A 72,089-nucleotide genomic window follows, 5' to 3' on the forward strand; every position below is an offset into this window, starting at 1 on the left:
TCTAATGCAGCAACAGGCAAGAACAAGCCAGGGCTGGACATGAGCAGGAGGAGGTGCAGGAAGGGGTTTGTTAGCAGAAGTGGGTGCCTGCACCTCCTTCCTGCCTCTCCAAACCCATCCCAGAGCCCATGGGCTGTGCTCACACTGCTGCAGGTGAGGTCCCAGCAGGGTCCCTAGGCTGGGAATTGGCATCTGGCTGCACTGGAAACACAAGGAGATAACCAAGGGCCTCCTTGTGTGCTACTTCCACAGCTGCCACCCATGAAAGCTTTGTTGAGGGTCCAGTACTGTTGACCAAGTCTAATTCTCCTTTTCTATAGTAGAGAATACTCAGATTTGCTTCCAAACCTGTGCTGCGTTTTTAAGCAATGTGCAAGGACACATTTTCTGACAAATTCTATGTCACTTCTGTTCCTCAGAAGTCCTATTTTATCATTGCTCAGGAATGCGGGTCTAGAAGACCTGGAGTAGACACACAGATGGAGTTTATTCAGCTAAATTGATGCCTGTTTAGGTTTTTAGCTTTTTCTGTGCTTCCGAGACAACAGTTTCCAAGGGATAACTGTGCTCTTGAGAAAAGCAGACTCCAAATTTCACTTTGGGTAGAGCCCCAAGGTGGATTAGCCTGTCTTTCTGCCCACCCTCACTGCATGCTGTAAGCAGATTACTTGCAATATGACAGATTTAGCAAAAGTGACAGTTGCTTGCTGTCCAATATCATTAGCCTGCCTGCCACAAGAGCTCAGACATGGTGCTCCATTCTCTAACAAAATCAGCTTATTAATAACCATACAGCCTGGCACAGAATTTTCCATACAGCTGAAGCAGGGCTTTGAGCAGGGGAGTTCCCAATTGACAAAGATTCAAAATTGAATTCTAACTAAGATGAGGTTCAAACAGCAAACAGGTTCAATGGACTGGCATGTCAGAGGGACTAGGATAGATAAGCATCTGTGCTTGCTTTTATTACTCATCCTTCATTACCTTTATTACTCTGGTCCCTGAGTCTGTGAAGGGAATGGTAATCTAATAAAAAGGTTACCTGAGTCAATGAAAACAATGCAATTCATTGGTGTGCCTTGGGCTCAGCTCCCCAAGGAGTCAGGATCTCCTTTTCCCTGACAGGGCTCAGCACCTGCCCCAGGGTGCTCTGTGGCAGCAGGTAAGGACCACACTGCTCTTCCAGGTACACAAAAAAGGATGCAAAGGAAGAGGAAGACTTCTACTTCCTATGTACAGGAGTTTGTGTTACAATGTTAAAACAAGTTTGGAAGTAATTCTCTGTTGATTCCTTAAACAAAATACTTCAGAAAAAAAACTGGCATAGTCCATGAGGTTGTTGCAAACCACACTGTTTGTAGTAAGGCCTCCCTTTTTATGCCAAAAAGTTAAAGAACAGAACCAATTTCAGTGCTGAAAAAGAACCCCTACAATTTCCCATTTAAAGCCAGGCAGGCAGGATCATGTTCTGAACCTCTGCCTCCCCTCTACACAAACCATGGACCTGCACAGCAGCAGCGCCTCTCTCATAACACAGCCCAGGTGAATGATTTCCCAAAGCTCCTCACAGGAATCCCAAGACCAGGTAATTCTGTAATAATTCCAAGTGAAATGTTTTTGTTTTAACATACACCTGTGGGAAAAGAACACCCCACTATTTTACAATGAGCTCTTTAAAGACATCCTGGGAAATTTTCCAAGAGCTGCACTGAAATGGAAGGGGCTTATTAGAATGTTTGAAATAATTCTTGTCCTCTCCTCCCCACAGAATAAAAGCCTTTATTTTCCTTGTCAGTTTGAGAAATGTGGCTCTGGTCCTGCTGCTGAGGTTTGCATGTGGCCACTGTCACTGGCTGCAGCTTGGAGCTGAACTCTCAGGGCTCAGCCTGCACCAAGGGCAGCAGGGGGACAGGACTGGGACAGGGCAGGGATCCATCCCCCCATCCCAAGGAACTTAACTGCAAGCAGTGACTGAGCTGCCAGTCAAACCCAGCTCTGGGCCAGCTCAAAGCTAAAGCAAGAAACACAACAGGGTTTAAGGTCTATTGTGGTTTATAAGCACCAGGGAGTCATTTTACTGCAAAGTGCATTGAAAGGCTTTACATTGGTAAGGTGGGATCAGTGCCCATTCTCAGAACAGGTAGCAGCATCAGGGAGTCAGGGCAGTCCTAATGATCCTTGTCTACATCAAAATAACTCTCCTTCAAGAAGGAAGCTGTTCCTTGGGCAAAGCATGCCTTGCACTGCTCTTGCTGAGCCATCTGGCTGGTAGGAGCTTTAACCAGGCAGAATTTCCACCATAGGAAGGGCTCAGGAGAGGTGCTGACACCAACATATCTTGGCAAGTCAGTGACAAACACAACAAGCCGCATCAGAGAGAGCTGAGAGAGCAGCTCACAGAGGGAAACAACTGTCCAGTGTTCAGACAAACTTGGAGCAGTTTTGCCAGCAGGAGGCTTGCAGTTAGATTGCAAATCCCAGCCCCATTCCACATTTTAATGACATTTTAGATTTCTTTATTACCATTTCATGATGGCAATTAAACACAGGTGTGTGCGCAGAGAAGTCTGCTTGATATCTAGGGCAAGGCTTGCCATCTGTGGGCAGCAACCCTGCAGGCTCAGCTATGGGGCTGCAAAGGTTACAAAGCCACCAGCACCTCAGTGATCATGTCAGAAAAACTGTGAAAGACTAAGAAAAGAAAAACTAAAATTATGCAACAATGATATTTCTCTACCAGTGATAACTTCTGGCAATCTGCCTGTCTTCACTGATGCACACAATGCTTGGGAGCTCACAGCACTGGACAGCCCAACCCCATTGCTGTCTTTGCCATGCTGGGATCTTCTCCTGATCCTCCCCAGCTCACAGAGTGTTTCTGCAGCACAGAGAAGCCACCTCCCCTGGTGCAAAGATGGTTATATGCCACACCTGCCACCAAGATGAGATTTCATTAGCTCACTCCCCTCCTGGGGTCTGAGGCCAACAGCCCTGGCTGTACCCACCACAGCCCTCCCAGGTGCCTGAGTGGGGGTACAAAATATCAGGGAGCTGCTCCCTGCAAAGCTTTAGCAGCACACCAGAAGCCCTAGAAGTGGGGAGATGCAAAAGAAGTGGCCACCACACATCTGATTACCCATGACCCCAGAAGTCCAGCATGGCAACCAGTCCTTGTGCAGCTCCCCTGAGTCTGGAGGAGAGACTGCCCTCAAGTTAAGCCCCTGTTTTTACACTCATCTCCTCACAAAAAGGCCACACAACCAGTCAGGGGCCAGCCCAGATCTATGGAACCACTGGACTCCAGCACAGCAAGAGAAAGAGAACAAAGATGCAATGGGATACAGGCTGTGGGCCCCGGCAGGCTGCTATTCCAGCTGAATATTGCAAGGAACAAATGCAAAAGCCAAAGTGACAGGAATTGTGACATCAAGTGCCTTTTAGACAGTAACAAAAAGAATCTAAAAATTGAATACAAGAGATTCTCAGTCCCAGGGGAATACGAGCCTGTATCTCATACCAAATGCTTTTTCTGTTGCACAGTTCATTTTAGGACAACGCTCACCCTCACAATGCTAGTCCCATGGCCTCAGGCTGCTCTGGATTCAGACACCTGACTGCTCAGGAACAAGCATTTCTGTTTGTGAATAATTCAGATCCCTTGCTTATTTAGGCTCATTTGGGCTCTGTTTCTTTCTGTTGGAACCTTTTGAGTTCACAGCAGCCTGTGCTGTGTGTGCACAGCCCCTCCTCACAGCCCTTCTGTGTCTGTAAGGGAACCAGCTCCCCTAGTAGCTCCCAGGTACTTGAAGCACATACAGTACTTACAGTGCAAGCACAGCTTCCACAATATCACCTGAAAAGCTCAGGCATTCCTTTTGTTCATCTTGCTGCAAACCAAGATTACTTTCTGCTCTGAGACACACATTTGACAGTAGCTCCATGAGAGTGCTCTGCCTAAGAGTAACTCTTCCATGACAGTGGCAAGCACATCCAGACCTACAGCCCCAGTCTCAAAACAGACACAGACATTATCCAGCACTCATGGACACAATTATCCAGCATGCACTCATCAGTCAACGTGAACATTTGCACTTGGACAAGCAAACACAGCAACTGTGCTGCAAACAGGTACAAGTCTGCAAGTGCAAGAAACAATAGCAAATGCAAAGAGCAACAGCAAAGCCCCAGCAAATCACATTCTGAATAGTAACAGCAGCCTGGATCATTTGATATAAAGCATTTCACTGCCTGAGCACAGACTTCTCTCACAAAATATTATTACCACAATAAAGGAAAGCCATTGTGGCTTTAGCACAGCTTACATTTAATTGTGTTTGAGACATGTTAGACAAAAACAGACAAACAGCACAGACAAATTACAGAGCTGTTTCACAAAGTGCCAATACCCTAAAATGATCTATTTCAGATGAGGTGCTGAGTGCTGTGTTTGCTCGAGGTACCATTGCCTACATCTCAGTCACTGATTGCTTACATCTCAGTCACTAACGCTGCAGCCCTGCACACACCACACCTGCGTGTGCACCCCGACACACAGCCCCCCCTGAGGAGCACATCCCTGACTTACCCTTCAGCCAGCAGCAGCCCCAAACCCTCTGAAAGCTCCTGCAGAAGAGTTGACAGAGTTTCACCTCGTTAGGCAGCGAGGCTGTTACATAACCAGCACGGTTTCTGCCGGCAGCGGGGATGCGCCCCGCGCACATCCCTCTCCTCCCCATCCCACACGGACACAGCTCCCAAACACAGCCGGGCCACAGCCACAGCGGGGCAAGGTGGGCCACGGGCACTTGGGGGAAGCAAAACCAGCGGTTTCAAACAAAGTTCAGAAGGTGCCCGATGTTTATGAAGAGGCATTGCTACTATGAAAGGAAGTGGTGCAATGGTATAATGTTCCTTAGCCCACTGAAAGCAGCTTGGCCTAGATTTTCCTGTACTGTTTGATGTGACCATTCATGCAAACAGGAGTAAAACTTTCTCTTTGCTTTTAATTAAGCAACAGCATCACAACAACAAAAAAGAATGAAAAAGTGACATATACGAAACACCTTTTTTTGCTGTCATCTGGGTCTTCTGGGCTACTGTCAGACAGAGAATATGCAGGAATCAGCCCCATTGATTAAACTATTATTAGCAGCAAACAAACAGATGTGTTCAGCCAAAGACAGGACAAACCCCATGCCCTGTACTTCAGGACTACAAACAGAAAAATCCCCACTATATAAAAGGCTTACTTCTGTTTTTTTAGCAGAGGATTCTCCAGCACAATGTGCAGAAGCAAAGCATACAGCATTTCGACATGCAGGAATTAATATAAAGAAATAGAACATTATTGCCTCTGCTCTCTTCCCACAGACTAAACCTAATCAGCTTTCATAAGATGGGGAGCAGGTCCTGCATCTGTAATAATTGTAAACAAAATGTAGCTCGGAGTCATTCAGGACATTCTGGTGTCCATGAATCACTGGCAGACACCCTGTGCAGTGGACAAATGCATAGGGGCTGTAGCTTTAGGACAGACATAAAACTCTTATGTAAGCCATAATCCTCTCACAGACTCCTTATTCAGTGATTTTAAGAACGGCGCCGTAGAAGCCTGCTGGCATTCCAGGGGCTTTTAAGCAATTTGAAAATGGGGAGACTCCTGTCCCACCCCCTCCCTGACCCCAGTGCTGCTGCTGGTACCCAGACCTACCTTGCAGGGTGTGGGGGCACAGAGCATTGCTGTTCACCAATGTTTGGGTCCTGCGCAGAGCTGCTGCTGTGCTCTCTGTGCTGAGTGAATCACTGGGATTAATCTCCTGCAGAGTTCACTGAGGCTAATGATAATCAAGTTAAATTTACACTATATGATCAGAGTTTAATTAGGTACTGTTATACAAGTCCTATTAATTACAGTGGTAATACCCTTACGAAATGCAGATGAGAGGGTGGGGCTGTGGTCAGAGGGGGCTTGGCTTCAGATGAATTCAGGGAAAAGCCCCATTAAAATGCTCTGTGTGTCCCCTCAGTTACCTGCTTGCCTCTGTCAGTGCTCAAGATGAAACAAAAGGCTTTAAAAAAATTATAATCCTACAAAATGTAATAAATCTAGAAGATTAAAGACCTCCTACATGCTACACTATCACTTTCTATTTACAACAAGAAGCAAGAATTCCATTTTAAACCCCAATAAGACTCAGTCATTATTAGCTTGCTCTGCTCAAAATCCTACACAGAGAAGTCCCAGGTGATAGAAGTCATCTATTTTACATGGATATAAATATAGGCAGGTCTTCCTAATGTTAAAAAAGTAAGTTTCTCTTTTCCTTCCCTAGTCTCCTCCTCTGGATGACCTGTTGGGTCAGAGCAGATGCCAGGTCGTGCTTGGCATGTGGTGTGTACAGTCACAGCCTCCCCTGGGACACAGACCCACATGCCCAGGTGCCTCCTGTCCGTGCCCCTGCAGGGCATCAGAAGGGTGTGGGGAGAGGCAGCTGATCTGAACCTCTCTGTGAGCTACATCACCTGGAAACTGGGATATCTGTGCCAAGGTGCAGCCAGGGAAACTCTGGATCTCAAGTGCAGGAGCAGACTCCAGGTTTCAGCAGGCAGTAGTAGCTCCATTAGGAGACATTGCACAGCATGACATTCCAACCCCAGGACAGGTCTTCACTTCTGCTAAATCTTCTCTGAGGTATTTCATAGAAAGAGCAAAGCTTGTGCCACGTGGCTTCCATTGGCATTTGCTACAAATTCTGTTGGATGGCTTTAGTGAAACCTGCCAGAGACCCTGTGCTGGTATTGCTACTCACTGGAAACACCAAATCCCTGCACCCACGTGGGCACAGACACAGGTGAAGGTCTTTTCTTCATTGAGTAAATCAGCAACACAGAGGCTTGTTAGCCAGAACAGATGCTGTTCTTGAGCACAGACACCTGTGTGAGCCTCCTGTGCCCAGGTTCCCTCTCTGCAAAGTGCTTGCTCAGTCACAGGAGAAGCCCTGGCACCTTGCCATTTCTGCCACTGCAGTTAATTTAATTAAAACCCCAAAAGCTGGGAGGCACATTTCCTTCTTCCTGTAGGATTTGTCACCCTCTCCCTGTCAGACAGCAGCAAACGAGCACACCTCAGCACTCCCACTTTGCCCAAAATACGTGTAAAGCAGCAGCATGTTACAGTAGGCTGTACTAGACATTAATTACCAAGCCCTCCAGCTATAATTATCTCAATGAGTTTTGGCTATAGACACTATATTGGCCCTTTACAAAGAAGCCTGGAGGATACAGCCACACAGGATCCAAAAGGAGAGTCCTTTTCTGGAGTGTACTCTGGGTCCCACCCCACCACTGCAGACAGCCAAACTGTACATGGAGTTATTCTGATTAAATGGCAATTTCAAAGCAGACTGCATGGTCCTGGAGTTAGTTTGATGAAATGAAAACTTCAAAGCAGCCTCTATGGTCCTGTATATGTATCCAAATCCCCCTCTGTGTCCCTTAAGTGTCCCTTAATGGACAGCTCTTCTGGGGACGCACAGGAGCTGAGGCAGGAGAGGGAGATGATGGTTCCTGGACAGCTCCTTGCTCTGCAGGCAGATTGAGGTCCATACATTTCCCTCACAGTCCAGATGTCTGGACTCACAGACCAGTCTCCTCTGGAAGAGCCTTAGTCTCTTCCACACCTGGCAGTTTGGCCAAGACTATGAAAGGGCCTCTGGAAGGACAGGGCTGGCAGAACACCTTGGATCCCTTGCTGGGATTTTTGCTTGATTTAAGCACCAAGGACTCGCTACTCCCTCCCTGTGCATTCCTGGCTACAAGTGTAGCTGGGGCCAGGACATCCCCCAAAAGCCACACCTTGAGGACCTCCACATCCTCATTTCAGCACAGCAGCGCTCTGAGGAGATGGGCACCAGGCTTTGGCCAAAGCCTTCAGCCTTTTTTCTGTAGTTGTGACACTTTTTGGTCCCTCACTGCTGAGAACGGCGTTTGTGACACACTAATGGGAGCACAGCAGTGCTCCTGCAGCAAGGCTTTGATTTAGGAAGCAGAGCTGCTCAGCCCACTCTGCTCTTGCTGATGTAGTGACCTGGTTTTGTCAAGACTGTTTTTCTCCTTTTGTCTTTGATGTCATTTTGGAAGGCAAGTCATGAGAATTTCATGGAAGCATTGACTCAAAAGTTGGGCTAAAACAAAGCCAATCACAATACCATTATAAATGAATGAGGTGCAATTTCCCCTTAGAGGATTATTACACTATTTAGGGTTCTAACACATTTATTTCCATAGTTTAGTAATCACTTTCATGCTTCTCATCGAAATATAATCCATTTATATTTTAATGTAACAAGTTACAAGGATTATCAGCTCATAATAAATATCCTCATCCCCTAAAGCATTTAAACAGCCCCTACACTTTCTGAAGAAGATCTTACTTAATGAGCAGACACCTACAAATGAACAAGGAAACTAATACTGTGTTGTATGGAAACCATCAAACTGCAAAATACATGCTGCTTAAATTACTTTTCTGTGAAATTAAATATTTTTCAGCACACAGATTTTTACTTTGAAATTACTTTCATCATGAGAAGACTTTGGAAGTCTTTGAGACTGCCTTTTGCATTGGGAATTTGTTTACCTTGCAGTCAAATTTGGAATATTACATTCAGCTCATGCATAGGACTATGTCAAATCAACACATCACTCATGAAAATCAAGTTAAGGAAAGCTGTCAATAACAGCCAAGAGAAATCCACCCAAAAGAAAACCCTGCCTGACTTGAACTTATGTCAGTTCTAGTGTTGAAGTGCCCATGAAATCACATCCATCAAAGCCAACAGAAATCCACTCTGTCAGAGAAATGTAAAAATCTCTCTTGGCCTACTGGTCTGCAGTGAGTCACAGTAGGTTTCTCTTGCAGTTGGTCTGGAGATGGGATGGGAGAAAGTAAATATTACCTATCAAACTAAAGACATTCCTTGCCCATTCACAGAGCTGCCCAACATATTTCTGGCAGAATTCTTATGTAAGCTTCTGGTTCTCACTGCACTTGCAGCCATAATTCTGACTGAGCAGGAAGGCAGGAGTATGAATTACCCTCTGGAGCCTTCAATCTCTGAGCTTCAATACATAGTTCAACTTCCCACTTCTGCCAGTGGTGGTGTTTTGCTTCTTCCTTCCACATGCTGTCTCTGCTCAAAGCGTTTTTCTCCGTAAGAAAATTAATTTCTCCGTAAGTGAAATTAATGGTCTAGGTTGTTTTTATCTTTCAGTTTTGCAGATGCATGTTTTCTTAACCCTTTGCTGTACAGGTCTGGGTCACTTGCAGTTCTGCAGGTTCACCTATCAAGAACTCCATTCACAGAAGCACACCTGCTTTGGAGAGTTCCAGGAAAACAGAAGTGCTTCAAAATCTCAAAAACCCTCTTACCAGGAATCCATAGATAGCCTGGCCTTAGGGTTATACAGAAAGAGGCTTTTAGCTCTGGCTAGCAAAGAGAATAGACATGTTTACTGTGCAGGCTCTGCAAATACAGGCCATCCCTAGGGAAAGGTGAAGGGAGGAGATAATTATGTGTGAAGTTTTTATTGTTCCTAGAAAATCAATCTCATGAGTCTTTTCTTACTTAAGTACCAGTTATCCCAATATCTGCAAGGCAGTGTTTTGTGAGCTGTGTCCAAACAGGAACAAGTTGATGAACAGGATATAAATTTATTTTTTGAAAGCTTCTTTTGCAATCCTCTCCAGATTTCACCAAAATGAAGTACTTGGATGTTCGGAAGACTTTGCTCAGTTAAAAAGCCCAATGCAAAATCCACAGCTTTGTAGAGAAATTAGCTATTTTTCATGCAGTGAACTGTACAGATCAGGGTCTATTTCCTCCTGGCTAAACCCCCATGGTCCATCCACACAGTGGAGTTGCAAGCCCAAAGCCCATATGTCATTTTAGCTTTAAAAATCTTCTCTGCATTAATGTGCAGCCAGCTCCAGGCCAGGGTCTCCTCACCACATGGGGCTCCAGCAGGCACACTGACTGCAAGTGCCTGCCATCATTCACACTCCCTTCTTGTTAGATCAGCACAACCATTGCAGGGCTGTGTCAGAATGAAAACAGAGGGTGTTTTTATCCTAGATCAGTGTAGAATCTGACATCCTGATGCTCTCCATCTGCAGGACTAACAGGCCCAAAGACAAAGCATTACAGGTCTCTGCCTTCTGTAGTCTCACGTATCAGCACCACAAACCTTCTGGCATCCTGGTGAAGTGCACACCAGACCAGGACCACTGTAAGTGTGAGCAATGAATTAAATCTGATGCTGTTTCTTCACTTCAGGAGCAGCTTTGCAAAGCTCCTTAATGCCCAATGAAGCAGTTTTACTGTGGCAAGGAATTTTCCTCTTGTGAACTCCATGTTCAAACAAGCTCCCTGGTGAGGTATGCACAGGCTGGCTTTTAATTCAAACACAAAACTTACATTTAACTTATTAGTTGGGGGAGGAATACAGATGAGGGTTGGATGAATCTCATGAGTCATTGTTTCTGTAGGATAAAAGCAAGCTTGTCTCAAACAAAATAAATTTGTTTCTATTGTGTATTGCAGATAGAAGTACTTAAATAATAGAAAGATTAATAGAAACACTTCAACCAATTGTTCTAGAAAAATGAAAAATAGCTTTTGCATTATGAAAGAATATTCTTTAAATACGGAGAAATAAAACATTTCAAATGAAACAATGTTTTGGGAGAGGGAGACAAACGCAGATTAGTCATGCTTGGATGTACTTTCCCAAACAATGCACTGCTTAGAGCTAACACTAAGACATGCACATACCCCAAGGCACGCATGATAAAATAGGGAATGTATATTAGTTCAATTCCTTTATCATTTGCTCACTGCTGCATTTTCCTGTCTCATGCTAAGCCTTGCCCTGGATAGCACCATATGCATATTCTGCATTCTGACCACTGAACTCATTCCCAGCTGAACCTTGTGTCAAAATGAAGGGACATGCTCTTGAAGTGTGGAGCAGGGCAAAAGTCCAGCACTAACACCATGAAAAAGATAATGGAATGGCATTGTTCAAGTGCAGCACCATCCTCCAGCGGTGTGCAAATTTCAATGAGCCTTTTTTATTACTTTAATTTTTTGTGGAAGGAAATGATGAGACAGGGAAAAGGTGTACCTGAAAGAAACCCAGAAAAGTCTAAAGCCAGCTGAACAAAGGCAAAACAATACTGAAACAGGGATTTAATGGAATATTCAGAAGAACTGACAAGAAAGGAAAGCATGGGCTACAATGCCTGCAGAACTTGATGACGGCATCAGGCTATGCAAAATTAGGTAAAAGTCCAGGTATCCACTGATTGAAGTTCTCACTAGAAAAAATCCCTGTGGATGGGTGGTAGTAAATAGCAGATATCGCTGGCAGTGGGTAAAAAATTCAAGTTCCAGTCTCTTCCCCCAGCTGCCCTCCAGTTCTGACCCTGTGATCTGCCATAGCCAGCAAAGTGAATCTCTTTACCTCTCCAAGGGTACCTGTGCCATAGCTCCAAGGCCAGGTCCAACAACTCCAGGAGCTATCCTGTGCTAACTGCACTGACACTTCCACCTGCACACATTTGCTGTGTGTGTTGGCAATCCCTTTAGCCTGACTGATCTTGCTGTGTGGTGACTTCTTTGGGACAGCGCTCTCCTGTGTGCTCATACAGAGGAGTGCAGCTGGATCCTGCCTTGTTCTTTGGAAATAGCTGCAAGAAGAGGAGGCAGGACCTGCAAGGTAAGTGGTACCTGGATACTGTACAACGTGCCATATACAGTATTCTATAATATTCACCTTCGTTTTTAGCACAAAAGAAATATGCAGTGTATTCTGGAGAGGAAAATCCATCAACAACAGCAGTTTTATCAAAAAGCTCCTTTTTTGGCTAAAGCAGCTTAAATTTGTACCAAGTATCAAAAGCCTAGTTTAAAGCACATTTTTTTTTCCTGAGGAAATGTTACAGACAGATTGTGTTTTTCAAAGACTGTTAAGAGCAAATGATGGCTTTATACTGATTTCCCAGTGCTAGGAATGCAAATGAGAAAAAGAAGAGTCAGTTGACATTCTGTTACTGATGGATAAGTCTTACCCACCCAAACCACAGCAGTCATGGCACAGTTACCTCTAGTACCTCATTTTCTGCATTTCTATTATCATCTGATTCAGGACCAGTCCTTGTCAATCTCCAAAAGCCAGGATTGCAGGCAAGGGGACTTCCCTTACAGTGCACAGAGCACACTGGCTTCTACAAGCACAGCAATTCCTTCTACTGGTCAATCAGCCTGTACATGAATCTCTGAGATGAGCAAACTGCAGAGTTTGAACTGAAGGAAAACTTGTCACAAATCAAGGAGACAACACAAAATAAATTACTCTGGTCTGCTTTACTGGTCAACGAGTTCATGAATTATATCCACACACAGATATGATCAACTGAGCTCATGCTTATGTAATCAGCCACATTACTCCATTGCTTCATCTGTAACTGAATAGAACTGCAGCAAATTAGTTCTGGTGCTCTGCAGAATTACCTGCTGAGATTAATTACTTGTTCACTTTTTGAACAAAGTCCATAAAGCACACAAAAATCATTTATCCCATCAAATAGCAATCTGGACCATGCAGTTAGAGCACAGCTGAGCTGAGGTAGAAAGTTCACAAGTCACTCAGCTCTTCTTCCAAATGAATCCCTTGCATAAGCTTGATGTAAAGCAAACACAGCATTTTGGCATGGGTAGGTATCCTGAAGAGCTGGATCCATCACATATTCCTGAGGGGTTCTCTAAGATTTCCTGACCTAAAGGCTCAATGTATTTTTCTTTTAGGGCTGGAGAAATGAAAGCAGCCTGGATCCCACTGCCAGTGCTACTCAGTGTACTTAAATATTCTTGAGTCCTGTAATATTCTAAAATAAAACTACATTTGACCACAGAGTTTGAACCACTGTTTGACCACTGTTCTGAACCTAGTAAGTATCTGACAACACAGAAAAATGCTGCTATTTTGGTGTTGTTAATAAGTCTTCCCAAAGGGCCATGACAAATAGATAACTGATACAGGAATTGTCTATAAAATTGGAAATTTTTTCCTCTGCAATCACTGTTTTCATGCCTTAAGTATCAGAGGTGATAGAAAAAACAATTCTAAAAATACATGGGTAGGAAAGCAAAATACCTACCAAGTGTTATAAAAGCCTCATCTTGCCCTACAAAGCTCAACCTTATCTTAACTGGGGATCACAAGAGATATCTCACTACAGACAATATTTGCTTCCATGGAAAGCACTTAGTAAGGAAAGGTGAAGAGAGAGAAGTACTAAAAGGAGTGAGTGACTTGTCGCTGTTTGCAGAACTGTAACAGGTTAAAAATAAATGATAGGAATAAAGGAATTGGCTTAATAATGAGTCAGTCATTACCATATAGAAAGAGGCCATCACAATTCAAATATAAAACCCAAGGCCCAGTTTAAATAAGCAAAACTGAGAGCTGGGTTGAAGCCCCTAAGCATTAAGGCCAGCAGAGGAATCTCTATTAAACACAGGATTTGGTGCCTACCCAAGTCTCAGGGATACTGGGCAAAACCTGCAGATGATGAGCTACAGCCACTCCACATTTGAACAGGCAGCTGCACCTAACACAAACAGCCATCAAAATAGTTCCAAAACCCAGAGCATCAAAATCACCTCTGGTTTGAATTTTTTGGTGAGGGCATACTTGACTCTGGAGAAAAAAGCATTGCATTGTCAACATAACACAAGTTTGTAAAGGAAACTCTATGCTCTATCATAATGCTTCACATTAAGAATGACCCAACACTTGCTAATTCTGTAGGAATTATTCTAGGAATGGGCTCAAAGTGTGACATGGTTTGAGAGCAAAGTGGGTTCTTCTGTGTTCTCAGTCAGACACAAAACCAGCTACACATCAAAGACTCATTCCCTGAAACGAGCAGCATTCCAGTTGATCTCTAACATTAGCAGAGCCACACTAATGACTTAAGCATGGTAAGAAAAACTGCATCTTGAGGATGAAGAATGCAAAGGTATTAAACATCTCCTCCATGGTGCCTGCAGCATGGGCCTACACCCACAGAAGTGTTTGCTCTTAATCTCCGACTGCTATTACTCTCACTCATAAATCCTTCTTCAATTACAAACAGTTTTAATTAATAACATACCCCCTGTGCCTATGCCCTGAGCTATTTCCACTTAAACTATTAAACCAGTGTCTCATGTGGCAACTAAAAGCAGCAACAGCTTTTTTGCAGGCCTGTGAGCAGTCTGTACTGTGTTCAGAGCACAGCTGCAGGTAAGCAGCTGATCACCCCTCCAAACAGTGGGAATCATCTCAGCAAGAACCATCCAAAGCTGGTAGGACAAAAGGGTTGTGAAGCATGACAGCAAACCTGCACTAAAAAAATCTCCATCCCAGGCATTCAGCCAGCCAGTCCCCAAATTAACTACTCAACTTTCCTAGCTTTTCACCCTGTGCATCCTTCCCCATAAAACTTCCCAGTCTGTATCCCTGCCTTTTGAAACAGGACCTCAATTGGCTCTGTCTCATGGTTTCAGAACTGGGACACCAGCACCTAAAAAAGCTGCTTTCTACAGGAATCCACATGCATCTTCTCCATCCTTTTTCTTACTGCCTTAGGTTCAAACAGAGCTCAAGTCCCAAGAGCTTACCTCCATTTCCTCTTTTACAACTACAGCTCAGCATTGTAACACAACACTGCTTCTCCTAACAAAGAGAATCAAGCTGTATGCCAACAGCTCAGAAATTCAGACACTGGTGTACCTTCAGATAAGAGAATGACTCTGGGGGCCCTGAATCACACAGCAATTTCTTCTTCCAAGACCCATTCAAGCACCTGAAGGCCTCCTCTTACAGGGACACAAGAAGCTCTGCTTTCTGTCACCTTCAAACAAGCAGCTTCTGTATTACTCTTAAACTGACAGTTGATTGTAGCTAATGGAACATTAGAGTGGCAGTTGCTCTTTGGTATTTTTAAAGAAATATTTACACTCCAAGGGTTTGACCATGCCCTATGAGATGACTCAGAACCAGTAACAATGCAGGTTTGTACAAGACAAAGTAAATAAATGTGTCCCAGATCTCACATAGCAAAGCTGTCAACCTATGAAAAACTTTAGTTGGAAGCATAAAATGGAATTAGCTTACTATTTCGTATTATTTACATTCAATATTACAGACCAATGGTTATGCACAATCCCTTGAAAAACAGTGGAATAAACATTTCAAAACAAAACATTTGGTGCCTCTGCCATCATATATCAAGCCATGCTAGCACATTCCAGCCCTCACCCCACCTCCCCAAATCACTCCTTTGGGCTGCACCCTCCCTACACGTGCCATACCCAAAATCTGGTATTTTGTAATACCACAAAGTATGGCTCAGTTGGTTATTTAAGGGCCCTTTGCTGTCTCATCTCTTACTCACCTTGACTAGTACAACCACAGCCCTGCCTGATGCTCTCAGTGCACCCTGTCCAGCTGCCAGGGCTGTCAGAAGCCTGAGCACATTTTGTTGAACTAGAGCAGTCACAGCAGGCTAAACCCCACCAAACTTGCAGTAACACCAAACATTTTATTGTTCACCAATGCACGAGGTGAGAAGAGAATTTCTCAGTGAGAACCACACCCTCCCCTGGCCCATCAGTGATCAGGCAGCACAGCCTGCCCTCTGCCTGAGGGTGAAAATAGCACAGGAGCTTGGGCCTTTGGAGGGCAGGGCTGGTTTTGTGTTTGGCTGTTTCTTGGGGTTTTGTTTTTTTTTAATGATGAGTGTTATTACTAGGACCTTTCTTACAATGCAAGAAACAGGTAGGCAGTGTTTTGTTTCAAATATACTATAAACACTGTTTCAAGTTCATATACCTTAATCAGTGATAATTCCTGTTAGCAGCATGATCACCAGCACCACCATTTGCTCTGGACACTTCTTATTCAGTGCTGGCAGTTAATAAGGAGTTTAGTCGGGCATCCCTAAGCACAAACCAAAGCTGCTCACTCACCTGCACAGTCACAGCCTGGGTACCTACCACCACAGTGTCCTGCAGGCATTTGAAAAAACGAGATATTAAGTACAGAAGACAAAAACTAATGAAAAGTCACTCATTTCCCACTTCCCAATATACTGTCTATTCACTCTTGGAAAATGTTCTGGAAAATTTCTGTTAAAATCTGTCTTGAGGTATTTGCTCACAGTGAAACACAACTGCTTGCTTTAGCTAAATTAATTGTCAACCTATACAAACACAGGATAGACCATTGAGTGAGAGAGAACTGTGAAGTACTGAGGGACTTATGTAGACAGTTTTCCCAGTTGTCTTTTTAAGAGCTGTCTCAAATCCATTCCTAGTAGTAAAATTAACAAGCTTATAGCACCACTTTAGAATACCACACTGTTAAAAAGTTTACATCACCAGTCTATAGAAAATAAAAAAATCGAACCAAGAAGAATGCTGATCTCTCCACAACTTTTATCAGTTTAAATGTGGTGGGCTGACCTTGGCTGGGCACCAAATGCCCATCAAAATCCTGGTAACACTCCCCTTTCTAGCTGGATGGGGACAGAAAATGTAACAAAAGGCTCCCGTGTTGAGAAAAGCACAGGGAAGTAATTTACTAATTACAATCATGGGAAAAACAGACCCAGTTTGAGGAAATTAATTTATTACCCATCAAATCAGAACAGGGTGATGTTAAATAAAACCCCCTTCCCCCCAGCACTTCCTTCTTCCCAGAACTTTATTCCCAAGTTCTCTACCTCTCCCCACAGTGGCAGAGGGGGACAGGGAATGGGTGTTGTGGTCAGCTCTTCACACAGTTCCTGCCCTCCTTGCTCCCCAGGACAGTCCCTCACAAACTGCTGAGTGTGGGTTCCTCCCACAGGGTGCATCTTCAGGAGCAGAGTGCTCCAGAGTGGCTCTCCACTGCTGGCAGGGAGGAGGGGACACAATGCTCCCCATGGAGCTCCCTGGGCTCCACGGGGACAACCCTTCACGGGCTGTTTTCATTGCAGCCCTTCCCTGAGGGATTGTTCCCACTCAGAAGCACAGGCAGCATCAAACCAGCACCTGGCTCTGGCTGGGCAGACTCAGGCAGTGCCTCTTTTCTCACCAGGAATGTTGTGGTGGATCAAAGCATTACCTTCAGAGATCTCCCAATGGATGGATTAATGCTCAGCTCGTACCCCCAACTGCTGAGACATTACAGTGCCTGCATGTACAGCAGAGTCCAAACTTGTCAGATTTTCTAAACTCAACAGTTATAATAAAGAATTATTTTCCTGTTATCTCTAGGAAATTAACTTTGTGTCTAGGGATTCTACTACATGAAACAAAATAGACACAGCACAGGACCCAGCTAATAGAGCATAACAGGTGTGTTCCCCTTGAAGTCAACATCTTAGGCTTCTGTAACATTCATTTTTTCTGCAATTCTCTTCTAGCACCAAATAAACATCTTTATTTCATAAGTGTAACTCTTAATTTATTCTCCACTGTGAATAAGTTAAAAAAAAAAAAAAGCTAAGCTATTGAGCAGGGCTATATATTTGTTTTAAGCTGTACTCTACACGTGGAATATTAAAGACATTCAAAAAGTGTTCAGCACATGTTGTTCACTGGATCTCATATTGCAGGGTAGGTCTTTATTAAAAGGCAATATTTGTTCCACAAGGTACACATCAGACACTGGAGAACAGGAAGCCAATTGCCCATGTACAAACTAACTTTGCACTTCAAGTACTCTGAGAAGATTCTCCAGTTTGCCAGCAGCAACCTGACAAGGGGGCTCTGGATGAGGAAAGGTAACACGGCAGAAACAAAGAGTAAAAACTGATTTGCATTAGTGTGTCATGGTGCATATGCTTGTGCACACCTGGGACTGGGGTGGACAGGACAGGAATGAGGCTTGGGGACATAATTCTCAAGCCACTGGGCACAGATAACCAATTTTTGCCTCATTTATACCTAAGTTTTACACAGACACATGCAGCACCAAAACCACGCCAAGCCCTGTATTAAGCAAAAAACTTCCAAGAAAGGCTAAACTAATACAATAAACTGGAGAATTCAAATTAACAGAATGGCCTCAGGCACAGCAGCTTAACAGCCATCATTAGGGTTAAGAAAATTTGCTTTGCTGGAATTTTAGGAAAAATGTTTTAGCCAGAGATTAAATAGCTTGCTAACAACAGCACAACAGTGAAATGAAATTCATGTTATCTTACAGCACAAAAATCTCACTAAGGTTTGACTACAGAAGTTCTACACAAAACCAAGGAAAAAAGAAAACAATCAACATATTGTACCATTTCACAGTGTACAAGTAAGTAGTTATGAAGAGAAGTCAATTTTCCATGTGGTCATTTTTGTGTCCTCTGTTTCAAAAAGAACACCATTTGCAGACAACTACAGCTTGTTTTCTCTTGCTCCTTCCCCTACCAGCCATTACAGCAGCTTATAACTGCTACTGACATTGCTTTACCACAAGAAATCCAAGTGCACACTTCAGCAAATATCAAGGAGATACATACCTGTCCAAAGACATACAAAAAAATATGCTATGCCCTTTCCTTTGCATTACCAGGATAAACTGTAGAAAAGGAGAAAGATGAGCAATGTGTAATACCAGTCCTCCCAAAAGGAAATTAAAGATTGAATTTTACACTGCAATAAAAATATATTTGAAAAAAAAATTGTACTTCACATTAGAAAGACATCACCTGAGTTTCTAAACAATTCTGGTTTTGAAATTACTTCTAAATACAGAAATACATTAATTATGCCTATCCCACTGTGTTGGTTTGTGCTGGGATAGAGGTAGTTTTCTTCATAATAGCTACTATGGGGCTATGGTTTGAATTTGTACTGAAAACCAGCACACTTACATGTGCAGCTTTTGTTTTACTTATTAAACTATCTTTATCTTGACCCATGAGTTTTCTCACTTTGGTTTCCTGATTCCCCCACTCATCCCACTGAGGGGTCACAGTGAGTGAGCAGCATGCTGGCTGGAGTTAAATCACAACACATATAAATCAGGAAACTATTCACAGCAAAGTGAAATTCCATCTTTTACACTGTAGCTGCATAGTAAGTAGTGTAGCTTTTTTAAACAGCAGTTTAATTCCTTGAAAATGTAATGCTTGCTTCATGCCAATATTATTTTCAGAGCAAGCCAGAAAAATACTAGGCATGGCAAAAGGAGCTACAGGAGTTTTCAAAAGAATATAATTATTCCACTTTAATTGCAAGGTAAGGCCTCCTCTGCTCAACACAGTAGAAGCTGGCTAAAGAACAACTTCCATCACCATTACAGAAAACACCAGTACACAGTCAAGATGGGCACAAATCTTATTTTAACCACAACCGAGGCACCAGCCTCCTCTTAGTGCATGTGTATTACACATTTGGAAGAATGCTTTTCCTTCAGCTCACAAAAAATCTGCTTTTACAGTCTGTGGACACCAGACACGGAGGATCTTCACTTCAGTCCTGTTTGCCCTCGCGCCACTGCCGCGAGCCCTCGTTCCAGGCCACGTAAACAAAGAGAGCAAGCACCACATGGACAGTGACCACAGCTACTATGGCAGCATAGAAATAGCTGTCCCTGTCAGACATCCCCAAGGAACCTGAGAAAACAAAGAAAGAATATTAGTTATGAGCTAGGAACTCTGACATGGCAAGTCACAATTCTCCCTAAAGACCAAAGTTTCATTTGCTCCTGTATCAAAAGTCTGAGCTCAAAACGATTCACAGGAAACAATTCATTGGGACAGTTAAAGGCCTTGAAACCATTTCTGGAGGGAGCAAAGCATCACTGCAGTATTCAATATTTAAGATAAAATAACCTAGATTTGACATCACCAGCTTAGAGGTCTATAACATTCACTTTTTCTGATAGTACCTTCCAGCACCAAACAAACCTCAACATCCTTTTTTCCTAAATGTAACTCTCTTTGTGGGGCAATAACATGGGGGAGGGAGGTGGGAGGAAGAAGGGGGAGAATTCTGTAATAATTTGCCACTAAAACAGGAGAAAACAGTAGAAGAACAATTAAATTTAGAAGACTATTACCTTCTGTATTTAGACTGTAAAACAATAATGCCCACCAGCTAAGATTCATGAACGCCTCTCATATAAAATAAGCTTTCAAATATCGAAAGACCAAACACTGAAATATTGTTTCCCTTAATTAATTTAAAAAACCCAACAAAGTCTCCCCAAAAGCAAACAAAACCTACACATAACAGCACTCCAAAACCATCACCCTGCAAAGGCAATTCTTTCAGTGCCAACAGATCTTGCCATTAACTGACACAGCAAAGTTAAAGCTCAGCTTGCTGCCCCTCGAATTAAGAAAAAAAAGCTAAAAAGGATCTTGAAAGTTACTTAACTACCTTTGAGCCTTTGTGTACTACATACAGCAGTACAGCAGTACACACCAAAGGAGAATCATCTCAGAACAACTTGGTTACACACTCATAAACTGCTCATAAAGCAGCTGCTTTCTCCCTTCCTCCTCCCCACCTCTGAAGGAGAGCTTTCTAGAACTGCAGGAGGTGAGTATTAAAGCCTTGCAGAATCAGGACTACAACATGGCTGCTTGTTCAAACAAACAGCCATAATCTCTCTTCCTTTTTTTTTAATTGAAAGAAAGCTCCAGAAGCAACCACATTCAATATTTGAAATTGCATATAACTTGTTTAAATGCACACATTTCAAAAACAAAATATAAACCTCAGAAACAACATTATTCTGTCTCAAACACATGCTTAGTTTGCAATACCTACAGGAAACATAACTCTGATGATTCTGACAAAAGTCTTCTGCACAGTAATGTTAAACACCCTTTAGGTAAGGGGAATAATGCACTTCTATGCAATATAAATCACTGTATAACAAACAGCAAATTTTGGATTGCAGACCACAATGCAGGGAAAGATACATTGACCATTTATATAATTTTCTGTTCTAATTAAGACATTACAGGATCTTTTGTATATATATGGAAACAAATATTCAAAACAGGAAGAACAAAGATGCTATTAGAGGACTGTGCTTCTCCTGTTTTTTTGTAATAATAATGTTAATTGGCAGAAACAAAATTACCTTCAAATACATAAGCCTTTGATGAAAAATATAGCCCAACAGGTAATGTAATCATTAGAGCTGTGAAGAATAGAAGTGTTCTTAAAGTTGATGTTAATGAACCCTCATTTCTGAAATAAATAAGAGAAGTTATAGACAAAAGAAAATCACAATATATATGCCTGAAACAGGACAAGAACTTATTCCAAACAGAAGCTGATTACTTTTCAAGAACTGAGCAAGTGTATTGTTTGGAAGCAATAAAGACTGAAGTATGTATTTGTTGGCTGCAATAAAAATGAGAGTATTCAAAACAATGTAATGATTCTGCCAGTCTAAGCTCACAAAAAAAATAACAACTAAAATTAAAAATTAAATCTTTAGACTTTTCCCTGGTACTGTTTTGCAAGCATTATAACATATAGAGGTTATGTTAATATGTTTATCAGTGCATTACTGCATATTTATTAAATATCTAATATTAGTTACACATGCACATGTCATATGACAGTATCCTGCATTAAAACTTGCCAAGTTCCTTTTTTTTGGTAAAGTAACTACAAGTCCAGGAAAATGACAAATCCTACAGGCCAGGATAGAAAGGGAAGTACACTGAATGAATTTAACAGCTTACTACTCCAAGTTCCTTTTTATTAGGTCTTCTTCCTCTATTTAAAAATAATTTCTCAGCTTTTAACTAAGAAACTGGAATAAGTGTAGTTACAGTCACAACACAGACCCACTACACCAAAACTTTGCCTTCACAGACCTAAACCTGGAAGACCTTTGACAAGAGAGGGCTTATAAAATTTTATGTACTTGGTAGGGTCTCCTTGAACTTGACCTGCTAGAACAGGCGTTGTGTTTACAAAACACCACACACAGCCTGGTTCTGTGTGTTTCCACCAGTTCTCACTCACTCTGCCTGGCTGACTGCATTATTTTATGACTAAGTAAACATGTAAGACAAGCAATACCCTTCTGACTTTCAAAGATATGAGTCCTTAGGGACGTTGAAACACAAATATATATGGGTTTTTTTGGAGAAAAGGGGAAAAAATGGTTTTATCCTCTAACAGTTATGTGCAGCCATGCACAGCTTCTACACTGCAGCCAACAGCCCTGCTGGCTGCTCATGTGCTGCCATACATTTAGGCAGCTTTAAAAAAGAAAAACATCCGAATTCTTTTCCTTTATCAGCGTTTGCCTGAAGGACTGTCGGGGTGGAGGACAAAACCTCATTCAAAACTTCCCTGGGGAAATTAGAAACCATTCTATCAACACTTACCCACAGAAGAGTAAGATGACCTCCAGCTTATTAGCAAAGTTAAAAACTCCACTGCTGACAAATACTTTCCTTACACTGACATAATCTCATCGCTTCCCTACGCGGCAAAAACAAACATTCGCGTATAAGCTCAGCCGAGCTCGGCACGTGTCCCCACGGCCGGCGGCCGCCACGCTCGGCAGTGGGGGTGGCCCGGGGTTACACAGCGTGACCCAGGCCAACCGGGGCCCTCCTCATCCTCATCTTCCTCCTCCCGCTCCGGCTGCTCCGGGCCCGAGCCCCGCTCCCTCCCGCTCCTCCCCGGGGCTGCAGCCCCAGCGCGGGCTGATGGAGCCGGGCGCTCGGCCTTCTCCGCGCCCACCGCCCCCGGGCCCTTGTCCCGCCCTCCCCGAGACTCACGGCCTGAACTCGGCCACGGGCACGGCGCTGACGGGGCCCGGCCCGTACCGCTCCATCGCCGCCCGCCGCCGCCGCCTCGGCCCGCCGGAAACACCGGCTATGGGCGCGCATGCGCGCGGAGCACCGCCGCCGTCGCCATAGCAACCGTGGGGCTGGCGCGGCCTAGCGGTGGGAGGTGAGTACTGCAGCGGGACCGAGGGATAGAGAGTGAGGGATGGAGGGACGGAGAGACTGAGGGATGGAGGGACAGAGGGATGGAGGGACAGAGAGTGAGGGATGGAGGGACAGAGAAAGGGAGAGTGAGGGATGGAGGGACAGAGAATGAGGGATGGAGGAACAGAGAAAGGGAGAGTGAGGGATGGAGGGACAGAGAAAGGGAGAGTGAGGGGTGGAGGGACAGAGAGTGAGGGATGGAGGGACAGAGGGACAGAGAGAGTGAGGGGTGGAGGGACGGAGAGACAGAGGGATGGAGGGACAGAGGGATGGAGGGACAAAGAGAGTGAGAGATGGAGAGACAGAGAGTGAGGGATGGAAGGACAGAGGGACGGGGGCATAGAGAGTGAGGGATGGAGGGTCAGAGGGATGGAGAGACTGAGGGATGGAGGGAAGGAGAAATGGAGTGACTGAGGGATGGAAGGAAAGAGGGGTGGAGGGAAGAAGGGACAAGGAGGATGGAGGGAAGAAGGGACAAGACGCATGGAGGAATGGAGAGACTGAGGGATGGAAGGAAAGAGAGACTGAGAGACTGCGGGATTAAGGGAATGAGGAATGAAAGGACAAGAAAAATGGAGGGTTGGAGGGAAGGAGAGATGAATAGCCTGAGGGATGGAGGAAATGAGGAATGAAGGGACAGAGGAATAGAAGGATGCAGGGATGAAAGGACAGAGGGATGGAGGGATGGAAAGATGGAGGCACCGAGGGAAGGAGAGACAGAGGGACTGACCGATGAAGGAACAGAAGGATAGAATGATGGGGGCAAGAGAGATGTGACAATGGAGGGCAGCCTGGGACCTGGACTGCAGCAGTGGCTTCAGCTGGGCTTGAGCAAAGTCATCATCTCTACAGGGAAACTGCCCTGAGCAGGCTCACTGCCAGCTTGGAACAGTGGTGCCATCTGTGCTGCTTACAGGTGCTTTCCTTGAGAGAAAGAAACCGAGTGCTTGTGTATGGCAAAACTGCTGTCAGATGTCTTGGGTGAAGGCTGAGGCTTTCCAGGAAATGGCTGTGGTCTCAGAGCCAGCAAAACCTGTGGTATTGATGTTTTGATGAACTCATCAGTACAAAACACTTCAAATGAAATAACACAGGGCCAAGGCATTCTCTGAAAGGGACACTGCAAATTGTCTCTATGTCATCCTGTTAGGAGGGAGGCTTGTTCACTTAAAGGTTTTCTGCTCTCCTGCCACTAAATTGAAATTCCTTCTCCAGCCAAAGAAAAACATTCTGATCAAAATCTGAAAGAAACCATCCCCATCATAACTAACAGGTTCTGCAAATGAGAGTCCAAGGACTCCTGCAGAGTTCACTCTCCTCCAGCCTGATGAGCACTAAGCATTTCCAAGGTTATGCTCCGTTCAAGCTATTCATTCACATTCCTGCTGAAGCTACTTTGCTTAAATACTCACCAAAGGATGGACTTGAACCCAGCTTTCCAACAGAAGCCCAGAATATTACAGTCTGTGCTGTGCAATCAGTCTCATTTGCAGGGGAATTAATTGTTGACACTCAATGAACAGCTTTTGCAGGAAATAAAGCTTTGCAAGTTTCCAAAAAAACACTCTGGAAGCTGTTTAATTGATGCTGCCATTTCATTGAATCTCATATACTACAGTAATTACATATTTGCCCCTTTTATGGTAAAATCATGTTGATATCTTGCCACAGCCACACCAAACCTTAACTGTGTGAGTCACTAACTCCGCAGGACTCCTTCCTCATCTTTTCCAGCAGGGTGCAGCCTTCCGGCATTCCTGCAGCCCTGCCCTGCTCCTGGCTGCAGTGCCAAACAGCACATGGCACGGCACAGTGGCCTCTTCCTTCCCTCCTGGGCCACCTTGGCACCCTGCTACCCTGGGAGAGAGGAAATGTGAGATGGTTCCTTTCCTTGCTGTCAGTAAGATCAGGAAATAAGCGCTTTGGTTCTGGTAGTTCCTGCTGTGATATTGCCTCTCAGAGTTTACTCAGAGTTTGAGTTTCCTTCACCTGGGCTGGAGGACACTACATGGGCACCAGCAGCTGTAGTGCAAGGCAAGGAGCAGCACTGTCTGCAGCACTGATTTTCTACACTCTGGTTACAAATACTGAGGCCTTTTATTTTGTTTTCTCCAACATGCGTGAGAAAGAAGGTGAATTTTGTTAAAAGCACATTTTACCCCCAGCAATGAACACAGCTCAGCTGGCAGCTCCCTTGTGTTTGTTAAGATGCCGCACAGTTCAAGCTGTTCAGCACTTATGGGGTCGGGTCTGGCTCTTGGGGTCATGCCTTCACTGTAAACCAACCAGTTTTATGTTCTTTTAAAACAGAGGAGCCCTCCTCATCTTTGAATCCACTGCTACCTGAGCCAGCAAAGGGACAGCTTGCATGAGAGGGGCAGGAGGGGCTGGCATGGACCAGGGAGGGCCTTTGTAGCCCTTACACACCAAGGAAGGTTTGCTGTGTGACTCAAGCTTAAAACTGCCAGAGTTCTTCAAAACACCCAATAAAATTTCAGCTAGCCAATCCCAACATTCAACCTAAATGTGGGAACAGGTTTTGTTTACTTATAAACAATTAAAGCAATTACAAATAATTTTAGCAAATCAATGAAGTTAATTTAGAGTTAATTTAAGACAGAAAGTTAATTTAAGGTAGAAATTGGATTGCTGAAAAATTATGAATGTGGGTACAGAGAACATCTAAACACTAGAGGATGTTCTTTCCACTTTTGGTGGAAAGTTTTTGACTTTCTTGATAGTTTCCCCAGTAGAGAAAGCAATGACATAAGAAAGTTTAATAACAGAACAACAAAACAAGGAAATATAAAAGTGGAATAAGTCTCACATCATATAAACTTACCATAAAGATGCATATCAAGGATTAGGCAATAACAAATAATTTAGACTGAACAGTCCAAGTCATTAACTTTTAATATAAAGTTACTTCATATCTCACCACACTGATGTTTTTATCTCCTTGAATAATAACAATTTTGCTGAATGACTTCCTGCATATTAGCTGCTTTTCTTTTGTGAGCACATAAAGGAAATACAAAACTGTTGAAAAAACTTTACAATTGTGAAAGAAAAAGAAGCCTTTTATTTGCATTTTTGTATTAGCTAAAAGACTTGGAGGATACAAAGTTTTGTCTGTTTGCTTCAGATTTTATACATCAGGTATTCTGAAATTTCAGGATGAACAAAGAAAGACCTTTCTTACCTTGTGGATTATAGAGCAAATATGAAACTTGTCCTTAAGCAGAAACTGAGCTGCAAGCACAAGAAGCTGCCAGGTTAAATATCTGCTGTTCTGTGTCCTCAACATTTGCTAGGAGATGCCTGAAGAACATTAAAAACACAGGCAGCCCCTGCTTTTCTGGGGCCTGTGTCTCAAGGGTGCAGAAGAGGCAGGAAGGTGCCTGTTAAAGCAATACCATCTAGTGGCAGATGCAGAAAGAGAATCCAATCTCCCAACAGGAGCAGAGCTGGAAAAGTGAAAGTTGAAAAGATAATATTTGAAAACAAAACCACTTGCTTGAGAGTATTTTTTTTCATTACTTGTTTCCATGGTAATGTATCAAAAAGGATGATATACAAATAAATATTTATCTGTTCTGTGAACCTCTACGCCCCAGAAAAGATGTTTCAAGAAAAATGAGATGATGGATTGGCTAACTCTGGAATTCTCCATGATAGTCCAGGCTGAAAGCCCAACAACCACAGAGCATGTTACACAGCTGGCCACCCACCTTCTGTGGGAATAGAACCACAGGGACATTAATGCTTGGGTTGGCAAAGAGAGCATTTATCTGGGCATTATAGGGCTGTACTCCCTGTTACTGCACAGCCCAAGATAAGTTAGAGCAAAGAGCTCAGACACCCCTATTAGCTAATGGAACTTGGAAGTATCACAGAGTAATTTTCACCTCTCTCTAATATTGCTGTCATTTTGCAATGAAAACATAGAGCTGCCTTCCACATGCATTGTGTAACACCTGTGGCACCTTCAAAAACAGAGTGGGAAAGGCTTCATTCCCACAGCTGATACAAGTCAACCAATACTTACCAATTTCAGGTGAAACTCTAGACACTGAAAGGAAACAGATGCTTTTTCTGTAGAGGCAAAAGTAAACAAAGTCTTACAAGTTATATGCAGTTTAACCAGTATGTGACATTCTATACCCCTGCCCAGACAAATGGTGCTGACTACAAAGTGGGTAGGGTCAAATTTTTTTGCAGGTTTGGAGGAGTACTTTTCCAAAAACTAGTGTATGTTAGCACAAATGCATGGAAAACATATCCCCTTCCCAGTGCTATTTGGGCTGTAGTTAGCTGCAGAAAATGCAGAAGGTTTTTGTGAGGATGGGGGTGGTGTTTATGGGGGTGGTGTTTCTGATGGCCTCATCCTCAACCAGTGATGGGTTCATTTTGTTGCCAGTGACATTGACTTTGTCTTGACAAAGGGGAGGCTTCTGGTGTCTTCACCAAAGCCTTGCCACAAAACCCAATACAGTACAGAATTATTTAAACTCCAATACAGTGGCCATTAAACAATTTAAAAACAGTCATGACAATCAGCTTTGACATTAGCAGGAATATCCAATACATGAAAGGAAAACTCACATCCTAAAGGAGACCACAACAAAGCTCTTGAAACAGAAGAAATCTTAGTATTGATAAGGCATGACAGAAGTTTCAGTGGGGTCTTTAACTAGTGGATTCTTTACATTGCATGACCACAGTTTCTGTTTTTGAGCTCTCTAGACATGACCTCATTCCACTAGTTCATGGGCTGTTTTCATTGCACCCTTTCCCTGAGGGATTGCTCCCATCTGAAGCGCAGAAACATCAAACCAGCACCTGGCTCTGGCTGTGCAGGGACTCAGGTGGTGCCTCTTTTCTCACCAGGAATGTTGTTATAGATCAAAGCATTCTCTTCAAGGATCTTCCAATGGATGGACTAAGGCTCAGCTCATTACCTCCAGCTTCTGGCTATATTTATCCTTTTGCCATAAGTGTAACTCTCTTTGTGGGGCAGAAGAAGGGGGTGGGTGGACTGTGGATAATTCTCTAACTTATTTGACACCATAGCAGGATAGAAGAGTGCAATGACAAATCTAGATAAATTCTACCTGTTCATTTACTGAAAGTGTGTTCCTTGATTGCAAGTTGATCACATGGGCAAAAATGTCACATCTGACTAATTTCACACTAGATGATTAGATAAAATTTCACATTATTGTTTTAGTTGAGGCAGACCACAAACACTTTCCACCTTAGCCAAAAGGGTCACAAAGGGGAGATTGTTTTCTAGTTTACAACAGAAATTTTGTAAGAAAAAAAAATTCAATGAAGACAGAACATTGGACTGCCCTTAGAGGAAAACCATAAAAACCTGGGGATGCTTCTACTTTTCTATACCAACACAGAAGCACTAAACTGTTAATCTAGGGTTATGTGGTGTCTTCTGCATTTATTCTATGTTTGGCATTTATTTTCCTTATTTGACTCTCTAAGGAATACTACCGAACATATATTAGAAAACCAGTTAGAGTTGAGGCACAGGCATGAGCTCTACCTGCCACCCTGCCCATTCCCCCTTTTCTGGCTTGCTCCTGGAGTGGGTTTGTCCTGTGGCAGCCAGGGCTCTGCAGGCTCTGAGTGGGGACAGCTGGGTAGCACCAGACCCCAGCAGGAGACAGAGAAAAAGCCCTGTGTTCATTCTGAGCTCACAGGCACCACTGGAAGCAAGAGAGCGGCTAGAGCAAATGCAACAAGGCAATAACCTGGGTCAGCAGACCAGGTTTTGGGGTTGCCACAATAACCTCTAGAGCAGGAAGGGCTCAGTGCACTGGGAATAGCAGGGGAAGAGCAATCCCTCAGCCACAGTAGCAGAGGATTGTGCAACAAACATTGAATGCATTCCTCAACTCCACCCATACAAATAAACTGGAGAAGCTGTTGTTCCCTGGACAGATCTAAAGAACACATTTTACAGAGTACAGAAACATCCATGGATTTTATGGCTTGCATACTGTCAGCTCAAAAAAGGATGCTGTTCAATGCAATGGGAACTGTAATACTTTATGCCTGCTGGCTCTGGGCTGACAGCCCTTTTCCTTCAAAAGATGCCCTCAGCAGCAGAATTGTCCTCAGCAGCAGGATTGCCCTCAGCTGTTTCTTGCTTGCAGGTGAGAAGAAGCACGAAGAAACTTGGGTCTCCAATAAGTTCTTCAGTAGGGCCTGGTGTGAAGCATTCCCCTTTGGCTTTCAGATCAATATTTGTGGAGAATAAGAGGGAAAGGGTCCTTTGCAGAGGCAGGGTCATAGCCATGCCCATGTGGCTTTCCTTTTGTTGTAGAGGAAAATTCCTGGCAGTCAGGTTGACCAAGTGGTTACATTACCACCTTCCTCAGCACTTGGGGTCAGATGAAAACAGGGTGATGCTGTTTGGAGACAGAAAGCAGAAAGTTTTGGTTTAGAAGGAAGATTGATAGATATGAACACATACATACACATTTACTTTAAACCAGCAATAAGAAAGACAGTGCTTGGGAGTAAATAATACTATAGTACAACAATTAGTGATACTACTATATGACTGCATTGTGTGGGAGGATTTAAAAACCTGTCATTTCATTGTTGAAAAAGCCCTAAAAGTGAAGAATTTCTGATGAGCTTCATAACATCAGTTACATGAAAATTGCTTCCCCTTCCCACTGCTCCTGAAAACCTCTATTTTATGTTCATTGCAGCTGACACAAGAAATAGTCCCCGTTCATCCTGTGTCCTGGAAAGCATTGCAGAGATCCAGCACATTGGGCTATCCACACAACAAAATTTATACTTTTATAAAATTATCAGCTTTTCCACCATCCTGTTACATACTAAGCCATCCATCAGTATTACAGTGATGTCATTTGCATTCTCCATAAAATAAATGGTAATATGCTTATAGCCATACAGGATACCAGCAGCTTAGGATGTAAGCAAGACTTAATTGAGTAGCTAATTTTTAACTGACATTGTGGCTTCAGTTTTGTTCTTTGCATTTGGCATTTTCACTAACTAATAAAATTCTCCAAGGTCAGCTACAGTGACAGGAGTTATTTGTTTGGATCCAGTACTCACCCAAAAGACATCTGAATCCAGCCAGAGCTTTAGTTTGGCTTTCAGGTGAATGAACACTGCTCAAAGGACACTATGAATATACAGATTTAATTTACTGAGTAGCATGCTTCATATTTTCTCCACCAAGAAGGATGGAGAGCTGCAAGTCAGGCTTTTCTCTTTGCCCAGCTTTCCCACTAGGCACAAGGAGGAGAAAATCACCAGGAGATGCTGTAGAGTGAATCAACAGAGCATCCTCACTCAGGGAAGGCTCTCAGTGAAGAGCTTTGCTTTATCCAAAGCACCATGGCACTTTGCTCTGGGAAAATGGGCAGTGCAGCACGTGTCACTGAGCAGCAGTTGCTGTTCAACTGTGTAATCAAATATCTATGAGGATGGTTCATTTCTACACCTTAAAAATGCAAATAGAGATCTGTTTTGTCTTTACCTACGGGAAGGGTGTGGAATATGAAAATCTGGAGCTTTGGAGATTTTCATATCTGAAGATATCAAAAAGATTGGAGAAAGTCACCAGCTCCTCTGCAGACCAAAACTGGTGATCCTCTTCTAAGGCATGTGGAAACCCTGCCTGAAGCTCCTCTGAGACCCCACCAGGGCCACAAGTTACAGCCTTTAAAACTCACATGGGTAAACAGCTGAGGCTTTTGAAGGTTTTCAGGACTTAGGCTTATTTTTTTTCTGATTTTTTACATAAACTAGCAACAAAGAGACAAAAAACCTCAAGCCTGCCACTGAAGACCCCTTGGTGAACATAGGGACAGATAGGGATTCTTGTAGGGCTCTCTGGCAGGCAGTGAAGGACCCTGCTTCACAGAGCCTGGCTGGATGGGATGCAGCCACAGGGAGACGTGAAGGGTGCAAAGCCCCCTGTGAGCTACAGAGACCAGTGTTTCTCAGCCTTTCCTTTAGTCAGGATGGCCCCTCCTTTCAGACTTCTTATTACCTCCAGTCTTTTCAGGAAAACACATCAGTGCTGTTCTAATTAGTCTGCATGTAGGTACTTGTGTGTTGTGAGAAGCTGCTGGAGAACAGAGAGCCTTGGAGGATCTGAAGCTGCAGAAGTCTGGGCAAGGTTCTACTTCTTTCCATTGTCATAACTTTCCATTACCTCATGTCTCTGCCCCATGACTGCTCTCCCCACACATGCACACATTCCTGTTCTCTGTGTGAAAATGAGAAAACACCACTTTCCCTCTGTCAGGCTTTTCACCATTGCACCAAAGATTGCATTCCCTTCTTCTCCCTCACCCAGAGCTGAACTGGCTGCTCAGCAGCAGTGGCAGGCCCACAGCAGTTATCCATTTGGTGCTGTGTGAAAGGTCTCTGCTCTATCATCCCCTCATGGTGAAATTTATAGACAATTACTAAAGCTGCTAATTAAGCATGTTGGAAAATATAAAACACTAAAAGCTCTGCTTCAAGACTGCAGCAAATGTCATACACTGATTACATGGAGGACAGAACACGGGCATGGGAGCATTAGCTCTAGGCCAGGTGACAGATGTTCCTGTTTTACTGTCATCCACAGTAAATGATGGCAATGATATGGCAATCACTCTTTAAATAAATAATATTCACATTTCATTGAATCATGCTGCGTCTTTATCGCCAGAAGATGTTTCATTTGCTGGTCTTCCCTTTCCTTGTTACTGTTTCTGCTGAGGTTAGTAGAAATTTGGCCTTTAATGAAATGTCATGTTAAGACACGTTGACTGTTGAATACAGAGCAGGAAAAGTCTGGTTTTGTGGCCAATTCTTCTTCAGCTTAGAAGGACCCCCCTCAAAATGATTCTGATTATTTTGATTCTGATTATTCTGATATTAGAAAATGGCTAAGTATGATGTAACTGTGATTACCTGTAAACTCAGTTAATGATTAGGGTGTTCTTTTCACTGCTGTGGCAAAACTGTGATCTTTCCCCTGGGATCATTAACTAGCAAATACTTATGAGACTTGACTTCACTTGCTGGCTCTCTCTGCTGCTGATGCGCTTCTGAATATGCATCAGACGGAGCCAGCAGGTTCCCTGTCAGCTGGCCTGGAGCTGGTTTTCCTCTTATTTCAAGGCAATTAGTGTTTGATCATACATTACCACTCATCAGATCCCCAGCAAGCCTGGAGCAGAGCACCTTCACTCACAGTTTGAGAGTTTGAGTTCCCCTGTCCTTTCCCTATGTTAGGCATTCAGAATCTGCATGCTTCTGGGTTTACCTCTTCTGTAAAGGATAATGCGTAATGCCACAGGGTCAGCCTTCTTTGTTTACCCTCCTTCATGCCACATGTGAAGGCTGCAATGCTCCACTCCTTCCCAGAGCACATTGTTCATGTGCTTTCCTCCTTCCTGAGGGGCTTCATGGGACATGAGCCATGCAGATCCTCATGAGGAGCTGGAAAACAAGGTCCTCCTCAGAGAACCTCACCAAAGTCCTTTCTGTGTAGCTCAACACAGAAAACCATTCCAGAAACTTGCCCTGTCAGCATCCCACGCCTTATTAACTGTAGATCCCATCCCATCTGATTAACTGTAGGTCACTACTGCCTGCAGAGAAGTGGCGCAGGAGACAGCAGAGCTCCCTCTCATCCTGAGCTCAGAGAGGCACAGTGGTGCCTGGCTGCTGTGCTCTCCCAGCCCAGCTGCTGCTCTTCCCTTCCTCCCTGTGAGCAATGCCTCCACTGAGGGGGAACTGCAAGGGTCCTGAGCCTGCTCCCAGCCCTGGAGTTCACAGCACCTTCCACCACAGGGATGAGGATCAGTGAACCAGAGTGAATTGCACCAAATTGGGCTTAAATCGAGGTAAGCCTGAGTTGATTCAGAAGTGCAGAATCATTAAGGTTGAAAGAACCCTCTAAGACCAGCAAGTCCAACCATTAACCCAACACTGCCAGGTCCTTGAGTAAACCATGTCCCCACACACCACATCTGCACGTTTTTTAACTTCCAGGCATGGTGATTCCATTACTTTCCTGGCCAGCCTCTTCCAATGTTTGACCACCCTTTCACTGAAGAAATGTAATCAGATTAAGCTCGAGAAGGCATCTGATGAAAAGTGGATGTTTCTAAGAGCCTCGTGTCCAGTGCCATCGCAAAGAGGACTCACCTCTGCCTGCCCAAAGCACCGAATCCTTTTTGCACTGACCAGGGTCAGTCCCTGCTGGTCCAGGACTTCTCTCCCCGCGCTGCCCAGCAGGGCTGGGGGCAGCTCCGGAGACGGCACAGGCTGGGCTCCTGCATCCCCGGCATGTCCCTGCTAGGATCAGCCCAGGTCCCGGGATCCTGCCCGGCGATGCCCGGCTCCGGCTGCTCCCGGGCAGGAGCAGCCCCTAGATGGAGCTGCACAGCAGGGAATGGGCACCAGCACCATCCAACACCATCCCACCCACCCTGTCGCGACCCCCGGCAGCGGGCTCCGCGTTCAGCATCGCTGTGCTGAGCCCCACATCTGCCTCGGGGTGCTGGGAAAGCTCAGCCGACCCCACAGCCCTGGAAGGATGGCTGGCTCTGGAGGTTTTTAAACTCTGTTTCATTAAATCCCATGTTTTAAGCCTTTTCTAGAAGCTGGCTGCACTTTTCTGAAATTATTTCAGTATAGAAGGAATCATAGCTAAGCCCTCATCAAAGAAGTTTATTTCTGGCTTTAAAGGGAGCTGTTATTTTACTTGCATAATATTTTATAACCCAGCATCTATTTCTCATTTCCAGACTGCAGCTTTGTAGTCTTTACTTGCTCTGCTCATCAGTGAGCTGTGAGATACCTGAACAGAGGCTCAAACCACAGCAGCACCTGTGAGGAGCCAGCAGCAGCAGAGCCCCCAGCACATGGCTGTCCTTGCACTGGGACCTCTGGTGCACATCACAGCCCTTTCTGCGGGCCCAGGGGTGCAACAAAAGGCTGGACATGAGTTCAGAAAGAGCAGGAGCTGGTGATGCTCACACCAATCCAACCCTCACTATAGGTAATTACCCTAAAATTCTATCTAAATTATAATTTTTACTATGTGTTTTGCTGGGATACAAATACTTTTCTTTCTTTAAGAAGTCAATGGTATATAGCAGAAATCACAGACTGAGCTCTGGAGAATCTACATTAGCACTTTTTGTCAGGCCAGAGTCTGACCTAAAGGCTATGGAAGCAGAGAAAGCTGCTGTAGCCTTGGGTGAACACTGGCAGGTTGCTACAACTACACTGCAGGGAAAAATTGTGCTCTGCATTACCTGTGTGAGGGCAGCCACCCTGAACGTGACAATTTCCCAAGACAGAACATGTCATCTACCCAGAGGCTGGGTCAGGTGTAAATACCCTTTTCCTTTGATACACAAAAACATAGTTACAGCTCCTGAAACTGCTCTGGGAAGAGCACTGGTAACTTTTCCCTGCTAAGAAAATGAATCTCACAGGAATGTCTTTTTCCTCTCCCTTTCATCCATAAAATGATGGCCAGGAACTCCCTCAGATATATATTTTTTCACTCAGCACATGCCACTTCTGATCAGTTGGGCTAGATCCATCCACAAAAGATGCTGAACAGTTGGTGTTTAGCCCACACAAAATCCCATCCACATCCACAAAACAAGGTTTTCCTTTACTTTCCTCACCTACAGCACTTGATTCAGCTGATATTTACAGAGCATGCAGAAGCCAGAGAAGCAACTATTGTCCTCAGCCCATTTACCCAGTTTCAGTGGTTGTGTGGTCATCCCAGACGGAGGAGAAATGGGCTTTACTTCTGGGATGCACCTTTAAAGTTTAATTCAGGTCTGCCTCCCAGGGGACTGCCCCCAACTATCTAGCATCAAATGAGTCTGGGATGGCTACTTTCTTAGTCTGTTGACTTTACACAATGAAAAGTCTTTATTGCTTTCCAACTTTCAGCATATCACGCAACCTAAACTAATCTCCAACATACTCAAAGATTTTTTTGAGAAATAAGATTCATCTTACAAGTGTGAATGTCTAAATATCACCCAGAGTGCAGAAACATCTCCTCAGCCCTGCTTGCTGCCACAGGCGCCCCAGCCCTCCGTAGCCAGCTCCAGGATGAGATCAGAGCAGGGAGTTGTAGGGGATGGTTGCACATCTGGATGGAACACAGCGGAAACCACTCCTGAAAATAGAAAAAGCAGGATGTGTTATCTGCTAGTGAGGGAAATGAACCCTTACTTTTCCCCCCAGTATATGGTGGTTGTGAAATTTTTCACAATCACAGGTAAACAAGGTGGTGTTGTGCCTCACTCCACACACCATGTCCCAAAATACCTTGGATTGCTCCTCTCACAGCAGGCAAAAACCCACAGTGCTCTGCAATTTGAGCTTTAATTTTGCAGCCCAATATCCCTGTACAAGTCTGGGCTGGTTTTATGAATTCTGATGTGTTGCAGCCTAATGTGGCAGCCTGATAGATGCAGACTGAAGGAAGGGAAGGGAAGGGGGGATTTAATAACCCTGGCCTGGGCACTGAGCTGGTAATGAAGAAGGGTTGTTATTAGTCATTTGCATAACATAAAAGGAGATCAAGATCGAGGCTTAATGAATTCTTCCTCGTATAGAATAACACAGTTATAGCCATTTCTATAAAAATGTCAAACCCTTTATGTGAAGTAAGTGTTCCTTCAGAGCATAAAATACAGTCCTACAACTCAATAAAATCACTTGTATCACTACACTGATTTCTTTGAAGTATCACTAAGAAGGGCAGGGTTATGAACTGAAGCATCATTCTTCTTCTCACCTGGGATGTGACAGTACAATGAAAAGGAGAACTCAGGTTAGGGTGCAAGAGCTAAACTGGGGACACTGAGGAGTAAGCATAGGTAAGCAAGGCCCTGGGTGTGCATCTACTCTAAAATTACACTGTCTTTTCTGTTCAGGTGATGTTTTGGCCCTGAGAAACTCATCACCCCAAATTAGGAGGTAATAATTGGCTCAGAGGTGGGTCAAACCCCCAGGCAATGGCAGGTGGATAGACTGGGCAGCAAACAGCAAGCCAGCACTGTGCAGTCTGTTTTGGTACCAGGCACAACTTGCAGAAGGCAGATTCAGGATCTCAGAGACAACTGGTGATGCTCCATGTGGAAAAAATTACTGCAGCAGTGGGGAAGGTGCAGCTGTGAGCGCCTGACTGTGGGGAGATGGAGGTGGGGTTGCAGGAGCCTCAGCCACTTGCTCCATGTATTTTCCTGACTGGCTTTGTCCCCTGGGAGAGCTGCACGTGCCCCATGCCAGGATCAGTGCCTGTCTGAGTTGGTACACAATGCTCTGATCCCTCCAAGCACTGCAATATGGAATCATTTATAGATGTGCAGAGACATGCAGTAAAACATGAATTTACTGCTCCACACAGTCCTGAGTGGAGAACAAGCCTTTCATCCTCACAGAGCAGCACCTCAGGGCTGGTTGCTTCAAAGCCCTAAACTTGGACTGGTCTAAGAGAGACAGGCCTATTGAAAAGCAGTGGCTAGTAAATTCCTTTCACAACTGTGTGTGTTAGATTTGTGTTCCAGGCAGCCTAAAAAGCATCCGTGCACCTTCATTTTTAAAATTGTGACAGCTCATACCAAGCAAAGGAGTTTTCAGGGCTCACACTGACCATGCTGCACCTCTACAGCCTGGAAGCACTCTGAACTCAACATGTCTGCAGAGAAACATTTGAGGTATCAACTTTGCACCCTCAGCTCTTCCAGTCAGCATTTTCCCCTGAGGGCATCTTCTAAAACCCATGGAGCTTCTGGGCAATAAGCATCCACATTCATTAAAGCAATCTTTTATTAACTTTGCTAGAAAAAACTTTTACCAAGGGGAAAAATAGACCACCTGTAATTTTAAAAGTAATTTTCTTAAGTCCCATCAGTTATTCTCAGAGGCATGAATACTCCAATAGCAACAAGATTCTGCTGCACTACTACAGAGCCTTTCCTCCCCAAGTGCTTTTAAACCTGCTTCACCCTTCTCTGTCCCACAGAATTTCAGCAGTTTTGGGGTACACAAGGGGAACATGGTTATCTCATCCAGCTCACAGCCAAGACCATGGCTAGGATGTGACCAAAAAGTCATGATTTTGTTTGGAAAGGGGCAGACTGAGCCCAGCTGTTTGCCTTGCACAGACACCTGTTACTACATTCACAAATATTCAGACACCATAGGGGATTTGGGTTGTAGTTCTGCGAGATGTGAGAAATTTGTTTTTAGGCTCAGAGCACTCAATCAAAAACATCACAGTCACACAACCCAGCCAGAGTCAGGTACCAACCCAAGCAACCAACTCAGATCTGCTCCAGGCTTTCCAAGGAGTGACTTTGGGGCAGAAATTTCCACCCCAGATGGAACACCAGATGTGCTCCTGTAGGCAGCATAAAGCACACAAGCTAGCATACTCTAGCATGGCTGTGCCTGTGTGCAGACATTTGACCCATTCAGGCAGATGGAATCACATGGATCCAATGCTTAATCAACTGAAATGGTCCAACATTCTCAGTTCTGCTCCCATGTGCCACAGAGGGTATCCTGCATTGCTGTCTGCTCATCTGGTTGAGTTTAGGCAACCTGAGGAGTAACAGTCCTCAGGATATTTGACACAAATGATCCCATTCTACAAAATGCTGTGAGCCAATGTGAAGATTTTCAGACTATCCCAAAGCTTGGGAAAACTTCTAATTGCATGGCTCTGCTGAGATACACACTCCTGATTTGACTGAAGGATGGAGAACCAGCAATCCTCTGTCTTGCCTTTTTAGAAAGAATATACTTAAAACCACACAAACACATGCATGTAACATACAGCTGTGATTAGCAGCACAGTGATTAGCAGAGATTCTTTGCAAGAAAAGAGCAGAATAGAGCCAGTTACATACACACCAACTTCCACATGCCTATAAGACATTCTCCTTGAAGGGAAAATTATGGTACATGGGGTGAATAAATCATCCCAGGCATATTTGGGGATGTCCCACACTCCCTCACCACTCCCTCAGGAAACAGAATGTGGAGAAGCTAAAATAAATTGGAGAGATGAGCAGTAATTTATTTTCCCGTCTGGAAAAGATAATTTAACTACTCAATTAAACATTGCCTAAAGCCATACTATTAGAGTTGCATATCCCATCTGTAATACAGATGGATTTTGCTCTCTTATTACTGGTCTTCATGCTGTCTGGTACTTAAAAATTCTGCTTTAATTAGATGACACCTTCCACAAATGCTGAGCTATTGGCACATAATTCAAGCAGTATCTAGGAATATTTGCCATCCAAGAAACCTTCTGTAGGAATCCTATGTTCTTATATCTCTGGTACAAAAGAGCAGGTTGCAGGCAATACTGATATATTATTTCTTACTTTGTGTTATTTTGAAACACAGGGCTTCAGTCTGGGCTCTTTCATTTTTTCAGTAGTTGTCATCTAAGACCATCCACAAATCAGATGGTTTTACAATCTATTTTTCATTGATTTTTCTTAAATGTTGATTCAATATTGAAACAGATCATTTTAATACTGAATTAAGAAGTGACTAACCTCATTATGAAGAGATTTCATTCATTGCTTCCCTCTGGGCACTGCTACAAGTGGAGCATTTCAGGAGCCTGGAAATGCCTCCAATCTTCCTGTCACCCCCTCACCCCATCTGAGCCCACAGGCAGTTTCCCTGCAGCAAATGCAAAACCTGCAAGTTTAAGGGGCTCAAAGACACAAAGGCACTCAGTGGTTCCAGCTGAGAGTGGAAAAAACAAAGATCCACAGACTTTGCATGGGAAACTGAGGGACAGGGTGTGTTGGTGAGCAAGGCAGTGCTGGGCTATCAGCTGAACTTGATCATCTTAGAGCTCTTTTCCAGCCTAAATGATTTATGATTCTGTGACTTCTGCCTTAAAAGTTCTGGAGAATTTACCTGTGATTGAGAATTTTGCACCACAACTTCAACTGAATGAGCTGGACTGTTTTGCTTTCTCATGAAGAGCTCTCTGTGTCTAGAAGCACTTTGTGTCTCAGACCCCTACGGCATCCTTCTAGCTCAGTGGGGAACTAGACAAATACCACTTTGTTACCCCATATATGGTATTTTCCAAAATCCTTTTTGTCTAACAACTTTTTCCAGTATGGGAGATTCCTTAATTTACTTCACTCCTCTGCTGCTTGCTTGGCAGCAATGGCTAATGGAAAAGTTTGGGACAACTCACTCAGGCTTCAGACATCCCTGGGGATGGAAGGAGTATTGGTAACTCTTCAACAAACAACTGTAAGCACCTTCTATGTTCACTGCACCCTGCAAGTACCATGAAATCCTACCAAGACAAAGCCAGGAGGCTGACTTCCTTCCAAAAGCCTTAGAGATAGTTTTAAAAAATTAATCTTAAAAAATTCCAAAAGATAATTTCTTCACTGTTAGATTTGTAACAGAAGCTCATCACATATATCAGATCCCTGGGTACATATGCAGATGTTTCAGCCATATGCAGCAGCATATGGCACGTTTCTCTCAATAACTAGTCTTTTTTTTCTGTGCAAGGCTATGAAAACAAACATGAAGTGTCTCAGCCAGCTTAGCACAGAGGGGGTGCCTCTGATGGCTTCATCTCCCCCTGTCAGGCCAATTTCCCCCCAGCCAAACACTGCTTCAACTTCCTGTTATTCTCAAGTCATCCTGGTACAAGTCAAGCTCTGCAGTCACCCCCAAGCTGTACCGGTGGCTGGGGTTATTCCTCCCCAGGTGCAGGACCTGCATTTCCCTTTGCTGAACTTTGGACAGTTCTCTGCCATCTCTCCAGCCTGTTCAGGTCCCTCTGAAGGGCTGCCCTGCCCTCTGGGCTATTGGCCACTCCTCCCAGCTTCGTGTGGTCAGCAGAGCTGCTGAGGAGGCGTCTACCCTTCCTCCACCAGCAGTGACAGGCCCCCAGCCGGATCCTGTGCCGCTGCCCCTCTGGGATCTGCCATTCAGCCTGCTCTCATTCCATCTCACTGTCCACTCACCCTGAAAACCAGGGGATTCTCCTTTGCCTTCTTCCCACGTCGTGTAGGGTGGGTTTCTCTACCACAATGAGCCCAGCCATGTTGTCAGCAAAGGAAATTAGAAGCAGGTGCCTTTTAACTTGGCCCAAGAGCCGGGTATTGGATCATGGTATCTGTTGCCTGTGGTGGAAGATCAATAACAGCAAATTAAGTGCTGCTTAAGCTCGACTGATCAATCACCTCCCTGCCCCAGATGCTCCAGCAGCAGCAGAGGCTGGCTGCAAATACCATCTCAGCTCCTTCCTGCTGCCCTTTAACAGCAGTGCACATGTTGGGAGCCACCAGTTAACGAGTCTCACCAAATGCCAGACGTTTCTCCTGACTGATTAGCAGTGAGTTTTTGCATTTGTGAAAGTTATTTGTAGGGTGAAGAGTTTTTTTTCTGGGTGCTGGAGGAAAAATTGCTAACTCAAATGGAATTCAGTGCAAGCACTTGAGATTGAAAAGGTCATGGCTGTTAGAGTGAGCAAAATTTATCTCTTCGTGGTTATAACAGCCACAAACAGGGAAGGAGAAGCTTGGCAGTTCCAGCCTGACTTGCAATGAAATAAAAACACCCACCTGCAGGATATATTAAGCTAATAAGCAGAAAACCAGATCAGTGTGCTTGATGATATAGGATTACAGAGAGATTCTTCAAATAGTTACAAAATCCCCAAAACACAGAAATTCAGAGCAGCTGCTGGGATAGGGAAGGGCTGCATTCAGCATAACCTAAGTGGTGCACAGATCCCATGTATAAGAGAGGATGGAGGACCTTACAGCCAAAAGCCTCTATCAGAAAGGTTCCTCCTCACTACAACAAAACCCTGTGGTGAGTGCAGGAAGCTGCAGTTCCAGAAGGGTCTGGAACACAAGCCGGAGCAGGAGCAGCTAAGGGAGATGGGGGGCTCACAGGAACCTTATTTCAAAGGAGCTTGTAGCCAGGTGATGGTTGGCCTCTTCTCCCAAGTGACAAGCAACAGGACAAGAGGAAATGGCCTCTGGTTGTGCCATTGGAGGTTTAGATTGGACATTAGAGAAAATTTCTTCACCAAAAGGGTTGTAGAGCATTGGAACAGGCTGCCCAGGGCAGTGGTGGAGTCACCATCCCTGGAGGGATTTAAAAGATGTGTAGATGTGGCACTTGGGGATGAGTTAGTGGTGGGCTTGGCAGTGCTGGATCAGTGGCTGGACTCAACAATTTTAAAAGTCTGTTTTTACCTAAATGATTCTATGATTCTGAGCATGGGGCTTCAGTCGGGTAAAAGTGGGTGGTTCTGATGGATGTGCCAATCAAAAAGTGGATTCCTTTGAAATAGAACCTTTCTGGATATTTTGCTTCCCAAACCAGGTAAGTACTTTTACACTTTTCCCACCCCACAACAAATACCAAAACTCTGCCAATTACCCTGTGGTTTAGAGCTTCATTTCCTACTTTCCCTGCACAACTTGCAACATCAAAATTTCTCTTGCTATAAACAGTCTGCCAATCCCTTAAACACAGAATTGTCATTTCCAGTAGAAATATGAAAGCAGCATAAGTTCAGCAGTAAAAACACATGACTTTTTGAGAGTCCTAATCTTTGAAACACTGTTTCTTTCACTGTGAAAAGAAGGGGCGCTTTACTCACAGACAATATTGTTTCCTCAATGCCTGTCTGAAGCAGGAATTATTCAAATAACGTGACTTTCTGGAGAGACACGGCTATTTCAGACCTCTGCTGGAAGTTTATTGAAGAAAATATTAGTGTTTACATGTAAAAGAGAATGTTTGTTTATGAGGGAAAAGAAATCAGATATGAAAGGATAAAACCTGTGTATTTTCAGGTTCTACATCTAAGTTCCTGGTCTGAATAGAAATTCTGCAGCTCTAAAGGAATATGATTGTGAACCCTGAACCTCTGCTTTCTCTCTCTGACCCTGTGGGAGAAGGAACTGTGGAGGTCCTGGAGCTGTGAACAGTGCTCTGCTCATCGGAGAGCTGAGGAGGAGCACACTTGGAAGCTGGGCCTGTCCAGCTGGCTCCCAACCCACCTGCCCCATCCACCACAGGATTGAGCCTGGAAGGAGCCCATCCTGCTTGGCTGAGCCTGCCAGCCCCAGCCTTGTTTCCCACCACTCTTTTCAGGGGCCAATTCCTGCTCTGGGTGTTTGTTGGAGAAATGGAGCTCAGGGAGTGCTGGCTCCAGGGCACACGCTGAGATCTCAGAAGCAGGGCTGCAATGCCAGCTCTGGGCCTGCTCTACAAGGATCATTTCATTATTTAAACTATTTATTTTTTTTATGAACTAGAAGCTTAGCAATTTACTGTGCTGGATGAATGATGTCTTCTTGTATTAGAAAACAGAAAAAACCAACCCCCAAACCCATATATTTCACTTTTCTCCTGAGTTCCTCTTGGCAGCTCTACAGCTGCTGCCTTACTGAACATATGTATGAGGCAAAATTAAGTTTATCTCCTTTTTTTCTCCTCAGAAAAAATCTCCCTGGATTCTAGGCCCAAAGTCTGGCCACCTTGTGGGTACCAGCTTGATGCAGGCTACCAAACCATCACCACCCTTCATCCTGGGAGCCAGCATGCCATGGGACAGAGGGCAATGAGAAGGGCAAAAGAGGCTGACTGGCATCCAGGGAAAACATCCAGCCCTCCAGAAGAGGATGATGGCAAACAGAGCAACAGCTGGCAAGAACAGACCAATAAAAATGTGGTGTTGGGGGATGAGACAGGAAAAGATGGATATAACAGTCTGTGTTTTCACAAGTTTGGCAGCTGAACCACATACTTTGGAAAAGATAAGAATACATCCAGGCTTAAAATGTCTCTCTGGGGATCTTATACCTGATGGAATGACAGCAAAGAACTCTCCATCATGGACTCTCCTGAGCACAGTGACAGGAAAAAATTGAAATACAGGCAAAAAGTAAAAGCTTTTTGTTTACTTTTTTTACTGTGAGGATAGTCAAACACAAGAATGAGGTTGCCCAGAGAAGTTGTGGACTCTCTGTTCTTGGAGATAGGCAAAGCACAAAGCACTGGACAGCCTGTTCTGGCAGGTTCTGCTGCCAGCAGGGCTGGGCTGTGTGATCTCCAGAGGTGCCTGCTACCCCTGCGATCCCCTGATGATCAATTAGACAAGAACAGCCAGCCTAAGAACAGCCTGGTGTGTGCGTGCTGTACCACCTTTTGTCAGGGCATGGAGGGCACCCCTCACCTCAAAGAATAAAACAAAGAATAAACTTAGTGAAGGACATCATTTGCATACTAAAAAAGAAACCTTCCACATCTTCTGGGCATACTTTGTTCCTCTCAGTGAGAAAGGCTTCAGAATAACCAGAGCAATCAGGGACCTGATTTCTTCAAACAAAACAGCTCAAATGAGTCATCCCATATTCCTGGCACAAACTGCTGCTAGCTCCTGGGTGTTAAGTGAGATGGGCAGGATATACCAGGCAGTAGCCTGACTGTACATGAATTGAGAGCTAGATTTCATCATGCCAATTACTTTCAGAGATTAGCCTTTGCAAACACACTTTCTACACAAATCAATCCCTAGCTCTGTTCAGGCACCCTTGTTCTCTCACCTTCTCTGTCACCTACACCCTGCAGCAGAGCCAGGAGCCCCTCTGCATGCTGAGCCAGTTCAGCTCTTCTCTCACCTGCAGTTTGGTTTCCACCTGTGTCTTTTTGCAAAACCAGTGCACAGCTAGTGCATAGCTCCTATTTGCTTTTCCATGCTGCTTGCTGTATTTCAATAAACTGAACCCAGAGCACACAAGGGTGAAATCTTCATTCCAGGCAGGACAGAGAAATGACACATTTCTGTACTTACCATCAACCTTGGCACACTGTTGGTGTAATAATCTGTCATTCTTGAACAAGAACAAAACAAGTCAATGACCCCTGTTTGACTCCAAATTGTTTTCTACATTGTCAAAACACACAGATTTAGAAAGATAATTACCCCAATACCTCTGGGTGACAAACTCAAATTAAACTACAAGAGCTCCATGCTCCATCTCTCTCTTTGCAGCTGAATTCACTCCAGATGAACACAAACCAGAAAGGAAGATTATAAGAAAGGCTTTACAGGCCTTGTGCCTCTGCCTCTCCCTGCAGAGAGAAAGGGCCAAGAAGTGCCCCATTCTCACAGGAGGGTGGGTGTGGAAGCCCCCAGAGCAGATTCAGCCTCCCCCAGCTCTGCAGAGCCCACCCACCACAATCAGCCCTGTGACAGAGCAGGGAGAGCAAAGCTAAAAAGCAACCCCCTGCTAAGGCCATCTCCATCTGTGGAGGGGAGCTGATTTAACTAGGAGCAATGGGGAATTGGCTGGGTCCCAATTAGGCTAATTGGGGCAGTGGTATGAGTCATGGGTGCAGTGAGGAAGAGCTGGCCAGTTGGAGTCATTTGGGCACCTATCAGAGGCTACTGATGTTGTAATTGAGCATTTGCTTGAAAATCTGTGTGTCTCACCAGTTCTGTCTTTCCCACAGGGATTTGGGCTGCCCAGAGAACCCAGCCCTTCCTATAAGAACACAGCACAGCTCTTACCATGCCTCTGGCAACACTTACTTTCTTGATCCTGCAATGTCTTTCTGTCGAGTAAAGCCTCTTCAGAGTGGTTTCCACAGTGGGTTTTCACTGAGAACTGTTCATCCAATTGTCCTTTTATCAGTGAGAAATTTGCCCTTGCACTGTCACACATGGAGCCCAGCCTGCACACACTCTGCCACAGGGTGAGTGCAAGTCCCTGCCAGCCATGGATCCAGCTCAGCATGCCCAAAGCCATGCCCAGATTCCCACCTCCCTGTTTCCTGCACTGCCATGCATCTCACCTGCTGCCCCACTGAAAAGTGCTGAAATTCCAGGTGATAACCCTCCCATGGAACAGCTATCAGCCCCAAAAGCTGCACCTGACCTGGAGTTCACAGATGTTCAGTGTCATGGTACACTTTTAGCATAGGTATATAGTTATTTTCATTTTTTTTTCTACTACAATTACAGAATAACTAAAAAATCATCCAAATATGTTTTATTACATGTAAAAGCCAACAGTAATTAATGTGAGCAGGTATGATATGCCTTTCAAGGCAAAGCTCATCTTAATTAAGTTTTTTTCCAAATCCAAAAATGTATTTAATTTTTTCTGGATCCATGTGGAAACCAATGTGATGTAGTCCTTCCTATTTATGTTCCTAGGTTTAACTTCCACTACTATAATATTAATGTAAGTTGCTACTCAGCCAGGGCCAAGATTTAAGATGTTATTGTGCTCTCCTCAGGATGCTAATTCTTCCCTGAGTGCTCTTGCTGAGTCCTGCACAAATCAGGTGGTTAATCACACCTCAGTTAACAGGTCTCAGAGCTCCTAAGGATGCAGCCACTTTTTTTTTTGATTTTTGCTCTCATTCCTGTGCTCTTTTTTTATGGTTTAATGTAACATAGCAGAGTTGGAATGTGGGTTACTGCAGAGGTAAACTCGGCAATTCACTGTTGGACATGCAGCTAGAGGGAGAACTACTGAAATCCAACATAATTAACCAGGGGCAATCTCTGGCATAAGATCTGAGACCAAAAGCCAATTCAGGATTTCAGAGAAGGAAGAAATATTTCTTTGACTAATGGGCACAACATTTGTTTGGGCTCTGAAAACATCTGAAGCCTTGTAAGCTTTATATTCCAAAAGAAGTATCTGCTCCCAGGTTGTGGAGCAGAAGAGGGCAGAAGGTGAGTCTGTCCCTCTGGTGAGCTGTGCTGGCAGGGCAGGCCATGGGGCAGAGGGGCACTGGGGGCCAGCAGCTCACTGACCCTTCATAGACTGCACTGTGTTTTGTAGTCAGAACGTCACTGACATCAGTATTTCCCTGCTGCCCTTAGATAGATAAATAAAACTGTACCTGGCATTATTTTTCTTGGGGTTTTTTTTGCCATCTCTTAGCTGAAATTTTTTTTTGTTGCTGTACAGTGAAACTTTCTGCTTTCTTTCAGTTGCTTCAAAATTTAATTACTTAAACCAGGGAAATGTTTTTGCTTCTCTGTTAAATAATTGGCTGTCTTTGAACCGTGAGGCAATGCAGGAATGCCCTGTGGGGAGCACCAAGAGATGACAGATCAGATGAAGGCAACAGGTTGTAGTTTTGAGATTTTTTTTTCCTGTGATTTGCCCACCATCCTTACCTAAGAGATAAGGACACTGGAGAGACCACAGCTCCAGTATCACGTGGGGTTGAGTGACCTTAATGTCACTACCCTTGGAAGTGTTCAAAAAACATTTGAATTTGGCACTTTAGGACATGGTTGAGTGGTGAACATGGTGCTGGGTTGATGGTTGGACTTGATAAATTTAAAGATCTTTTCCAACTTCAATGATTCTGTGATAAGGAATGAGATCCACTTGCTCCTCTAGCAGTACCTGCTGTGCATGCCTTTGTTTTATTTTGGGCTCTGGTTATCTAGAGTTGTGTTGGTGATGAGTGAAACAAATGTGTGATCATCGTGTTCAAATAAGCTGTCAGCAATTTAGCCCTGATTTTGAAATTCCTCCATTGCAAAACCAGGCTATCACTGAACCAGCATCTCCTTCAGCTCTCAGAAACACAACCAGAAAGTGCCCAAACACAACGGCCCACAGAGAGCCCCTTACCAGCCCAGTAAGGATGAGCATCACCCCCTTGCCCTAGAGCCAGGCATTTAAGCAGTAACTGAACTGCAAATAAAATCCATAATGGCTTTTCAAATGTTGCTCCAATTAGTGCTCAATTATCTGCCCTCCTCTGGGAGGTCAGATCTTGTTTATTTAACTCATTCCTTCTGCAAGTCTTTGAATGGGCTGGCAGTCCGAGGTTAGTGGGAATTTTGATTTGAGAAAGGGAGGGAGCTGGAACAGGGGTGCCTGGGAGGGGGTGTCCCTCTGTGGCCACCAACCTCCTGGAGGGACTTGGAATCCTCTCCTAGGGAGCCCTGGCCAGGTCTGTCAGGTCCAGCCCTGGTGCCACATCCAGGCACCACAGGATGGGGAAAGGGAGAAATTCCTCTTGTCTTTGCCTGCCTGAGCTGCCTTTTCTGAGAGCTGTGCAGGGCAGCCTCCCTCAGGCCAGTGCTGGCCATGTCCCTTGCTGAGGGTGCTGGCCGTGTCCCTTGCTGAGGGTGCTGGCTGTGTCCCTTGCTGAGGGTGCTGGCCGTGTCCCTTGCTGAGGGTGCTGGCCGTGTCCCCTTGCTGAGGGTGCTGGCCGTGTCCCTTGCTGAGGGTGCTGGCCGTGTCCCCTTGCTGAGGGTGCTGGCCGTGTCCCTTGCTGAGGGTGCTGGCCGTGTCCCCTTGCTGAGGGTGCTGGCCGTGTCCCTTGCTGAGGGTGCTGGCCGTGTCCCTTGCTGAGGGTGCTGGCCGTGTCCCCTTGCTGAGGGTGCTGGCCGTGTCCCTTGCTGAGGGTGCTGGCCGTGTCCCCTTGCTGAGGGTGCTGGCCGTGTCCCTTGCTGAGGGTGCTGGCCGTGTCCCTTTCCTGAGGGTGCTGGCCGTGTCCCTTGCTGAGGGTGCTGGCTGTGTCCCCTTGCTGAGGGTGCTGGCCGTGTCCCTTCACGAGGGTGTGGAAGAGGGTTCTCATGGTCTGCACTTACCCATTCTCACACCTCCTGATCCTCTGCCAGACTCTTCCCCTCCTGGCACCTCTGGAGCTGCTGTGATTCACAGCCAAAGGCAGCAGCTCATCTCCTGGGGTGTCAGCAGAGCAGCCCATGCCTGGGGGACATTCCTTTTGAGGAATATTCTTGAGTTCACAGCAGAAGTGAAGGAGCTGCAATGCTGTATTAAGCTTCTTGCACCTACCATCAATTCTCATTAATGTAGTCAAGCTATTGACTTAAAACCTCAGTTCCCGTCTTATGAAAGAATGAAGCTGGAATTGGAAGAGGAAAAGAAATTTGCATTTCCATGAGTCAGTGCCTTTGATTTTTCGGCGTGCAGATGAAAATTGAGGGGAATGCAGTGCAATAAAACAGGAGAGGAAAGAGCCCAGTCCTGAAGTTGTCACCAGGAAAACCTCAGGCACAAGTTGTGCAGCCTCTACAAATCTGCTGCTACCTCTCCAGTGTGAGGCAATTCAAAACAACCCATGAAAACACTTCAATGGGATGACACAGAATTAAAAACAGGTCAGAAAGACTGAGCTAGCTGAGGAAAGAGCTCAGCTGTTCCTGCTGTTGGTGTGTGCCCAGCACCCTGCTCCTGGCAGGGACTCTGCCTGCTCCCTGCCTGGCCTGGCCCTGCTGGGATCCTCAGAGCTCTGAGATGATGGAGTTTCCATGGATGCCAGGACCTGAATCCTTATTCCTCTTTTCTCCAGAATGTGGGAAGTTTTAGTAGTTGTGGCAGCATCTGGGGAATTAATCTTTGGGGAATTATCACCCTGTAGCATTTGCAAAGTCCACCAGAGCTACCCATTCACTTCAATAGATTACTCCTTTAAAAAAACCCTTTAACCTGTATTCCTGTTTTATGTTACACCTCTATTGATGTAGCTAAAGTGTCTGCAGAATAACTGCTGTCATTATTCCACATACTGGTTATAGAACTTTATATTTGCTTAATATAAAACTAAAAAAGGTTCCAAGAAGAGCTAAGTGGAGATATGTCTCCCAGCAAACTGAGGTGTGACGAAGATTTATTCAAATTGTATAAAGAAATAAAGTCAAGAAAGTAATCAGAAGCATATTTAGTGGACTCTCAGATGATTTAACCAACATGTTCACAGAGCCAAACCTCTGTATCTTTCTTTTTACTGGTTCATTAATTTCTCTTGGCATGAACTAATTTAAAAACATCTAGATGACCTTGACATTTGAGAAAAGTGGATTCTGACAATTCCTTCATTTATATCAGGAAAAGCTTATTTGTCAGGAAGCAGTTTGAAACAGGGATCCAAATACTGTTGCTTTTCCCCATCTAGAACTAGGATTACAGAATAAAAGCATTACTGTCCTCTTACAGCACTTGCTGTACCAAAAAACCAATTAAATTGCTGTGAATTAAAAGAACATTTAATGCAAGGGATTCAAATGGATTAATTTTATTTACTTGCAATGACTTGTTAACTCAGAACTACTTCAATATGAAACTTCACAGTCAGACACAGCACTGACTAAAGAACTCTGAAGTGCATGAGTAACTACTGTTCACTTACAAGCAGGCTCAGAACTTCTCACCTGAATTAATAAGAATGTTGATTGTACCCTGTGCTTGTGACTTACTGAAGTGGTATAGTGCTCATTCCTTTCCTTGGCTGAATGACACTTGCTGCTGTTACAACTTGATCTCTCTGTTAAAATTTGAGCTCTCTTTTCACCCACAGTGCAATAAAAATCCACCAGAAATTATGAACTTGAATTAAACCAATTTAACCCAGCCTTGCTCACCCCATTCTTGACATGCATAATCTGCAAACGCTCAGCAGATGAAGCTTCATGAGAATGAATCCAAGCAAAAATTGTGCTTGAATCCATCTCATATTCAATTTTGCCCTAGATCAAACCCTACCTCACAGAAAACAGAATATTGGGCAGCCTTGAGCAATGCTTAGTAACATTCTTCATGCTTAGGACTTAATGCAGGACAACCTCCCTACCAACAAAAGTGAGTTTTAAAGTGTTTCACAAAATTAGGACCTAAATCCTTCAGCTGCTCAGTTTCTGCTCTCATCACTTCACAGACCTGTCTGATCATCATTCCTTAAATCATCTTGGATTAGTTATATTACTTTGATAATATAAAATTATCTTCTATTAGTTTCTCATAAATATAAATTACATTAAAAAGCCAACCCCTTCATTTCACTTAAGGTTCCCCTGTGATAGCATTACCCTTCCCTATCTCATAATTTACAAAAATCCAGACACTTACGAGCAAGAAAATTAATAATTAAGGATATAATAAATCATATATGCCAACTTAATAAACACATTAAAAACTAGAAAGCACATTTCATCTCAGTAACAACCCAATTAAAATTTCAAGGGCAGTTTATGGTTGGAGGTGGCATTATTTCTACTCCAGAGTGTGAGTTACCCATGGCTGGGTGGCTGCATGGCCCCATCCAGCCTGGACACTCAGAGGCTTTTCCCCCTTGCCTCAAGGGGATGCAGAGAAAATGCAGGTGATGTGCAGGGAGTGAGAGGGGACAGTGGGGCTTGGTGCCTTTCTTGATGGCAGCATCTCCCCCAGGGCCCTGTGGCAGCTGGCTGTAGGTGAGTCTTGAGGCAGATTTGGGCACAGAGGAGATTTGGGGCAGATTTGGGCACAGAGGAGATTTGGGGCAGATTTGGGCACAGAGGAGTCTTGGGGCAGATTTGGGCACAGAGGAGTCTTGGGGCAGATTTGGGCACAGAGGAGTCTCGGGGCTGATTTGGGCACAGAGATTTGGGGCAGGTTTGGGCACAGAGGAGTCCTAGAGCAGATCTGGGCACAGAGGAATAGGCAAGGACAGAGCAGGGCAGGCTGGTTTGGGGCACAGAGCTCCTTTCCCCTTCCAGGGAGACACAGCAGCTTTCCCAAGCAGTGGGAGATAAAAGCCTGGTAAGCTTACAAAAGGTCTGAGTCACTGTGAAGAGGAGAAGTGTCTTGGTTTGGAGACAAATCAGGAGGAAACTCCCTGAAAGGGTGTCTCCTCTAAAGAAAGGTAGGTTTCAGCAGCATCTCCCCCACAGTTTCGAAAATAATTTCTTGAAGGAAAGTAAAAAACCCAGATTATTTAACAAGCAGAGTGCACATAGGAACAGAAAATTGAAAAAAAAAAAAAAAAGAATAATCTTAGATAACAAACCTCGTTGTGGAGAAAGCTGGTGGACTTTTGGAGTGCTCCTGGGCTTTTCCTGAGGTCCAGAGCCAGGATGCAGCATGGGGCTCCCAGTGATGGTCTGGTGTTCTGTACCAGAGCAAAGCTGAATAGTTCCAGAAAAAGAAGCCACAGTCCTGGGAAAAACTTCTTGCCTCAGCTAATGAACAAGAAGCCAACTAAAAGCAAAGATGTACCCCCTCTGTCTATGCTAGACAACCCAGCTCAGCGAGAACCAGAGGAGTCTGTGAGAACTGAACACAAATCTGGCACTGACGAATTCCCCTGGCTGCCCCCTTTTTGAGCTTAAAGTTTCAGGACCCCTGTCTGAGCACAAAGCAGACAATGGGGGATACAGCATGATAAAGTCACCCCAAGACAAGATGGAATATTGCATTTGAAAGGCCGCCAGAAACTGTTTTGAATGTACTGCAGTCCGTCATAAAGCTCATTGCTATTTTTGGACAAAAAATATGTTTCAGACCCTTAGAAGCAAAAATAGTGGCTAAAGAAGCTCCATTTTTTATTTGAGCTATTCCTAGAACTGCAAAACATATAAACTTACCCAGACAAAGCTTTAGGAACTATCATTGACTAACACTTTTTAGGTTTAGCTGAGTTTAATTAAGTCAGATGACTGGTCATTCTCTGAGAGCAGGGAAGCAGGAATTCACAGGAGACCCCTCTGGTCTGAACACCCTGTATGAGTTACAGGACTGCAACACACTCACCCCACAGACAAGTGAAAACACTCCTGCACACTGTGACACCAACTCTGCTGCAATGAACTGCACAGTTCCTCTCATAATCTGGGAGAGATTTGCACTTTAACGAGGAGCTGGGGCAGAAAGGCTCCCTCAGGCCAGCTTTGAATCCCAACTGGGATTCATCCTGACTGTTGAGCACTTATGGACTCAGAGGCAGCTGACATAAATATGACTAAAAATAAGCTGTCTTTTTTTCTCTCTGAGCCAAAAACACGGTTCCTGTTGGTCCCTGTGGGATCTGGATCTGGACAACACTGCCAATATCTCTGTACCAGTCCAATGTCCTGCAAAAAGGAAGAGAACAGTAGGAAATCTCTACAGGCTCCAAAAGTTAGATTCATGCAACAGACTTCTTTGTCACTGCCATAATAAATTACAGACTCCATTCTCCTTGCACTGATGAAGAGGATTTCTTTTTTAATTTATTACTTCTGGACATTTTTATTTTACTGTAACAAATCACTCTAAGGCAGGCATGGTGAGGACAATCTGCTGGGCAATTTCTGCCTTTCACAGGACTGTTTGGGAAAGGTTTGCACAAGAGTTTCCAGTTTAGCATGATCAAGCGTTCAGATCCAATTTAAAGATGAATTGTTTTGATATCACACTTAAGCCTTTTAAAGGAAGTTTGCTATAAAAAGATTGACTGATGTGATCACACCTAGGCAGCACCACCGTGTTCCCACTTAGCAGTACAGGTACAGTTCCAGTAGGCACAAGAAGGGATAGAAAATTAAATTTATGGGATAAACCTTGCTTTGTTACCTCAGTCATCACCATGACAACCCTCCCTCCCAGGCCCCCTTTGGAAAGGAACCTTGGCCATATATGTGTGCCAGGGTCTACTCCCTATCTCAGAAACATTATTCTGGAAAACCCAAACAAAAAAGCCCAAAGAAAGTCAGATGGGAGCCCCACCTGATTGCACAGCCAGCCATCCTCAGCAGAATCTCCTGTGACACATTCATCTCCCATAAGCCCTTCTCATAAGGAGATGGAAAATGAGAAAGAGAGCCAAGTGTGCCTCTGACAGTGCAGGAGCTTATTAGAAATGATGGGGAGGTTACAAGGAAAAACACCTTATTAAAAAGAAAGGACAAGTCCTTTTGGGAGCCTGGCACTGCTCCTAATTCATCAGCACATTTCCTCTCTCTAAAGCAAAGCTTCCCCAGCACTCCTCAATGGGACACAGTGAGCAGTGATGGCAAAATCTGCTGGACTCATTGCCTGAAGGTGGGGATGAGTCTCATCCTGAGGCTAGCACTGCAAGGGCCATTGGTGAATGAATCTCTGGGTGAACTGCAGCCTGACCTAGGAGACACCTGCTCAGGGACCATGGCAGCAGCACACAATGACAGAGGGGTGGGAAGGTCCCTGTGCCCTGTCCTCACTGAGTGTGGCTGGGGAAGAACTGAGTCCAAACCCTCAGGCAGCCCCAGCAGCAGAAATGGGACATGCACAGCATCATGGCAGGCTGGAGGGAAAGTGCATAAACTGATTAATAAAGTGCATAAAGTCATTGATACTTCTCCACAGGCTTGGATTGCTAACATGATCTCCAGAGCATTTTTGAGATGAGTCAAAGTACCTTACATGTGAGCAGGGTGAGAAAGAGGAATGTTCCTCAGCACCAAGCCAAGCCTGTCTATGCCTGGCTGCTGATCCCTTCCTCCTACCATCCCTCCATGCCTGGGATGCCCACATTGCTGATGGCAATCCTCAGACTTTCCAAATGAGACCCAGCCAAGCACATTTCCACTGCCTGGCCACCAGTGAGGGCTCACTCTTCAGCCTTCATGGCCAAAATCCAACAATCCTGCCAAGCAATTTCTCACTTCCCAGAAATTTCAAAGCACTTTAATTAAATTCTGCAAAAAATTGCCTTGGAAATCCCTTGTAGTACCCTTGAACAGGATCACTTTTAAAGGGCTGCTATTTTATCTCCTCATATGCCTGCATTTTTGCTACCCTGAGCTGGGCACCTTCATTCAACATCTGCTTCCAGCTAGATCTGGAATGGAGCAGCAGCCCAACAATTCAGCAGGGCTCTTGATTACTGCTGCTGGTGCTGTAACACCTCAACCATTTCATCAGCTGCTTTTTGATAATTGCTTTTCAATAACTTATCTTTTCCTCCTAAATCTACAATGGGTTTTATTATTTCTTTCTAGTCTCATAATCTGCCACAGGCTAAACACCTTCCACTCAGAATCAGGCTGTAGATCACACAGCAGAGGTAGCAGCAGTTATCAGCTGATGCTCTTGATCAGCTGAACACTGCTCCAACATACGCTCTCTGACAGATAAGCCACCATAAATTCCAATCACTTGGAATTACAATGCTGTGAAGTTGGCCTTGAGCTGTGGCTGTGCCCTGGGAGGGGATGGCTCAAAGCACTGTTTGACTGCTGCTCATGTTTCAGGAGGGCCTTTTGGAAACACAGGAATTACAGCCTTTATCTAAACTCAGAGATGCAATTTCCCAGGTAGGGAGGGCAGGGGCAGGGAGAGGATTTTCCATATAAAATGCAGATTAGGCATGTCATGCAAGCTCAGCACAAAGCCCTGTGGTGCCAACCAGTCCTGTGGCACACACCAGCAAAGGGATTGAGAGTTTTGTCTCATCCAGTCACAAGATTCAAGCCTGTTCCAAAACTAATTTACACCTTTTAATCAAAAGAAGAAGCTCCATTTCATTCAGTCCTTGCCTGAACCACTGCAGTAATTTAACACACTGGGTTTTTTAAAAAAACAAATCATACATTCCAATTAAAGGGTACTTGGGATGGTTCCAGGGGCTTCTGTTGGGCGTTGCTCAGGTGAGGAATGTCTGTCAATACCAGAATAACATTGATCCTGAAGCCCCAGAACACAACAGTTGGGTCCCTGCCCAGGAACCAGGAGCTGACCTTCCTACAGCATCACTGCCAACAGGATCCTGAGAAGATCCATAGGTGTAGGCTGTGCAAATATTTCCAGCCCCTGTGCAGCTGCCAGAAGCAGCATTAGTCACCCTCTGGTTAAATTACAACATTGTTTTACCTCACAGTACTGTTTGAGAGCTCACAGGAACCTTTGGCAGATGGCCACTTTGCATTTCTTCAGTGTCCCAAAAATGAAATCTGCCTGTTTGCTCTTGCTGCAGGCATAATCTCAGCACTTTTAATCTCTGTTCCTCTCTCTGGCATTTACATAAACACACTTTCAAAAAACATCAGTTTAGTCTCAGAACATTATATTCAGAGCTTCCAACACAGTAGGAAGCGCTATAACTTCAAGAATATAGAGACCAGGAAAACTCTAAGGAGCCTATATGACATTATTAACTGCTACATAAACCTTACATGGCTCTCAAGTTACCTGAAAACATCTTAAAACCTGGAGTCCTTTATGAAGTGTGCTCTGTCTTTTACTGACTGTGCCCCAGCCAGCTGGATTACTGGGCCTTTCCCAGCCCAATAATCCTTCTGCCAGGGAATTCCCTTTCTGCCAGGAACGCCTCCTGGCAAGGGAAAGCAGAGCAATGGGATGCTTGGTGGCCCAGGAGATGTCCAGGAGCAGCCCTGGGACAAGCAGGGTTCCATCACTCCTCTGGGACACCTTGAACTCAGCCCCTGAGATAAGAGGTTGATCTTTCAGGCTTCCCTGGAGCTGCAGAGAGACAAGATTCCAGACTTGAGAGTAACTGGAAGTGAGTCATTAGTCAAGTCTATAAAATGTCAGAATGCCCCAAACTGTCTTCAACAACAAAGGGCAAAAGAAAGCCCATTTCTGCAGAACAGCTGTGTGTGATTTTTATCTCACTTCTCTCTGCATGTGCTTGGTCCAAGGGAAAATGTGGCAATCCTAGCACAGTATTACTTGGTTTAGCATGTATAACAGATTTCTAGTGCAAATGGGGCTTAGAGAAGATTCAAGGAGACACAAGAAAAATGTGCTCATAAGGCAGGGAAGGGCAGAAAGAGGAGCAGACCAGTGTCGGACACTGTGCTCATGTCCTGGGACATCTGATGCTCACCAGGAAGGGCTCCTGGTGCTGGGATGGTGCCCATGGTGGTGCCTGTGCAGGCACTGGCAGGGCTCCAGCTGTGCTGGGGGATCCTGGACCACATACAGCAGAGGTTCCTAAACTTTATAAAACCTAAGAAAAACCTTTAAACCTTATAAATAATAAATAATAAGAAACAATTAATATAATAGATTATTATAGAACACAACATAACATAATATGTATAGTATTATGTATAGTATAGTATATATTATATATTAATATATACTATAGTATATATTATATATTAATATATTATATATCATTATATAAAATTATATAGTAATAATATAATGTATGATAACATATTGTATAATATATAACATATATATAATTTTATATATAATAGATATAATTTTATATATTATGTGTTATATATTATATACATTATATATAATATATATAATATATATTTTATATAATAATATAATTGTATAATTAATGTCATATAGTTATATAATATTATATAATTGAATAAAAAAAGAATAAAACCTATAAAACCTTATAAAGTTTATAAACCCTAAAGCTTATACCAGTTTGTGTGACCTGTTCCTGGGGTGGAAGCTCAGTTTCAGGTAGTTTTTTCTGGCTTTGCTGAAGCATTCCCCACAAGGTAGCAGAGCTGTTCATCTCCTCTGCTGGCCCCTGCAGATGCTGCATCTCCTGTTGAGCAGGGGCTGCTTGCAGGCACCCTGTGCCAGTCTCAGACCTGCAGCCCCTGCTGCACTCCTGTGGCAGGGCAATGACAGGCTGCTTGCTTTCTGCAGGATTTCAGTTCAGTTCTGGTACCAGGCACCAAACCAAGGTGGCTCCAACCCTGCAGCCACGCTGGGACTGACTACCAGCTGCACAGGTGCGTTTACAGTAAATACAGAAGTGTGGCCCCATCTTGATGACATGCTACTTTCCGTATTTGACTTTTTTTAGGAAAACAGGATGAGGCAAAACAAGGATTTGCCAGATGAAAACCTGTGGCTTTCTTCATCCTGCCTGTTCTTTTGGTTGCTGCCGTGGCCCTGCCTTGGTCAGTTCCTGATGTGGCTCATTCCCAGCCTCTCCCTCTCCCCACAGCTCACCCTCTCTCTGCCCCACACTCACCTGCTGCCAGTCTCCATTCTGAGGCATAAATCACTGATAAAGTCAAATTCTTCTGAGTCTGCCTGCAAGTGCTGAGCAGAGAGGCCCTGGGGAGGGCAGTGCTTTCAGGTATTTGTTTGAAGCAGATCCAAACCAGAGGGAGATTTAAATTCAGACCTTGTGTGCCCCAGAGGCACCACAGAGTTTCCAGCCAGCATGGGACAGTGTCACTGTGTCTCCTGCTCTTCCATCGAGCCCTCCACTATTTGGAGTGGAGGAAAAAGCATTTTCTAAGAGAAAGAATATGGATATGCTGGTTTAGCAAAGCTCCTGTGCTCTGGCAGGGAGCCTGTGACTTCACCCCCTTCCTTGGAGGTTTTACCAGGGCTGAGTGGAAAAGAATTTTCCAATCATATTGCATTTGAGACTTGGAAAATGTTCTACATTCCAGCACCAAAGACAATCAAAAACTTCTGTGAACTGAAATGTCAAGAATCCTCTTGCAGATTGGGACTGAATCATTCAAACTGGAGCCCTAAAAATTATTGAACATTTTGACTTTGACCTTGAAATTATTCCTTTTTTTTACTTCAAAAATCAAAACATTATTATTTCCATTATTTCAGAACAATTCTTTTTAATTTAAAGAGCTTCCATTTTCCCCACCCACTGTCCCAACATCTGAATGATAAAGAAATTTAGGAAATGACAATAATCCTAATAGCTCACAAGTTTTATTTTTAGTTCACAGAGATTAAACATCCTTCACCTTAATAAATATTCTATGTTTTACTTCAGTTCATATATTTTCCTCTCTTAGTGAATAACAGACCTCTCAGAAATCAACACATCTTGTTAGGAAAAAGACAAAATGCCTATTAAATTATCAAGTGCATTTCTCATCAGTGCAGCCATCATTCTCAGCAAAGAAGCACTGTAGCTTAATTGGCTTTCTAGAAAAAGCACTGTTTAGGCAGATGGTACTGAGAATCATCTGAGTGTCATTCTTTAAATTGCCTTGGTGAAGTGGTGGGGACCTTTGGGAGACAGGAGAAGGCAGGAGTGGGCACTGCAGCTCGGGGCACACATCCCCCTCTGGCCATTGTGGGGGCACTGGCAACACAGCCAGGTTGGTTCCCCTGGCACCACACCCAGATGGGTTCCCCTGGCATCAGACCCAGATGGATCCTCCCAGGCACCACACCCAGACGGATCCCCTGGCACCACAATATGATTGGTTCTCCTGGCACCATGCCCAGATGGATCCCCCCTGGCACCACACCCACTCTGATTCCCTGGCACCATGCCCAGATTGATCCCCTGGCGCCACACCCAGATGGGTTCCCCTGGCACCACGCCCAGATGGATCCCCTGGCACCACGCCCAGACGGATCCCCTGGCACCACGCCCAGACTGATCCCCTGGCACCACGCCCAGATGGGTTCCCCCAGCACAGCCCCTGGCACAGCTGGCTGTAGGTCACTGCTTTGGGCAGTGGGTGTCACTTTGTCTCTGGGCTCAGTGCCCACAGAGTGGCACACACACAGCTGGGCACAGAGCAGGGACTGCTGGGGGTGATGCAGGGGCAGCCAGGGCTTTGATTAAAAATGGTTGGTGAACCTTTCCAGAAAAGAGAGACAGTCCTGGAAATAAATACACTTCCATTCAGCTATGAAATAATCTGTGAAAATAGGAGCCTGTGGGTCCCAGGTGGTACAGAGCTGGCAAGCTGTAACTGAGCCAGGGGAGCACCCTGAGCACCTGCATGTCCAGCTTGGAGCACTCAGGAGTTTGGGTGTTAGGGCAGGGACAGTGTCCCCTTGAGGACGCAGGGTGTCCCTCTGTCACCATGCAGAAATATCAGAAGCATTTCCCAGCAAAGAACAACCTCTTTGCTGCTTGTTCACCTCAAAGCTGAACATGCTGCAGAGGTAAATTAAGCTTCAAAGCAGTAGAGTTAAAATAGAAATCCTATTACTGAACTTTTCAAGGCCCACTCCTAAAGTGAATATCAATACTCTGCTCATTAACAGGCTTCTATAGAAACAAAGTAATTTTGCTTAAATTCGTCTGAATTTCATTGTCATTATTTTGCTTCTGCATTCAAATTATATATTAAGTAAAAATAAAAATAAATCCTGAACAGTTTTAGGCTTGTGACCTTTGGAGAAATGCTGATATTGGTGATCATCTCCAGAACGTTTTTCTATCATTAAAAAAATGGAAAATGTTCCTTCAAGTTACAAATCTATTAAGAAGCTTTTCAGAGCAGGAAAGATGCCTACCTATAAATGATTTAGACTTAGTCTTGCTGGGAAATTGAGCAGCAGAATCAATGGTAAGCACAGAGGAGCGAGAACATTTCAGGGTCACAGGCCATCCTGCCCTTTTCCAGCCATGTTTCAGTGCTGAAGCTGCCAGCAGAGCTGTCAAACAGCTAAGCACATTGCTCAGGACTGTCTCCCTACAAAGCAGAGAGGAAATCTTGTAAATGGGATTTTAAGAGCAGTTGGAGTCAGACTGCAGCTGCTGAAGCATTTTTCTGGCAGTGTGACAGCTCCAGCGAGGAGATGCCCCCAGCCAGCACAGGGGCTAAGCTGGGAGCTGCTGCTGCAGGCCTGGCCACTGGGACAAGACAACTGGCTGCCAAACCACCCAAGAGCTTTTATGATCTGCCAAACAAAGCTCATAGAGCTGCTCAGGGAGCAGAATGGAGAGGAACCTGTAAAAACTTCACAAACCTTCCTTCCCAATGCAATCCCCAGCAGCACTGGCTACTCTACAACAAGTCTGCTCAGGTGAAAGCCACATGTGCCTTTGCAGTACAAAAGCTCAGCCTGCCTGGCTTGCAAGTTAAGGGCTCAGGACAGATAATTTCAGGATAGATGTGCCCTCAGTGTTAATATCTGGGAAACTGCAGCCAAGTCTGGTGGGTGGTGATGCCAATGAGGAATAGCAGGGGCAAGGCAAGGCTGCCCTGGCTGGATCCCATGGGCTCTGCTGGGATGGATGGACAGCACTGTGCACACAGCACTGGGCCCTGCTGGGATGGATGGACAGCACTGTGCACACAGCACTGGGCCCTGCTGGGATGGATGGAGAGGGCTGGGCTCACAGCACTGGGCCCTGCTGGGACAGAGGAACAGGACAGTGCACACAGCACTGGGCCCTGCTGGGATGGATGGACAGGGCTGTGCTCACAGCACTGGGCCCTGCTGGGATGGAGGAACAGCACTGGGCTCACAGCACTGGTGGCACACACCCTGCCCTGCAGGTGGAGGGTGCACCACGGCAGGGAAGCACTGCAGAAGCTTCCACCACTGAAAAAGCCTCTCTCCCTCACTCTGTAAATCTGCCTGGGCTGGGGTGGAAGACCAGAGGTGTCAAAGAGAAGCACAGAAGGTTCATGGCACTTTCCTCTTAAGCCAGCTTTGCCCTGACCACTGGGGAGGCTTGCAGTGACCATGGGCTCCTGGATGGAGACTGCAGGACCTGACACCCAGGCTGCTCTCCCCATCCCAGCCCCCAGCAGGTAGCACTTGCCAAGCAGGGCTTTCCTCAAGCAGGAGCTCTCCCATCTGTGACAGCAGTAACAAAACACAGGAGAAGCACCATCTGTTCATCTCATGGGTACCAGTGCTATCAATCCTCACCACAGCAGCTACAGACTTTAATAAACACATAGAAATCATTTTTTCTAAACATGGAGAATTGGCCTAACCACAGAATTGCTATGCCAGCAAGGTTTATTGTTGTTTATGTTGCACCAACAGCCTGCCTTTGTAACAAACACCCCAGGCTGGCACAACAGTGGTGAGTCCTGTAACAAATGCTTGGTGCTGGGGTGCCCATTCCTCACTCTGTGCCCAGGGAAAGTGGGAGTGTGGGATGTGGTGGAGGTGGCTCCTGCCCCAAACATCCCCAGCAGCAGCCTGGAGAGGAGACAGCTCTCTCCAGAACCCTTCCCCTGTGGCTGCACAGGCACAGCCTGGGGCTCACATGCACCCCATGTACCCCTGGCCCTGCATGCACAGCCTTCTCCAGCTCCACCCTCTTTCCTTGAGCCCAGAACTCCCATCACAGAGAATTTGGATTGTCTTCTAGTTTTACAGTTGTCACAAGTGTCACAATTGTCACAATACAGTCCCATCCCAAGCTCCCAGCATCCAGCTTCACAAGATCTGTCCTTATTTCTCTCTGGAGTTTCCACTCACTGATTTTTGACTCCCTGGAGTTTGCTGTAAGACAAGCACTGTTTTAATGCAGCTTTTCCTGGCAATAGTCACTTGCCCTAAGCACGGATGTGGGATTAAGAACCTTGCCTTGCTTCCTGAAAGGAAAAAAAGCACACACCAGAGGTGGACTTGGGTGGCATGAAGAACATCAGGCAGGTTGAGAACGCCACTTCCAAGCATTCCATAGCTCAGAGCAAGTGTGGAACATTACTGAAAGGAACTTTGGGTCCCAGCACCCAAAGCCAGCAGCCATGGGACCAGCTGTGCCTTCAGATGCTTTTATTTTCCTTGCTTTGCTAACAGATGGTCCCTTAGGCTCTCAAAATAAATAACATTTTGTTGCCTAAGCTACAAATGCTGGCATGAGCTTTCAGGTAAAAAGAAAATACCCATGTACAGGCCTGTGTTCTGAGGATGCTTTTAAAGACATTGGAATTACCAGGGAAAAGAAGGGCTCTAAGTGTCACCATTCCACTGACAGCAGCAGGGATTGCTGAATCAGGCTCTCCATCTGACAAATGCTGAGCAGGGCTCCAGGAGCACATGGGGCTGTGCCACCCAGCCTGCTCACTAATGACAGACCCAGCAGAGCAGTGTGTGGGCACTGCCTCATTGCTGTTTTAGTCAATAAACCCCACTGAGTGAAATTACCAGCATGTTTATTACAAATAATATTTGACAGGATGAAATTAGTACATAGATGCTCTTATGTTGGTTAATGAGCTCTGAAATCTAATCCTATAAATCATCAACAACTGCCAGCTGGTGACAGACAGATGAAAAGCAGAGAGGGTGGTTATAACACATCCACATCACTGCAGTGACAAGGGTGTAAAAGAGCAGCATACCTTTGTGCAGGACAGAATGACGGGGAGAAGCTGGGTGTGTGCTCGGGTTGTAGGATTTCCTTCCAAGCATCACCATGCTGGGGAGCTGGGGGCAGTTCAGGGCTGCTGAAGCAATCCAACCTTCCACTGTATCCAGGAGCAACTTCCTGGGTCCTTCAGTCAGCTGTTGGGTGAGAAAGGCTTGGTCATGTTGTCCCTCCAACAAAGAAGGAGTTGCATCTGCTATGGTAGAACAGGCTACATCTGAGTTTGCAGATCAAATGGAAGGAGAAGTGTCTGTGTGCTGTCCAATCCTGGCTGGTAGCAGCCAAAATAAAGGCAAATCATGGCCAGTCTGAAACTGTTGAACATTTATGGGAAATGCATGCTCTAATTTGCAGTATTTAGCATCCAACAGAATCCCACATTCTCAGGATTTAGGAAGCAGTCAGGCTTTCTAAATGCACATGCATTCTTATTCAAGGCCTATAGCAGACAGAACAAGAGTGAGTAAATTACTTTATTACTGCAATTCACATTTACTGTCCAGCATTTTTTATTTAGGAAGTAAATCTCATTGAAAGGCCACCTCAAGTAGGAGGAGAACAGGAAGCCAGAGTGTGTGTGAGGCACCAGAAGCACTCCCACCCCCTGTGCACAGCTGAGGCACAGCTGCAAGCACATCTCAGAGCTGGGCTTGTTTATGGGCACCCACAGCTCCTGCTTTAGTGCCCAATTCACAACATATTCACTGTTGGAACAAATTCCAGGACTTACTCATTTACAAACTCCAGTCATCACCTGGGGTGTAACTGCTGGTCCAGACAAAGCCCCTCCCTACCTGCCCCTCCTGGCAAGCATTGCAATCTTTGCATAAAGGGTAAATAAGCACATCCCAACCTGTTCTATGACTAGGACAAGCACTTTCCAGAAAAGCAGAATATTCTTCTCTGTAGGCTGAATTCTGGGAGAGAAGTATATTATAAACATTTAATATATGACTAAATACTGTGCAAAAATTATAGCCCTAAATATTTACTCACTGCTGCTTGCCCTGTGCTTTAAAATACCCTATGATGGAGTTATAAAATATCCATACATGTTTAAGCTTTCTCCTGTTTTGTAACCCACTACAATCTGCTGCATCACTGGTGGTTTCATTTCAGTTTTAACAGTGCTCATTTGGTTTTCCCACCCATGCAAATGTGCTGCTAACACTTCACCTCACCCCTGTCATTTCAGTGTTTAGTAGCATCCTACAGCAGTGTAAGGGAGAGGGAGCTGGAGTTGTTTATCCTGGAGAAAAGGAGGCTTGAGGGGGACCCTCCTGCTCTCCACAAGAACCCAAAAGGATGGTGGGACAAGGTGGGATCAGTCTCTTCTCACAAGTGTTAGGGCAAGAGGAAATAACCTCAAGCTGTGCCAGGGCAGGTTTGGGTTGGATATTAGGAAGAAATTCTTCACATAAAAGGTTATCCAGCACTGGTCAGGCTGCTCAGGGCAGGGGTGGGGTCACCATCCCTGGAGGGGTTTAAAGCACATTGGATGCTGTGCTTGGGGACAACAAGTGGTTTAGTGGTGGCCGTGGCAGTGCTGATGTTTGAACTCAATGATCATTTCCAGTCTAAATGAGTCTATGAGTTTTGACAGCAACAACTGCAATATTTACATATTTCTTATCTTTTCCTCAGTTCTTTGGTATTTCAAGTCATGTCAGCCTCCCACTGGGGATCAGACCCTCTAAGCTGGATGCTGCAAGTATTTCCCTTAGAATCAAACAGGAAATGTAGCAGAATATGTGTGAATTACTCATATTCACCAAGGAAATAACTGTGCTCTGAAAATTTGGGATGAAGAAATACCTCATCTAATAAACAATATTCATTTCTGAAAAAAAAATAATAGCTCACTGATGCACTGCATAATTTTAGCATAAGGTTACATATGCTATCCCCAGTTTATGAGAAAGAACATAATTTTGAATTTCCAAGAACCAGCACATTACAGTGACGCCTGTGAATATTCCTCCTACTCTGTGAACTGGGAATTAGCTCAGAAGGAAACCAAACTGCACTGCATGTGTAAGAGACTTGGCCTGTGCTCTGAGTATTTTTCGGAGCATATTTTCTTGCACACTGCTCACTGGAAAGATTTGTGTATGACTATTATATTGCAGGGGAAAATGAGGTTTGTGGAAAACTAGTACGAGAACCTGGAAATAGTCAATGGTATCATGAGAGGCAAAGCAGGAAGCTCCATTACTTGTCATTAATAGGAATAAAGAAACTGAATTAGTACCAGCAGTTACAGTGATCCTCAGAGGCTCTGACCCCAGAGCTGATCTGAGGATGAGGATGCCAGGAAATGCCTGGGCTCCTCATGGCAAATGAACTGTCAGCAGTAAAAGAAAACAACTTTGAAAAGCTGGGCACTAATTCCAAGAATGAGGCACAGAGCAAAGAATGATCTGGTTGCATGGCTTTTTATGTTTCGATATCAAACTGCCTTCCAACCCACAAACAACAATAGGTTTTGCTCAGTTGCTTGCTCTGCTGATACAGCCTTATCTCTCCCAACACACAAAGTGCAGTGATGGCTTTGCTGCTGCAGTCACCCTCCTTTACAGCCACACTCACCTGCTGTCACACAGAGGTAAAACCTGACAAACATGTAAACATGGTTAGAGAGAAAAGTTTTGATGAACATCTACACCATTGCCAACCAATGGAATGAGTTACAAGGGGCTGCTGAGCAATTGGAATTAAACATGGTGCCCTCTGATAACCATATAAATATAATAATCACATAAATAATCACATAAATAGTCATCTAAACAATCATATATATATAAGCTGTCTGTAATAAAGATTCTGCTTTTGCCACTTGAACTTTGGAGTGTTGTGTCCATCTTTGGCCACTGTGACAATATGTTGTAATATTAATCTGCAAACATTCATTGTGAATCTCTTAATGCAAATAACCCACTTTTTGTAGTCATTCCATGAAAAAGATGACATTTGCAGAAGGATACGGGGCTTTAAAACGTTGTCACATCTTGCAGCCTATGAATGCAGTGCATTTCTAAGTCTGCCTTGTCATAGGAAGCAGACCATTCAAAAAACACCATTCAAAAAACACCATTCAAAAAAACAGCAGCCTTCCTCTCTTAGTTTTAGAGGTAACAAAAACAGGAGAACTTTTCTTGAATGTCAGACTGGGGAGGAGCACAATTGTGCTCAAACACTGTTACTGTGCACACAGCAATGCTAATGAATGGCAATAAATAATAAATAAAGGTGTACCCTGACTTACCAAGCAGAGCCCTGCAGTGATCACCCAGCTGACACAGGGAGGGTCCTTGCTTGGCCTGAGGAATGTGGGAGAGGACTCAAGTGCCACCCTGCAGAGGCAGCCCTGGGGATGTGGCAGGCACAGCCTCGGTTGTGGGGACACCACTCTGCAGCAGGGGCTGTGGCTCAGGGATCCCCTCTCCCATCCAGGGTTTGGGAGGGGCTCTGACATCCCTGCTCCCTACAGAAATCCAGGACTCAATTCCTCCTTCTGGCCTTCACTGGCCTTTCCGTGGGCTCCATCCCCCAGAGCTGACACTGCTGCTCTGCAAGAGCCACACCTTGAGGTATTTGATCACCTTAAAACAGCCTCAAGACCCCAGCAATGCTCAAAGCTGCAATGACTGCCTCTGCTGGCAGTGAAAAAGCAATTACTCAAACCCACTGATGAAAGAATATTCAAGCTGAATATTTAAGGAGTTTCAGAAGCTTATCAGCGATCTCAATTTTGTGACTTGATTTCAAATTTCCTCTGTAAGTCATGTGTCAGAAAAAGAATGCAAATAAACAATGAAAAAAGATATTGAAAATATTATTTCAGACAGCATTAAAATGGAACAATGCAATGGAAGGTTATTTTCTCCTCTGCACGTGCTGAGTGATGACACAAATTCTCATTTCAAAAGATGCAAAAGGCATTGTGCCCCAAAACACAGAGCATGATTACAAGCTTAATGGGTTGTTTAATTTGATAAAGTGCCAGTTTCTAAATAAAAATTGTGCTTTAAATATTTAATCAAATTTTGAACAGTCTTCCATTTTTTTCTCCTTCTCTAAAAAAAAGACACCAAAAAACTACATTTTTCTTTAAGCATCCAAAAATATTGACAGAGAAATTAGGCAGAAGAAGGAAGATTTACCTAAAATTTGAATCCATTTAGGTTCCTTCTAATCAAAGCAGTGAAGCTTCAGTGCAGATCCCAGCTCCCTTGTCAAACACATCACCCAACAGAGATCTGCCTGTGCCTTTTCCAGTGGTTTACACAGCCACAAGTGGCACAAGGAGGGGGATTCTTCTCTTGCATGCCCATGGCCCCTCACACCAAGCAGTGTGGCACCACCACCACCATCACAGCCTGGAGTCCTCTCACCAACATGCCCAGAGAACTGAGAGCCCTGGCATGAGGCTGGCATGACAACAAACACACTGTGCACTCACCACAGGCAGCCTCTGCCTCTCATCAAACCTTCTGCATTGCTGCCCTCTCCCACCTGCTTTGGTCTCCCCTAAATATTGATGGAGCCCCTGAGCAGTTCAGGACACCCCCTGGTTGTCTTCCCTTCTGCCACGTGGACTTGAAAAACCTATAGATTTCCATCAAAAGATACAGCAAACATTTAAAAGAGCTAGAAAAGGGATGTCAAACAGTCCTGTTGGAGCCCAGCCCAAGGCCATTGTCTGCTATTTTGCCACGTTGAATATGACAAGGCAAAAGAAGGTGTAAATCAGTTTCTGGGGGCCCCTCTGAGCCAGAGGATCCCCAGCCTGCCCCTGAAGGAGCAGGGTGTGCCCAGACACTGTGGGAGCAGTGAGCTGGTGCCACAGCAGCCCTGGTGGCTTTAGCTTGGAGCCCAGCAGGGCTGGATCACCCACACCGAAGTGCCACACTCCCAACGTCACTGCTGTCCCCTGGCCAAGGACCAGAGCACATCACACAGCCCAGCTCCAAAACCCCGAGGGGCTTTTTCCTTTCCAAACACTCCCATGTGCCCTCTCCAGTTGTCACCTCCCATGAGAGAGAAAAGCTGCTGTCCCCTTTTTTGCCCAGGCCACAGCACTGGACTCTGAGGCAAGGAAATGTGTTTGTGGCCAGAGGTGTCACACCCCAGTGCCACACTGCTCCCTGAGTGCAGCAAGCCACTGTCACCTGGCTCCTGCCCCATGGAGCAGGGATGGAACAAGCCCTTCAGCAGGCACAGGGCTCAGCTCCTTGCAGAAATGGGTCTCAGGCAGCTGGGAGCAAATTAACATTCAAGTCAGTCTGCTTGGATGGCAGAAAAAGCAGAATCTCTGCATGGCAAGTGCTCCCTTTTAGAGCAGCATTACAAGGCTGGCAGCTGTCCAGCTGGCACAGGAGCTCTCACACAGTGAGCACACACCATTTAGCTGGTGATGTGTAAAGGGCACCCCTCAACCATTTCTGCCTTGGAAACTGTCTTGTGAAATGTTTGAACTTGGGTTGTATTCATGCACCACCCAGATCAGCTGTGTATCATTCAGCACAGCTCCTCGTTCCAGGCTCTAAACAAACCCAGCATCGGTGTCACTCACCAGCAGTAACAACTTTTTTCAATTTGCCTGTTTTCCTTTTTTTTTTTTTGGCACAGATGGTTAGGTGATGAAGTCATGGGCACTTCTTAAAGTGGCTGTTTTTACACCATTCATTGTTTTAGCTATCAGGGGCTCACTGTGTTTGGAGCTGTAAAACCCACTGCACCCCCAGCTACAGCTTAAACTTCCCTGAAAGTTCCCTTTTTCAAACCCTTTTTCACTTATGCCCTCACTGGATCAAACATCACTCTCAGCTGCCCAAGGTGTGCTGCTCCTTTGTTTTACCACAGAATATTTTAGCCAAGCAACATGTTCCTCACAGCCCAGTGTGGCTTTTCTAGAAGGGACGTGTTGGGATCATGTCTCTCCTCTACTGAGCATCACGGGCACAAAGGGGCACATGCAGAAGGAAGAATCTGCACAGCAGCCGCCTGGAAGCATTTCTGCTTCCTCAGGTGCCAGAGCACTGCCCATGGCCCTGGAGAAGGGAGCAAACACTCATGCTGATGCAACCCCCAAGAGCCCCCTGCCATTTACAGAGGAATGAGAGCTGATATGCACAGGCAGGGATATCACTCACCCAGCACAGTCACAGGGAGCAGCTCTGGAGACTTCCAACCCCTGACATACTGACAGAGGGAATCACCATACTCAGAAAGGCTTCTGGAAGCCAAGGAACTCCAAACAATGAAAGTAGAAGCATGTTCTTCTCTAGGTCAGCTTATACCCACAGTAGAAGCATATTCTTCTCTAGGTCAGCTCACACCCACCATACTCCCTCCATTGATACCAGCAAGGTTTCCTGCAGGATAAATTCATGATCAGCAGTGAGATAAAAATAATAAAATCTGCCCTTTGTGAGGTTTTTGCCACTGTTTGTCTTGCTGGGATCATTTTACTTCTGATCTCATTATTTCTGTTCTGGAACTCATTACTTTCACTTGGTCTGAAGCTATCCTGACAACAGCCAATTTACAAGATTAAAAATTTAATGTTAAAAAAAACCATCTCAAAACTAAAGACTAGCAATCTGAGCAAAAAAGGTCTAATGAAGTAATTATATGCAAACAAGCAGATTGCATAGGTAGCTGACAGGGAGACAGAATATCAAGAAAAGAAGTGGTAATAGGAAAAGCTGCTTTGGTAACTTAGGTAGGAAAATAGAAAACTTTTTACCTGATATGTATTTAGAGGCCAGTTGGACAGGAGAGGTTTTGGAACATGAGGATTTTGCCACTGTCATGAGTGAGGCCCATAAGAAAACCCCACTTCAAGATCTGACTTTGTGAACACAATTTCTGCAGCAAATCCTCAATGTCCCTTGCTCAGTCTAAGTCACCAAGAGCCAGGTGAAGGGAGGGATGAGGGAGGGATGAGGCTGCTCCAGGCATTGCATGGAAGGGCATCCAGGCAGCCTGGGCATACACCTCCCTTCAGCCCTGCAGCACACTGGGATGTTTCTGATGCCTCCTCCTACCCAAAGTGTTTTCGAAGTGTTTGGTGCTTCCCAAAGCCACCTGCAGGGACTGGCTGAGCACAGCTCAACCCTGACTTACAGATGGTTTTCCCTTGGGACTGGATTCATGTTTGAATTTCACTAAAAGCAGGCAGTTCTGCACAGCCCTTTGTGGGGTCACTGCCTCAAGCCAGTCTGGTCATCTCTGAGATGTTGAGCCCCCAGGGTCGTGGCCTTTCATGCCCTATCATTGCTGCATGCCACATTCACCCCAAAAAGCAGCTGGGTTTGCAGAGTTCAGCCCCCCCACAGGACACAGGCTCAGCTAAAGCTGCAGCTTTTTCTGCAGGCCACCTTCCCCAGACAGACTGACAGACAGCAGCTACTCAGCTTTGTGCAGAGGGACCCTACTACCCTTTTACTCCTTCTTTCTGCCACACTATTGCAGCAGTCCAGGTTTCCCTCCCAGACCCAAATGAGCTGGGCACATGCCAGTGCAGCAGCAGGTGAGTGTCTCACCTGCAGGACTCCTTTGGTTTTGCTCAGGAGGTGAAATATCAAAACCACCCCATTGTGCTGCCTGACCAAGGCTCACCAGAGCCTTTGAGAGCAGCCAGGGCCATTTGTGTTTGCAGCCATTCAAGCACAGGGGGAAAGTCTATTACAAGGGCTATTTAGGAGTCCATTTAGAGCACAGGGGAGAGGGGACACCCAGGGTGGTGGCAGCAAGGGGACAGACACACAGACCCTGATGGACACATGAGCGATGCAGAACTCTGCTGGCCTGGGGAAGACTGGGCTGCCTGCACAGCATGATCCCAAGCTGCACCACCTCCCAGAGCTGCATTTCCTCCTGGGAGCATATTTGAGCTTATTTAGCATCAAAAGTAAAAAATAATAGAGAACAACATCAAGAAATGCAAGACAAAATTAGCTAGGATAAAACCTGTGTGATGGGTGGCATTATAAATGCCTAGGAATAATCACAGCCCACCCAAGATTAGTTTCAAAGGAAAGTAGCTCAGCTTTGATGCCTTTGGAGTCCAAGGACTTTGGCTTTTTGCTTAAACTCCTTGCATTGTGTTTCATGTTTTCTCAGGGGAAAACACAGGCATCAGAAAAACACCCTTAAGTAGGCTGCAGCTGAAGAAATGGCTTCATTTCTTGTGAAGAGATAAGAAGTGCTTTGCTTTTCAAGAGGTTGAAGTAAACAAAAATCAGCAATCAAGGGAATCAAAGTGCCCAAAGATTCTTTGCTCACTGCTTCTCAGTGCTGAACAAGTTTTATTAAAACCAAAAATCCAAACCAAGCCACAGCCCAGAATCAAACAGATGTTCAGGCACTCACACTTCCCTGCCTGGCTACTAGAGGAAGAAGTCACATAGCAAGAAGAGATGCTGAAGTGTACTTTCCTCCAGGAAAACAAAAATAAAAGTTCTGTGAGAGACACATTCAAGACCTGCACCCTTTGCAGCACAGCAGGGGCATTGCTTGTCCCGTGTGATGATGCACCAGGAGCCCCAGGGCTTTGCCTCCTGCTCTGAGGGCTGATGTTTGCCTCCCTCCCCGTGCTCCCTCTGCCTCCTGCAGCACCCCTGGCAGCTGTGACACTGCTCAACCCTCTGTCCTCCTCTCCAGGTGGTGGTGGTGGAGTCCTGCCCCAGCCTTCCAGGGTCACTGTGCTCTCCCAGACCCTCTGATCACCCCCACAGCCCAGCCAGGGCATGGCAGGGCATGGCAGAGCCAGCAGGGCCACAGGTGTCACCCTGCCTTAGAAGGCCCCATGGAGCTCTTGGACAATTCCCTGCAGCCCTCCCAGAACTACTGGAATTGGGTTGGGGGCCATGCATGTGAGGGGACAGGGTGGTGGCACTCCAGGGCTGAGTGGCAGCACTCAAACACTCAGGCAAGGAGCAGATGGTGTCTCAGAAAGCTCCTCATGCACCTGGCCAGGAGCCAGAGACACACACTGGCCACCACACCAACTTAGCAGCAGCAGCCACCCCAGCAACCAGCCTGAAGGCAAGTTCTGATTAATCCAAGAGCCTCAGACAGGGGAGGAACCCCATCCACAGAGCCCAGGGCAGGGAAATGCTGTTTGCCAGGCAGGGCTGGGGTGCTGACAGCAGCACAGGGCACTGGGTGCAGCACAGCCCCAGGAGCAGCAGGGCAGAGCAGGACGAGGCCTCTCAGAGCCTGCTTGTCCCTTCTGCTGCTGGCACACGTGGAACTCTGCCTGCTGGAGTCCAGCATTCCTGTTTTAGCTTTGCATTTTCCTTGGGCTGGCCTTGTTCTTGTTTCCCTCATGAAAACACAGCTCCAAGGTTTGTCCCACATCCCCACAGTGCTTCTACATCCCAAACACCTTCATTATCCCCTGTGCAGCCCTCAGCCACTGCTGCAGACTGAGTCACTGTCCCAGCTGCTCATGGAAGGCAGCAGATGGGTACAAACCCTCAGTGCTGGAGCACAAAGGCTGCTCAACAGGACAAGCCCAACCTCATTGCCCACCACAGGATCCACCTCCCCATCTTCAGACAATGTGGATTTCAGGTTTCTGCCACAGTCAGATGGACTTGGATGCTTTTTATGATCAAATACATGTGTCAAGCAGGGCCCCTCTAGATAAAGTGGTTTCAATGAAAATATCTGTTTCGAGTCCTGTAAATGATGACATTTTTTGAAACAGGAAAGTTGCTAGCAAGCCCTTGCCAATCAGCATTTAATGAACCAGAATATGAGAAAACTACTACCATAATTATCTGCCATGGTAATTTAACATTTTCTTTTATTAAGTGAATGAAAAATAAAGTGACCACAATTATCTGAGATTCCTAGTGAAGTCTCCCAGCCCACTTGACTGTGTGACACTATAGTGGTTCCTCCAACTGCACAGATGTAAGGTGAGGCCACCCTGGGGTGCAGCACCATGTGCAATGTACATGGAAAAAAAAAAGAGAGGCAGTTTTACCTACCACAGGATGAGGATGCAGCTATTTCATAGGCAAGGACCAGATCTTGTCTTCACCAACATCAATGAGCCCCAGTGAAGTGCCATCAGGCCAAACCTGGTGTCAGCCAG

General features: G+C 45.0%; 1 protein-coding gene across 1 annotated transcript; it reads right to left on the reverse strand.

Annotated features, from left to right (window-relative positions):
- Positions 1 to 16,374: 16,374 nt before the first annotated feature.
- Positions 16,375 to 22,960, reverse strand: VMA21 (vacuolar ATPase assembly factor VMA21). The gene is given in 4 exon segments (XM_059483136.1): positions 16,375 to 19,702; positions 21,184 to 21,293; positions 22,850 to 22,911; positions 22,913 to 22,960. Coding segments are annotated over 4 exon segments (363 nt in total). The 3' UTR covers positions 16,375 to 19,559.
- Positions 22,961 to 72,089: the final 49,129 nt, after the last annotated feature.

The sequence above is a fragment of the Ammospiza nelsoni genome, chromosome 15 (assembly GCF_027579445.1).
Source record: "Ammospiza nelsoni isolate bAmmNel1 chromosome 15, bAmmNel1.pri, whole genome shotgun sequence".
In the NCBI taxonomy this organism is placed as follows: domain Eukaryota; kingdom Metazoa; phylum Chordata; class Aves; order Passeriformes; family Passerellidae; genus Ammospiza; species Ammospiza nelsoni.